Genomic DNA, 72,089 nt, shown 5'->3' with positions numbered 1-72,089 from the left:
ACCAGGATAGATCTTCAGAGATGGTGATACCCAGGAACTTAAAACTGTTCACCCTTGCCACTTCAGTTCTGCCGATGAAGACTAGTGTATGTTCTCTCAACTTCCTCTTCCTGAAGTCCACAATCAATTTCTTGGTCTTACTGACATTGAGTGCAAGGTTGATCTAACCAGCTGATCTAACTCATTGCTGTACACCTCTTCGTTACCACCCGAAATTCTGCCAACAATAGTTGTGTTATCGGCAAATTTATCGATGCCAGTAGAACTGTGGCTAACCACACAATCACAGGTGTAGAGAGAGTAGAGCACCAGACTAAGCACGCATCTATGAGGTATACCAGTGATGATTATCAGTGAAGAGATGTTATGTCCTATCCACTCAGACTGTGGTCTCCTGGTGAGGGAGTAAAGAATCCAGTTACACAGGGAAGCAAAGAGGCCCAGGTTTTGGAGTCTGTTGATTAGAAATGAGGGTATGATTATTTTGAACTCTGAGCTTTAGTCTAACAGCAGCCTGACGTAGGTAGGTATTACTATTGTCCAGGTGATTCAAGATGAGTGGAGATCCAGTGAGATTACATCCACTGTAGACCTATTGTGGTGATAGGCAAATTGCACTGGGTCCATGTCCTTGCTTAGGTAGGAATTGATTCTACCCATCACTAACCTCTCAAAGCACTTCATCACAGTAGATGTGAGTGCCAATGGGCAATAGTCATTGAACCAGCTCACCCTGCTCTTCTTGGGCACTGGTATGATTGTCATATTTTTGAAGCAGGTGGGAATCCCTGACTGCAGCAGTGAGAGTTTGAAGATGATCTCCTTGAACACACTCGCCAATTGGTTGGCACAATTTTTCAGAGCCCTACCAGATACCTCATCAGGGCCTGATGCCTTGTGAAGGTTCACCCTCTCGAAAGATGTTCTGACATTGGCCTCTGAGACACAGGGTCACCAGATGCTGCAAGGAGTTTACACTCCAGCAGAGAACACTTGTATATCTTTACAAAATTTCCTATAGCTTATGTCAGTATAGTATGCCAGCAGACAATGCAACATCAGTAATCCAACCTTCCTAATGCAATTTCTAAATGATGTACTTAACAGCTCAAGTCAGCATTGAAAGCATCCTGCATGATATTAGTAGGAATACTGGGTAATGTTTTCAAAGCTTTGATGTTTTGTCATTGCACAGTTTTCCCTCGGTGGTTAGAGTATTTGTGCCAAGTGGTCTGTATTGTTGCACTGTTGAGCTACAAATGTGAGTTCGCTGTATTTTTCTGTTTTGGGGATGGTGTGTTTCAAGTGAGGGGAAGTGATGGATTGCTGAAAGACGAAACTGAACCAGAGTCTAATAGTGACTCGTACCAATGACCTGATTTCTGCAATTACAAAGAAGGCGGTATTAGTTGGTAATAACTATTCAGACTTGCATCAGCAACTTTCGGTCCAGTAGTTATGGGACTAATCCATTAGGTGGATGGATGTCTGCAGTTAGGATACATGGGAAAAGCTGGTATTCTAAGTATTATTTCTGGTTATATGTACTTTAAGTATATACTTTATTCCATTGCCTGGTATTGTTACCACATTAGAGGATGATACAGCCTAAGCCAACCTGTTGTTCACAATACCACTTCAACAAGCATCAAAAACAGTTTGTTACTCATTGATATGCTATCCAACAGTTTTAAAGACCTAGGATCTTTTGTGTCAATTAAATGTGTTTGCTGATGTTTTATTCTTCAACGACTTGGACTGTAAATTAAAATAAGATTTACTAATCTCTTAGTATATCTGAAGTACCTTACATGTATTCTTTTAAATCTATCCATCTGACTTAAATAGCTTTTAATGGTCTGGTCTAATCAAAAGGTTGGAAAGACATATTTGAATATTTTTATTGGTTTACCTTAAAATGATTTAAATAGTTTTGAAAATATAATTTAAACAAGTAAGACATTAAAAAAGGAAAATATTAATGTTTCCGAGCAAAGAGCTATTTAGAGATTGGAAATGCAGAAAGTTGGAGGGCCAGTCAGAGATGAGGGGTGTAAGGGTTGGTGCAGAAGTGGACAGATATGACAGTGGTAGATGCCTACTCAGATGGTGTGAGAGGCAGAGAGGAATGGATATTACAGGTGGGGAAGAGAGGAAGAGGGAACACAAAACCAACTCACTTAGCCAGATCACTTAAGCCGTGCACCACACACACACTTCCTGCCTGAGCTCAGCAAGCCCTGGACACTGAGTAAAAGTATGAACTGTTTTATTGCATTATGTCTAAACATTATAAGCAATGTTTAAACATGACCCAACAGTCACCGGTGAAGTAATAATATGGACCTTTGTTTTGTACTTGCAGGGTTGATGAGCAATTATGGAAATGAAGGTTTTTGCAAGCTTTTTGCTTACCACTTTGTGCAAGTTAATTTTTCCATTATGACCTCATTGTTTTTCTCCCACCTGGAGTCTCTGTGCACTTTGTATAGAGATTATGATTATTTGGATTAAAATTAAGTCCCAATGATCAGAGTTCAGAAGGTTCACGAGAAATTCCCAATACTTATCTGGCACTTAATGTAAATGCAATAAAGGGAAAAATATTTCATCTTGAATCATTCAACGGTACATGTCTTGCTTAGCTGTTTCTGACACCCTCAGTGGCTTTGAAGTGTTTTTTCCCTCTTGGGAGATGAATGTTGGATGTTTGAAGAGCTGACACCTGCCACAGTTTTCTCTCTTATGTTATGGACCATATGTCCTTGAAAAATAATTAATAAATGAAAAGTACTTTTGATCACCATATCATACAAGAAAACCTTTCATTAACTTCTAATGACTTTGATGCTACTGTCATCGACTAACTTTAGCTAGACGTTTCTTTACATCTTTCCAGATCAATGGCCTGTGTCTCATTTTATTTTAAATTAAATTTGTGCCCTTCTCAATTTGTGTTCAGGAAGCTTAATTTTCTAAGGGAGTACTGAATATTCCCTTGGGGAACAGTTACTACCCCTCAACCATCAGGTTCTTGAACTGAAGTTGATAACTTCACTGTACTTCACTTGCCCCATCATTGAACCGTTGCCACCCCAATGGACTCACTTTGAAGGACTCTTCATTTCATGGTCTCGATATTTATTGTTTATTTATTTATTATTATCATTACTTTTTTTGTGTGTTTGCACAGTTTGTTGTCTTCTACTGTCTGGTTGAATGCCGGAGTTGGGTGGGCTTTCGTTGATTCTGTTATGATTATAGACAAGGCCTCTCCTCATTGCTACCATCAAAGAAGAGGTTATAGGAGCCTGAAGACACACACTCAACGTTTCAGAAACAGCTTCTTCCCCTCTGCCATCAGATTTCTGAATGGACAATTAACCCATGTTCTCATTCTCACTATTTTTCAACTCTTTTTGCACTACTTATTTAATTAATTTATCTTTTGTATACATTGGATTCTAGTTAATTGGAATACATCAGGATCAGTATATTTTGGCCCAATTAAGTGGCTGCTCTAATTAGCCTAAGTTTCATGGAAATAATTAAAAAGGCTATAAAAAAGACAAAGTGAGTAACACATTATGTATTTAAATGAAATAAAGAACAAATTCAAGCACTACAAATACTACTACAGTACTATAAAACTATATATTTTTCCTAATACTTAATAATGGAGGAATTAATCAGTGTTGCTTTCTTTTGATGGAAAATGAACAAAATCAAAGCAGGCACCTAGTGCAGATCGTGGACTACCTTCATACAATGTTGTTGACAATTGCATCTTCCAAATCCTCACTTTCACTGTAACATTCAAGATGATTTTTGATAACTTCATAGTTGAAGTAGTGAAATTGTTTCTGGCATCTGCAAGCTTGAATACTTGAAACCACAGTGAACAAAACAGTTCAAAATTGTCATACTGCTTATTTTATGCCAACTGTCAGTGACAAAAATTGCTGCTTTTTGAACACAAACACATGCCACTGACACTATTTAAAAACTGCTGGAAGCACGTCTAATGGCCATGCAAATGCACATGACTGATGCTAGTTAGAAACTGTTCAACAAGGGTCTCCTACCCCAATTAAGTGGTATAGTGTCCCAAATAAATACAGGGAATCCCAGCTATTTTTTCCAATTAGTTTTTGTTCTTTAAGACTTGTCGCAAGTGAGCAACTGCCTGAATTAACCAATAGCCCAATTAACCATAAACTGCTGTATATATTATTGAGTGTAATATATAGTTTTTATTGTTATGTATTGCAAAGTACTGCTGCCACAAAACAATACACTTCATGACATATGCCAGTGATATTTGACCTGATTCTGATTCTGTATTTTGTCTGATATAGCAAGCCCAGAATGTTGTGATTATTAATAATTGTAAATGTAACTACAATTATGTTATCCTTTAGCCTTCTTATGGCATTGAAATAAAGGATCAAAACCTTGGTTCTCTAATTTGCTTGAACACCATACTTTAATTTTCCTACCCTTTTATGTTACTGCTAATCATCGTTGGTGTCCAATATTATGAATGGCCTTTATTGCTATTACAATAAGAAGCTGAAAATAATTTCAACTGTTGTCGCCCAGTATTAGTTATAAATAACATTTTTTTCCAAGCAGACTGAGAAACTTAGCTTTCAGTGCAAAAAAATGTTAGAGCTTATGCTTCACATCAACGGGCAATAATTGTTTCATGTACTCTTTACAACAGATTGCATCCATGTTCTTTGCACATTGATTTTGTGTAATGGATGGCAATAATGCAAAGATGTAAGATGCCTTTGATCAAATGACAACTTAAGTGATGAATAGAAATAAGTCCTTCTTAGCACGGTTGCCATAATCAACCTGCTCCTGGATTTGCTGCCCTGATTCAAGCATTTGTCAGTTAAAATGACTCCTTTGCATATTCTTTCAGTTGCAATTACTTTTTGTCTTATGCGTTCTGCATTCAAGAAACGTAGGAAGAAATCCAATGAGGGAAGTAGTTGGAGCATTTAAATTGCACCTTACACAGACCAGGCACAGTGTGCCCCATCTGTACTAATTCACATATGATCTTAGAAAAAGATTGAGTAAGAATATATGGTCCATAGAGGTGATTAAGTAAAATGTCACAATATCCTTCAGTGGTTCTAGCACTGTTACTCAGCCAATAACTTGACCAATTTACTCTGTGTGGATTCTAAAATTTTGATGAGATATTTTAGCAGAGTCCTTTCTCAAAAAAAGGTGGTCAAGTCATGTTTTTTTTTGCTTTTGCTATGAGTCTACCCAACATGTAAATATCTCTGAGAAAAAAAAAATCTTTTTTCCTCGGCTACACTTGTAAATGTAAACCTATAGACTCCAGTTCTGTGCTTCTACTTCCCACCTACAGGTTTAGCAATGATGCACCATGGGAAATTGTTGGGTTGGATTCATCCCTTTTAGTTTTATTTCTAAGATGAGAAAGGCATCTTTAGATAATAGATTTGAGTTACTTTGTTGAGGCTGGAGAAGCTCTCTATTGCTAATGACATGTTGTTGAGCTATAGAAATTCATTGGTCTATCCCCAGAATGTTGTTAAATTTACACTGATGAAGTTGAATGTTTATTGTAATTGAAGAAAAGTGAGTGTTCACAGCTAAATAGATTTGTAATATTACCCCACTAAAGGGTTAAATTGCAGAACTTTTAAAGTTTATAACATTATGAATATTTGTACAGGCTATTTTTTAAAAGGTATGCTGAAAATAAAATACCTTTCCTGACCTTTCCATTTCCCAACTTCATGTCAGCATTGATAAGTTTGTGCCTTTCCTTTGTATTTAATTTACAATTTCAAATTAGTTCTTATATGTTCAAACCTTAAAAACTGAAGATGATAGTGGGAAGCCTGTAGAAGGGGTGTGGTATTGGGGAGGGAGCAGGCCCATAGTGGGGGAATGGGTGATGGAATCATTTCTCACAGATTTCTAATGACCAAATTATGAAATCAATATTCCCTGAGTGTTGAAATAATTGATTAAAATAAGGCTAGGTAACTTTAATTTAAACTCCATAGATCAATAGAAATATTTAGATGTAATCCAGTTAAAGCAAAGTGCTATGAGAAGGGAGAAATTGATCTACTCAAGCACATTGTAACAAATGCAAATTCCTATTCCTCAAGGTCGAATTTTATCTTCCTTTTAAACACTTATTGGTTTCACAGTAGTACAAGAAATACAGTCAAAATAAATTCATACCAGATTCTTGAATATAAAATGTACAATTTATCTGATTATGTGTACAAAATCATAAATTCAGATGCACATCATCAAACCATCTTCCTTCTTTCATACAAGTAAAACACATTGATTTCTGTGTTGGATTATGAACTCAGAATGCCAAATGTTCCATGGATTTCACAGACTGCATACCCATAAATATTAAAACTTTAAATTAGTTTAAAGTCAAAAACATGCCTCAAAATAATTCACCTAAGTACATGTGTATATTAAAGTGCTTCCAAAGACAACATGTCAAAGTGTTAGAAAGCTTGCAGATTTATTAAATATTCAGTAAATTTCAGTATATTCTCACATACTTTCACTCAGAGCTCATCTACATTACTGGTAAAGAGCTCATTACTGCAGGCAAGAGCTGGTGTATGACAGGATCTGGTGGTTAAAACCCCTCTCTCCTGTGTTGTTCTCATTCATGCTGGCTAACCACTTTCACTGAATTTACCCTTTCCCACAGAGAATTATTGCTGCTGCCATTTTATAAATAGATAACTGAGGTTAGTACTTTTGGCATCCATTATTACTTTATTTACATTTAAATTTTCATCAAGCCCTTGTGTTTAACAGTGTGTATGGTTTTCCATGTCTCCATAAACTACGTACTTCCCCTGCTACTTTTTAAAACACTGATTTAAAGCACTCTTCTACCTAACTCTGCCATACTTTGTTAACACTCCCCTGTTTGCTTTGCTTGACATGATACTAATTTCTTAACATTATTTCCACTTTGAACTTAAAGGTAATCTATAAGTACACCCAATGCAATGCTGGAAAGATTGTTGGCCTCACTGGTCCTTTACTAAATTTGTTCCATAATTTTCTTGGAGACTGCAAATGGATACAGGTTGTTTTTTGAATAATATTTTTCTGCTTCTGCTAAAGCATGGCAATAGTTTTCCAACTTTTTAAATGTTTTAGTTTTGTTGTGTGTCTTTTTCCTGGTGATCCAGATTATCAGCTTTTACTACTTCAGGTACAAATGACTTGGGTGATTTTCCCAAACATAACATGGTGATAGAGCATTATTGGTTTGGAATACTTGATTCAATTATCTCGCTTTCAAAAAAAGCACGAAGTGCACAAACAGAGAGGTACTATTGAACTTTTATTAAAATACAGATTAGGTCACAATTGCACTTCTCATTCAAAGACATGAAGGACAAGTTTACTAGGATGCTTCCAGTGATGAGAGATTTCAGTTACCAGATTAGGTTGGAAATATTGGGTTTCTTCTTGGAGCAAAGAATGTTTAGAGGGGGTTTGATATTGATGTGCAAAATCATGACTGGCTCATAGTGGGCATGGCTCAGGGGTGTAGGTTCAAAATTTTAGCTAAAAGCCTCAGTAGTGAAGAAGTACATAAAAAAATATGTTGAGCAGAATTGCAATCCAGGAGCTCACATCCTCCAGAGTAATGGAAGTAGAATCCATCAGGGCATTTAAGAAGGAATTGAATATATACTTGAGAGAAATGGTAATGACTAGTTTATTTCACTAGGAGATAGCTTAGACTCGTGGTGCTCCTGTTGTGTAACTGACTCTATGAGAGGTGATGTCTATTACTCCCAATGATAAAATGGCATTTTACTCTGACTCTAGGCTGCTTCTTAATTTTTTAAGCTTGAGGTTATCTCTTCATCCTCAATCTCTGGAGAGATAAACCAAGAAAAGGAACATGGGGAATCTGGCTACAAGGATGCCAGGGCAATGGAAGTATTACCAGAGAATACATTGGATGCTTGAAGTGTCAAACCCACTGACAATTACTTAGTTCATAGTTTGTGCAAGAAGGGATTTCTGTTGTCATGGGACCAGTTACAACAGGTAACTAGTGAATACACAGGGAAAAAAAGGTAGGAACCCCTGGTCTAAGAGGATATGACCAGGAGTCTGTGTTTTTTTATGGTAGACAGCTGACTGGTGCCTTCAGGAAAAAAAGCCAGTAAATGTACAGGAGATTATATTAAAGTTGTATAAGATGTTGGTGAGGGCTCATTTGGAGCACTGTGTGCAGTCTTGATCACCTAGCAACAGGAAAGATGTAAACAAGGCTGAAAAAGTACTGAGAAAATTTACAAGGATGATACTAGGTCTGGAGGACTTGAGTTTAAAGGAAAGATTGAATAGGTTAGGACTTTATTCCTTAGAACATCGAAGATTGAGAGAAGATTTTATAGAGATATACAAAACTATGAGGGGTATAGATAAGGTTTTTCCACTGATGTTGATTGGTACTACAACTAGAGGTCATGGGTTAAGGGTGAAATGTGAAAAGTTTAAGGGGAACATGAGGGGAAACTTCTACAGTCAGAGGATTGTGAGAGTACAGAACGAGCTGCCGGCACAAGTGGTGCATGCAAGCTTGGTTTCAATGTTTAAGTGAAATTTTGATAGGTTTATAGATGGTAGGGGTATGGAGGGCTATGGTCCCAGTGCAGGTCAATGGGAGTAGGCAGTTTAAATGGTTTTGGCGTGGACTAAATGGCCGAAGGACCTGTTTCTGTGTTGTGCTTCTCTGTGACTCTAAATGCTTCCTCTTAGGTTAGTGAAGAAGCTCAAAATTTATTTGGTGCATCCATTGTACCATTGTTGCACTGTGGTACTGCTATGTAAGGTTTTGTGGTTTTGGCATCGAGCAGCATCATTGTCTATAATGAGCTGGGGTATTATTGAATATCAGCAAGCTGCATGCACACTGGTAGATAGGGATTATACATCAGTCTCACTGGAACTCCACCAACAGAGGCAAATGCACTGCACTGTCACTTACCGGGGGAAGCATAGAGCATTCTTCAGTGGCTCCGGAGCTGCACTCATAGAGGCAGATAGGGAGTATTTTTCAGTGTCCTTGGACTTTATTAATAGAGGTGCGTTGCTTTTGGGCGGACTTGAGACCGTACTCCAGAAAGAGGCCAAGAAAGAGGAATAAGTCCTTGCTTGTGTCTGGCAGTTTCTTAGTTGGGGTGTATGTAGAACACTATTAGATTCCTCAAGGCAGGCCAGGAACATAAACCTTTTCTCACAAAATGCTGGAGGAACTCAGCAGGCCAGGCAGCATCTATGGAAAAGAGACCAATCCTGATGAAGGGTCTCAGCCCGAAACGTCGTCTGTACTCTTTTCCATAGAGGCTGCCTGGCCTGCTGAGTTCTTCCAGCATTTTGAGGGTGTTTCTTGGACTTCCAGCATCTGCAGATTTTCTCTTGTTTGAGATAAAGCTTCTCTGAAGTTTGCCTGACAACTATCTGTAAGTGGGAGCCACACCTGCCAGAGCTTGCATTTCATCAGGTACTGACAGCAAGGTCTTCAAGACTTCCTTTTCAGATGAGTGCATAGTTTCTTGGTCTTCTGCTCTGAAACCATAATCTTGCTCTTCAGACTGTGTGGGGGAGGAGAAAGCAGAGAACTTTCACTTCTGTTTCCTCTGTGCTGTGTAAGTCATCCCCAGCCTGACAAAATTAAAGAGATTTCTGGGATGTTTATGACATCCACCCCAAGAATCTGAAACTTGCTCTTGAATTCTTCAAGGAAGAACTGGAGATCTGATTCTGTGCTTTCTTTCTGCTGATGAATGTACTGACACCATAAACACAGGACTGTGAAAACACAGTAAATCTTGAGGTTGTGAAGGAAACTTGTTCTTTGCTTTCACTCATTTCCAACTCACACTGAGGTTGGTTGAGACCAGAACTAAAGGACTCAGTTTGAGGGTAAGAGATGAAATATTTAAGGAGAGCATGAGGTTGAATCTTATTGTAAGCAATAAAAGTTATGGATTTGGCTAGTATGCCTATACAAAAATAATGTTAGGTTATTAGGTTTGAAATTATAAATTTATTTAAATTTTGGAGTTAAACCTTCACATATTTAAGAAAATATTATAGTTTTATACTGTTGTTGTTCAGTCATTAAGTCGAGCCTGACTCTTCGTGACCTCATGGACCACAGGGTTTACATGGCAGGATACGGAGGTAGATTGCCAGACCTTTCTTCTGCGCAGGTACTGCTGCTGCCCAGGTGGGACTGGCTGGGTTTGAACTTAGGACCCTCTGCCTTGAAGTCCAGTACTGATGCCACTACACCACCAGCTGGCCCAATTTTGTACTAATATTTTTTAATTTATTCATGGAATGCAGACTGCAGTGGATTTGGAAGCTGTCTGTAAACTCGTCTTCTACCTTGGTAAGTTCTAACTGAAATGATTTCCAGGAGGCACAGCAGCTTCAGAATGAGAATATGCACCTTTTTATAGATTAGCATCGATAAACTGGTATATTTTCATTACAGTATGGTGACTCATGTGACTTACTTAAATAGATGGTGCTGATAAGGTTGGCATATATTGTTTATCCATTATTGCTTCTAATCTGAGGAGAGAGTTAAGAATTACATTGATGATAGATTTCACTCCCTGAGGGATATTAATGAACCATTTGGGCTCTATGATAATGTCATACTCATCACTACTGACAAGAGTCATTGTGTCATAGAGCACTACAGCACCAAAACAGAACTTCAAGTCCATCTAATCCATGCCAGACTATTATTCTGCCTAGTCCCATCAACCTGAACCTAGACCATAGTCCTACACAGGCCTCCCATCCATATCCTTACCCAAACTTCTCTTAAATGTTGAAATCGAACCTGCATCCAGCACTTCCACTGGCAGTTCATTCCACACTCTCACCACCCTCTGAGTGAAGGAGATCCCCCTAATGCTCCTTTTAAATATTCCACCTTTCACACTTAACCTACAACTTTTAGTTCTTGATTCACCAACCTCAGTGGAAAGTGGAACTGAGTCAAAGCAAAGAAAAGGTCTCCTTCACAATCTCAAGGTTTGTTGCTATATCTCTAACAAACACACCCGTTCTCATGGCACTACGCAACTGCAGGAGAAGTGACACTTACTTTTTTAACTCCTCCACCCAGGGTCTCAAACGGTCCTTTTAGATTCACTTTTACTTATTCCAGTTTATTTTATTATAACTGGGGCTCACAATATAGTCTCCTCTACTTTGGAGAAATCATTTTACCTATTCAGGCTGCAAGAATGAAGCTGAGCTTTCAGCTGCCTGTCATATTAATTTCCATCCCACTCCCACTCAGACCTCTCTGCCTTTAACCCTCTACACTGTTCCAACTATGCCTAATGCAGCTTAGAAAAAAAGACACTTCCTCCTCCAACTAGGTACATTGTGATCCTTAGGGCTCAAAATTTCAAGGTATGAGTTTTTCCTCTGGCCATCCATAATTGAAAGGTCATCCAACATCAACATTATCATCTCTCACTGAAGGTGTTGCCTGATTGGCTGAACACTTTGTGGTGTGTCTTTTGCTTTAGATTTCCAGTAGTCACTCTGTCCAGAATGTTCTTTTGGACAACCCAGTCAGACTTATTCCTTCTACACTCCCCATCCCTATTCTTTGCAACTTAAAATGTGCTTTTTTTCTTAGCTATCAAGCTCTGATGAAGGGGCTTGACCTAAAATATTGATTCCCTTTCTCTTTCCTCCAGTGGTACCTGGCCTACATTGTGTTTCTGCCATATCTGTTCTTATCAATAAAACGACGTTTCTCTTTCCAGATTTTATCTTCTAATTGAATATGAATTCTCAGTTGCTGAGTTGTCTCCAGATTAATGACATAAACCTGGCCTCAAGGTATATGTCAGTAACTTACCCCGGTGGAAATCCATCCATATGAGGTGACTCCCAGGTAGAAGAGCTACAGGACTGGGCCGAGCCATGTTTACTCTTAAACAGCAGCTCCGCATAGCATAGTGCATTGAAAAAAGATCTGTCTCCTGTACAGCCCCACAAAGTCATATGGAAATAATTGAAAGGAACGTTTTCACCCTTTTCCCTTCCCACAGTTACACTGATGAGCTGCTGATAATTAATTCCATTTGACACTGTGGTGGAGTTTAGAATTGGTTTTGATTAATTCTAGCAAATGTCAGTGTAAATGGATCGCTTCAGTGATCCATACGAGTGTTTCTATTAAAATATAGATTTGCTTAGTTGGTTCCGTTAATTTAGTGTGGAAAATGTAATCTTCCAGAGCAAGGTGGAAGCATGTAGAAGTCATTTTCTGGGAAACAAGCATCATTGAATACAAAATATTCTTGTAATGCTTAACTAAGTATAGAGAAACTCCGTTCAATTCTTCTGATCAGCAACATTTAACCAATCTAAGCTTTTTAATAGAGACCTTGAAAACTTTATTTTAAATTTCAAAGCAATGGAAAAAGCCATCCCAATAAATGCATCGGTAGCTTTTATGAATAGTCTGCCAGGAGCAGCTGAAATAATTGGCTCAGATAGTATTGCAGCTGTGGCCACATTAAATCCTTGCACAGGCTAGCCTGGCTAATGTCCTTACTGAGATCTGGAGGACAGTTCGGGTGATTTGAACCGCTCTGTTCCTACTACAGTAATTAGATGCATTTGTTGCCCCCTTCTTCCTCCAGAAATTAAATTGCTTACTGCTAATATATATTGGCAGTGTTATATTAGGTTTCTTACTCATGTAGTGAGGATGCCAACCAGTGAGAAAAGTGTCAAAATGTCCTTACACTAATTCCGGAAGCTTTAGGGAGGCAGATACCCTGGTATCACTGCCTGTTCTAACAACTTGGGTGTATCAGAGTGGCAGTCTCACGTGGGCTGGAGGTTGGTGTGGTGGTCCTGCAAAACAAGAAGTATTCAGTTCAAAGTGAACACGAGGAAATCTGCAGATGCTGGAAATTCAAGGAACACACACAAAATGCTGGTAGAACGCAGCAGGCCAGGCAGCATCTATAGGGAGAAGCACTGTCAGGACGAAGGAGCTTGGCCTTCTTCAGTATAGGAAGTGCTTCTTCCTATAGATGCTGGCTGGCCTGCTGTGTTCCACCGGCATTTTGTGTATTCAGTTCAAAGTTTGAATAAAATTTATTGTCAGAGTACATCCATACCATCTACAACCCTGAGATTCATTTTCCTGCGGGCATATTTAGCAAATCTATAGAACAGTAACTGTAAACGGGATCAATAAACAACAAACTGTGCAAATGCAAATATAAATAAATAGCAATAAATAACAAGAGCATGAAGTAACAAGGTAAAGAGTCCTTAAAGTGAGATCATTGGTTGTGGGAACACCAGAAATAGAATGAGTGTAGTCACTGCATTTTGTTCAAGAGCCTGATGGTTGAGGGGTAGTAACTGTTCTTGAACCTGGTGGTGCGAGTCCTGAGGCTCCTGTACCTTCTACCTGATGACAGCAGTGAGAAAAGAGCATGGCCTGGGTGGTGAGGCTCTTTGATGATGGATGCTGCTTTTTTAAGTCAACGTTTCATGTAGATGTGCTCAGTGGTTGGGAGGGTTTTACCCGTGATGTACTGGACTGAATCCGCTACCTTTTGTAGGGTTTTCCACTCAAAGGCCTTGCTGTTCCCATAGCAGGCCGTAATTCAGCCAGTCAGCACACTTTCCACCACACATCCACAGAAATTTGCCAAGGTTTTTGAAGACATGCTGAATCTCCACAGACTCCTGAGGAAGTGGAAGTGCTGTTGTGCTTTCTTTGCAATTATATTTATGTGATGGCTCCAGTTTAGTTCCTCTGAGATAGTGACACCCAGAAATTTAAGTTACTGACCATCTTCACCTCTGATCCTCCAATGAGTACTGCCCCATGGACCTCTGGTTTCCCTCTCCTGACGTCGACAATTTTCTGTCTTCCTCCTGAATGCTGATTGATCACCACATTTGATGTGGCCCACAACAGTAGTGTCATCAGCAAACTTGTATATGGTGTTGGATCTGTACTTAGCCACACAGTCATAGGTGTGAAGCGAGTAGAGAATGGAGCTAAGGACACATCCCTGTGGTACATCAGTACTGAAGAAGAATGTGAAGGAGATGTTTTTTGCCAATCTGAACTCACTGGGGTCTGCAAGTAAAGAAATCGAGGATCCAGTTGCATAAGGAAGTATTGAGGCCAAGGTCTTGAAGCTTATTAATTAGATTTGAGGGATGATAGCACTAAATGCCAGCTGTAATTGATAAAGAGCATCCTGATGTATCTATCTTTGCTGTCCAGATTTTCCAGGGTTGTGTAAAGAGCCAATGAGGACGCTGTCTTCTGTAGACCTACTGCTTTGGTAGGCAAATTGGAGTGGATCAAGATGCCACTCAGGCAGGAGCTGATATGCTTCAACACCAGCCTCTCAAAGCATGGGCTCCTCTGAAGGCACATATTTGATAAATAAGAAAAACATTTCCTGACACAAATGATCTCATTTGCTCCTTCCTCATTCAAGGAGGAACTTTAAGGCCCTCCGTTGGTTGGAGCTGATCATGGATGTTGCACCCTAGCTGTCTGTACTGAAGTCAATACGCAAGCCAGTATGCAGGCCAGGCAGTACAATATGGAGAGCAAGCCGTTGCCTGTGTACAGGCTCCCCCTCTCCACTCAGCTGATGAATCCACAGGATCCATAGGTGGAAGAGCGGGTAGTGTTGAGGAAACAGAGAGCCTGCAGAGTGACTTAGATAGTTTAGGAGAATGGACAAAGAAGTGGCAAATGAAATACAATGTAGGAAAGTGTATAGTCATGCACTTTGGTGAAAGAAATAAACAGGCAGACTATTATTTAGATGGGGAGAGAATTCAAAATGCAGAGATGCAAAGGGACTTGGGAGTCCTTGTGAAGGATACCCTAAAGGTTAACCTCCAGGTTGAGTCGGTAGTGAAGAAGGCGAATGCAATGTTGGCATTCATTTCTAGAGGTATAGAATATAAGAGTAGGGATGTGATGTTGAGGCTCTATAAGGTACTCATGAGACCACACTTGGAGTATTGTGTGCAGTTTTGGGCTCCTTATTTTAGAAAGGATATACTGACATTGGAGAGGGTTCAGAGAAGAATGATTCCAAGAATGAGAGAGTTACCATATGAGGAATGTCTGGCAGCTCTTGGGCTGTACTCCCTGGAGTTCAGGAGAATGAGGGGGGATCTCATAGAAACATTCCAAATGTTAAAAGGCCTGAACAGATTAGATATGGCAAAGTTATTTCCCATGGTAGAGGATTCTAGGACAAGAGGGCACGACTTCAGGATTGAAGGATGTCCTTTTAGAACTGAGGTGCTGAGAAATTACTTTAGTCAGAGGGTGGTAAATCTGTGGAATTTGTTTCCAAGAGTGGCTATGGAGGCCAAGTCATTGGGTGTATTTAAGGCAGAGGTAGATAGGTTCCTGATTAGCCGGGGCATCAAAGGGTATGGGGTGAAAGCAGGGGAGCGGGGAAGACTGGATGAAGTGGATCAGCCCATGATTGAATGGTGGAGCAGACTTGATGGGCTGAATGGCCTATTTCTGCTCCTAAATCTTATGGTCTAATGGAATGACAGAGACCGATATAGTTTGATGCCAGTGATGTTGCAGGAGTTGCCAGTCAGTGTTGAATTCAATGTATGTCTGCTCAAGATTTTTCCTCAGGATTTACTTCCGAAGCCTTCCCCACGAGTGGGTATAGCCACAAGTCAGTGGAGGCTTGAGGTCAGAAAATTTCTTCTCCTAGGTGAGCTGCCAATCACGGCTGATGAATCCAATCTACCCAAAGTGACTAGTTTTAAGGTGCCAGTAACCTGCCTTTGCCCCTTCTCCTGTCAATAGAAATGGTTCCGCTGGGCTTAATAACTAAGCCACTTGTGAAGGCTAGGAGCTGGAAAGTCAGAATCAGGTTTAACATCACCAGCAAGTGTTGTGGAGTTTGTTGACTTTATGGCAGCAGTACATAATAATAGAGAAAAAATGTTAATTACGTTAAAAACGTTAATTATATATATATTTACTGTAATTAGTAATGCAAAACTAGAATTAAAAATATAGTTAGGAGTGCTCATGGCTTCAATGTCCACTGAGAAATCAGATGGCAGGTGGGAAGAAGCAGAAGAGACTGTTCCTGAATTGTTGAGTGTGTGCCTTCAGGCTCCTGCACCTCCTTCCTGATGGTAGCAATGAGAACAAGGCATAACCTGAGCAATGGGGATCCGTAATGATGGATGCCGCCTTCTTGAAGATGTTGTGGATACTATGGAGGCTAGTGCTCATGGTGGAGCTGGCTATGTTTACAGCTCTCCACACCGTTCTTCGATCCTGTGCAGTAGCCCCCATCCCACCACACCAGACGGTGATGCAGCCGATTACAGTGCTTGTCCGAGGCTATTTGTGAAGCTCACCATTGGGAGCATTTAATAGATAGTGGGAGCTTATCGCCTTGACCACCACCCACCCTTGCCTATGATGCTTAAGAAACATTTAGAACCACCCACACACCAATCCAGTGTGTGGCTAATGTCTTGACAGGAAGGGATCTTGTTATTAGCTCAGTTGGTGATTTGCAAACTAATAAAGCAGCCTGCAGTAGGTTTGAACTCCTGTACTGTATTGTAACCATCAGTGGAGGAAACTGAGGTAACTATGATTTTATATGGTTAGTTTCCTGAACTAACTCCATGACATTATTGAAAGTGCACTTTGTAACATTATATTTTTAATTATTTAAAATATAAATGTAAATTTAAAATTTTAATGTAACTATTTAATATACATATACATACTTACTGTAGTTGATTTACTTTTTTTTCTCTATATTATCATGTATTACATTGTACTGCTGCTGCTAAGTTAACAAATTTTATGACATATGCCGGTGATAATAAACCTGATTCTGGTTCTAATCTTTATGTCACCTGGTATCAATGGGCAACTGCATTCAAAATTTGTTTTTAATAATGGGATATGTTCTTTGACCCTTGCAAATGTTTCTCAGTGTTTTTTCATTGCTGAAAGGAGCCTTCGAGGGGTCAGGATTGGAAGGAATATTCAACTGCATTTTTATAGGGAACTGCTTCATGAAACAGGCTCCTGGGAGAGACCCCAAAGGTCACACAAATTACCTGATTACTTTTGCAGGGCTTTTCTCAAAACCTGGGGGAGAAAGGTCTGGGAGTTGGCACTGGAAATTCCACAGTGCAGAACAGGTACTATTGATATTTTTTAATGAAATCCTAATTATCTCAACAACATTGGCACCAAGAGTAGAGGAAATTTTAAATTAGAACTGCCTACGCAGTGATTTCTTCAGCCAAGGATTTTGAATAATAAGTAACAATATTCTGGGTAATTCACAATCAGCATTAGTCGGCTTACTGTCTGGCAATCCATACATATTTCTACAGCTGGTAGATTCTTTTTGACAACACATTTGGATTTTCCTTTATAATACTTTTAGTCATGCTATATTTTACTTTATAGAAGAAATATAAGTTCTGTTTTGAAGGTTCAGTAATAATGATTTTCTATAAATCTGTAGCATTGTTTTTCAACATCCCGCTTTTCATTAAATCAATGGTGTCCCTATGGCTACCGATCAAGAATAGCTCTGAGTTATTTGATAGTTCAATAACTTAAAAGCAGGTTGCCTAAAATCCTTGTTCTGCTATCAGTCTTGGACCTTTTGTGTGCACATAGTGAACCATTTTCGTATTTAAAGAATACTTCAGTGGCCGAGTGACAGGATTACTTTTGACCGGTCTGCATGTGCTTACAACTCTGTGGTGAAAGTGAATGTCGACTAATTGGCATCTGGAGGATTGGTCTCAAAAGCCCCAGTTATTAATTTTGAATTCGTTAAACAGACTAGATGCATTTATATTCTGTGGAGATGCCAACATACTGTGACAACAACATAAACCTTTCGAACATACTTATTGACAATGCTTTTAATAAAGCTCCTCAGATAAAGGACATCTATATATGCCCCAGTCACTATCATTAAATAAATAGAAATAATAAAAAGCTTTTTTTGGGAAGAAATTGAATCTAAACGAAAACTGGGCCACAACACTTCAATGTGAAACGACTTGCACAGATCTGAGCCACTGGAAATGGTGCTTGAAATCTGTGCACAGTGTGAGGCAACCATTCACAACTAACTATGCTGTTGATGGCCTTTGTGCTGCTAGGTGCTGCCAAACTGGCATTTGGAACAGGACAGTGATAATCAGCTTTGGACTTGAAGTAAGAAGTGAAGGTGGTTGGTAACTGCAATTGATGCTGGAAACACTCAAAAGCTGGTAGAATCCTGCAGGTTGTCAGCCCCTGTGTACAGATGTAGATCCAGAATACAGGTAGACTGACGAGAAAGGTGGAGAGACTTAATGGGCTTACAGGGACTCAAGATTACAATCAGGAGCAAATTGGAGGAGGGGGCTAGAGGAAGAGATGGCCAGAATTTAGCACCAGTGAAGGAAAACCTTAATGGCTTCACATTTGTAGATGAGGTCAGTGACGGTGTATTCACTGCCCTTGGTAACTATGCATACTGCTCAATGCAATGCAGTATAATCTTTCAGATAACAGGATCTCTGTTGAACAGGTCTCAAGTATGACATTCACGTACTTCACCACACCTGTCACACATTTAGCACAACTCCAATGCTCACAACCATGCATCATGTCGTTCAGTTATTTTATTTAAGTACACTGCATAACATTTACCAACACATATTCCTGCAGGACAAGATGACACAGCATTAATCAAGAACATCCAGCCAGCTCTGAGAGCTGGGATAAAGGATTCTTATTATTATTGGAGTTACCATCACAAAAGCTGCAGCCACAAGCTGTTGGGAACATAAACAATGACAGTATGTTTCTGTTTACATTCCACTTCCTTCTCATCTTATAATATATGGTGATTTATCCAACACACGTACTGAGGGCACGAATCGTCCATTTTCCCCTTTTTGACCTCTTTTTCTCTCTCTCACACCCTCTTACCTTCCTTATGTTGGCCTTTCAGAGAGCTGAGAACCCTCACCCTGTCAGGTGGAGGGGTTGTCTGGCCAATATGTAGGAAGTGGTAGCCCATACCTCGATTCAATATTCTCAGTCAGCATCCAAATGTTATTAGAACCCTTCAGGTAAATTCAGCAACGTAACACGTTTCCTCACAGTGTATTGTGCTTCCCTCCTTTCACCAAGGGGTGACATTCAGGTACTGTTTTAACTGATTAATAGCTCATAGACTTAATAACCTGGAAGTTAATTACAATCTTTCACAATCACCCCTCTCTTAGGAACAGAAATAAACTACTCACCCTCGTTTGGACCCTTCACCACTCATTTGGACAATAACTATCGACGTTCAGATCCATTCATATAGTTCGATACTTTCAATTGCCAAAGATTTATTTTGATAAGTAACACTGTAGTGGAGGGTAAATCATTTCATTATACCAGATACATAGGTAGACTTTTCATCTAAACAGTATAGATATAGTCTATTTGAGCCAACTAGACAAGGATAATGTTTGTGCTCCACACAAAACGTACCTCATTCAATCCAGTCAGCATTATCCCTTTCTCTCTCCACCCTATCCAAACATCTGACTGTGTCTTCTTCTTGCATTGTTCTGTTGAGGTCCAGTATAAGTTAAGAAACTGCACCACACATTGTTGAAACTTTCCAGACTAAATTTCAAATTCAACAACTTCACTAACTCTTTCTCTATTTGTATCTGAACTGGTTGGCTCTACTGTCATTTATTCATTTGTAACATTAACCAGCATTTTTTTCTTTCCAATGACGCCGCCTGACATGCTGGCCATCCCCTGTAGGTCTGACCTGAATTTTATTGCTCTTATGCAATACTTCATTGGTTTTCACACTTCTAACTCTCCTCATTAACCCTCACTGGACAACAAAGATTTTGCTTCCTGAAGAACTTCTAATGGGACTGGAGAAAATTGCATGGAAGGCATTCAAGTGTCATGGTCTGGTCCATGAAGTCCGCGTTCTGGTTCACGCTCTGGTCCGTGGACTCCGGACTCCGGGTCTTCTGGCTGTCCGTTGTTTCAGTTGGGCTTAATCACAGGCACCTGATTCTCATATTGGGGCTGGAATATAAGTGGCCCTGGGTTCGAGTGTGGGGGTGGGTTTGTCTGGTCAGTTTCCCCTCCTTGCCTTCGTGGGGTAAGTCAGGCTGGCTTTGTTGGTACCCTACGGTTGGATCTGTCCCTTCCTGTCCTTGCCTCTGTTGGATAAGCCAGGCTGTCTTTGCTGTTACCCTGAGGCTGGACTGTTCCCTTCCCCTCCCCTTCTTTCTGTAGCCCTTGCCTGGAGCCTCGCCTGCTACCTCCCGCCTGGAGCCTCGCCTGCGTCTTTGCCTATTCTTGCTGTCTAGTTCTACTGCCGGAGCAAAACTGGAGCCTTGCTGTGTCCCGATAAGGAACTGTCTTTTGTTGTTTGGAACTGTCTCTTTGTGCCCACGCCTTCACTAGGTAGGTCCGGCCGTTTGCCACTACCTAGTGTTGGGAACTGTCTCGTCATGATCAGCTTTCTGTGTATGAGTCCCGGCCCAACGTCCTGTTCCCAAGGAGGGGTCCCGGCTCTGTGTTGTGTATGAGTCTCAGCCCTATGTCCTGTTCTCAAGGAGGGATCCCAGCTCTGTGTTCTGCGTTCCTGTCACCCAAGACCTAGGCTCTGTGTTCCAGTCTCCCTTGTCCAAGGTTGAGCTTCATGTCCTCATCCAGCCCAGGAGTCCCACGTTCTGCCCCCACGTCCAGTCCTGTTGCCTTGCCATGTCTTGTCCTCGCCTAGATCTGGAGCCCGAGCCTGAGTCAAGACCTAGGTTCCAGATCTCTGTCTCTGGCTCAGAGTCCTTGTCTAGGTTCCTAGTTCCAAGTTCCTTGTCCAGGTCCCGCTTTCCCAGTCTAGTCCTAGCCCAGGCCCTGTATCCTAGTCTCGTCCAGGGCCCGTGTCTTGTCCAGCGTCGTTTCTTCCCCACTTCCCTTGCTTTCTTGACACACCCTGTCCTGTTCCTAGTACTTCAGTGTCTGTGTCTTGCATTTGTGTCCACTCTCAATGCCCACCTTATGACATCAAGGTTGTTGTTGAAAATTTTCTTCGCAACTACAGAGCACCAAACTACGTAAATTTGGTTGACAAAATGTTTCAAACATGCAAAACCATGAAGTGCAATGTGTCATTAAAGATTCATTTTCTGCATTCCCATTTAGACTTCTTACCTGCCAATCTTGTTGCTGTCAGTGACATGGTGAAAGGTTTCACCAGGATATTGTGGCCATGGGGAGACAGTATTAGGGCAAATGGAATCCATTAATGCTGGCTGATTATTGTTGGACAGTTATGCAAGAAACCTCAAACACTGAGTGTAAATGAAAGTCAACAACAAGATATTTTTAGATTAATTGAACTATTGCAAGGCATCAGCATAGTTATACAATTAAATGCATTATATTCAGTAAAAATTGATCTATTATTTCTCAAAGTTCCTACATGATAAAAGAAACCTGAAATTATAGAAGTCTGAATCAACACTTTCGAAAAAAAATTGCTGTCCAGTGCTGTCAGCTGGATGACTTCTTCAACAGCGTCACACCATGGCAACTCTGTCCTCAGACCATCACAGATACTTCCTCCGTCATATCCTTTCTCCACCCTCTCTGCAACTTAAAACTCATTCGCTTTCTCCCTTTGGCAGTCCCGACAAAATGAATAGTTAATCAGAATCAGGTTTGTTATCAACGGCATGTGACGTGAAATTTGTTAACTTAGCAGCAGCAGTTCAATGCAATACATAGTACAGAAGAATAAATAGGGGACTTAATCATGAGGGGAACAGACAGGAGATTCTGTGGACGTGAACGGGACACCCGGATGGTATGTTGCCTCACGGGTGCCAGGGTCAGGGGCGTCTCAGATCACGTCCACAACATTTTGGAGAGGGAGGGAGAGCAGCTAGATGTCTTGCTACACATTGACATAGGAAGGAAAAGCAAAGACGTCCTGAAAAGAGATTTTAGAGAGCTAGGTAGAAAGCTGAGAAACAGGAGCTCCAGGGTAGTTATTTCTGAGTTGCCGCCTGTGCCACGTGCCAGTGAGGGTAGAAACTGGATGACTTGGCAGATAAGTGCGTGGCTGAAAAGCTGGTGCAGGGGCAGGGTTTCAGATTGTTGGATCATCGGGATCTCTTCTGGGGGAGGTATGACCTGTTCAAAAGTGATGGGTTGTACCTGAACCTGAAGGGGACCAATATTCTTGCGGGCAAGTTTGTTAGAGCTGTTGGGAAGGGTTTAAACTAATTTGTTGGGGGGGGGGGGTGGAACTGGTGTGATGGGACTCGGGATAGGACGGATGGTAGAAATGTAAAGATAGTGTGTAGTCAGACTGTCAGGAAGGGTAGGCATGTGATGGGACATAGTCGCAGCCAACAGGGTGAGTATCAGTACATTGGGGATACAAAATCAAAAAGGGTAGCAAATACAGTAGTCAAGGTCTTGTATCTCAATGCGTGGAGTATAAGAATAAGGTGAATAAGGTGGATGATCTTGTTGCACTATTACAGATTGCCAGGTATGATGTTGTAGCCATCACTAGATCATGGCTGAAGGATGGTTGTAGTTGGGAGCTGAATTTCCAGGGTCACACGTTATATTGGAAAGATAGAAAGGTAGGCAGAGGGGGAGGCATGGCTCTACTGGTAAGGAATGGAATCAAATCAGTAGAAAGATGTGGCATAGGATCGGAAAATGTTGAATCCTTGTGGACTGAGTTAAGAAACTGTGAAAGGGCACTGATGGCAGTTAGATACAGGCCTCCCAACAGTGACTGGGAGGTGGTAACAGGAAATAGAAAAGGCGTGTCAAAAGGGCAATGTTATGATAGCCATGGGAGATTTTAACATGCAGGTCCACTGGGTAAATTGGGTTGTTAATGGATCTCAAGAGAGTGAGTTTGTTGAATGCCTAAGAGATAGCTTTTTAGAGCAGTTTGTCATTGAGCCTACTAGGAGATTAGCTATACTGGATTGGGTGTTACGTAATGAACTGGAGACGATTAGGGAGCTTAAAGTAAAAGAATCCTTAGGAACCAATGATCACAATATGATTGAGTTCAACTTGAAATTTGATAGGGATAAAGTAAAGTCTGATGTAGCAGTTTTTCAGTGGAGTAAGGGAAATTGCATTGGTATGAGAGGGGATTTGGCCAAAGTAAATTGGAAGTGAATTGATAGAGATATATAAAATTATGATGGGTATAGATAGAGTGAATGCAAGCAGGCTTTTTCCACTGAGGCTAGGGGAGAAAAAAACCAGAGGACATGGGTTAAGAGTGAAGGGGGAAAAGTTTAAAGGGAACATTGTGGGGGAGGGGGTGCTTCTTCACACAGAGAGTGGTGAGAGTGTGGAATGAGCTGCCAGATGAAGTGGTAAATGTGGGCTTACTTTTAACATTTAAGAAAAACTTGGACAGGTACATGGAGGGATATGGTCCAGGTGCAGGTTAGTGGGACTAGGTAGAAAAATGGTTTGGCACAGCCAAATAGTGTTTCTGTGCTGTAACGTTCTATGGTTCTATGGAAGGAGCTGCTGGCAAGGTTGTCAGCAGAGCAGCAATGGCATAAATTTCTGGGAAAAATAAGGAAAGTGCAGGACATGTGTATTCCAAAAGTGAAGAAATAGTTAAATGGCAAAATAGTACAACCGTGGCTGACAAAGGAAGTCAAAGCTGATTGATATGTTTGTGATCTAAGGTAGAAGGAGTCAATTTTAGAAAACCTAGCACATTTACTTTTCCTACATTTACACACTTAGTCCAGTGGTCGTGGAGCATACGGATCTCTTCTTTGTAGGAGTCGGCATCTTGGACCTCCAGAAGTGGTCCACAGCAGGGGTGATTGATAAGTTTGTGGCCTAAGGTAGGAGGAGATGACTTATTAACTTCAAACTTTCTGCATTTTTACTCAAAGAGTTGAACTGCACGTGCATGTAACGAGAGCTGTATAACTCATCTCCTTCTACCTTAGGCCACAAACTTATCAATCACCACTGCTGTGGACCACCTGGAGGTCCAAGATGTCAAAGTGGATAGCTAAAGCTTCTTTAAGTATGTAAAAAAAAAGGAAGGTGAGAGTGGATATAGGACCACAAGAAAATGAGGCAGAAGAAATAGTAATGGGGGCAAGGAGATAGCAGATGAACTAAATAAGTAATTTGCATCAGTCTTCACTGTGGAAGACACTAATGGTGTGCCAGATGTTGTAGTGTGTAAAGGAAGAGAAGTGGATGCAGTTACTATTACAAGGGAGAAGGTGCTCAAAAGCTGAAAGACCTAAAAGTACACAAGTCACCAGGACTAGATGGGTTCTGAAAGAGGTAGATACACTAGGGTTCTGAAAGAGGTAGAGTTAGAGATTGTGACAGCATTACCAAGTTTGGATATGGTCCAAGTGCGGAGTGAGAAACACTAAAGCAGGTCGATAGTTCACAGAATTTAATACCAACAGTGTTAAAGGGAAAATAAAGCAATAAATGCTAGGCCAAACAGGGCCATTAACTAAAACTCTCAAAAGGAAAACGAAGCCTACACTGCGGCTGAAAAGAACGTCTCTTCTTCTTCTTCGGCTGTCCATCGATTTCGATGTTGACTGTGCTGAGAGTTTAGTCTCTGCAGGCACATGACACCTTCCAGAAACTCTACTCCAACACGCCTTGCACAGTAATAGGACAGACGGTGTCGTGCCCCCACCATAGTGTCTCTCTGGGCTTCCAAATCTGATGCTAAGTGGTACACAGGAGTGTAACAGACTTAGTGGATAAGGAAGCTGCCCCGCAGTGACAACTAACTAGTCTAGTGATGCCATCAGTTGACCAGCACTCTGGTTCCTCCACATGCTACCCAGGTGGCTGTACCATTGACCCTTTTGGATTCATCTGCCACAGACCCCATCAGAGGCCCTGCTGCCAGCATCCTCGTTGGGGGCAGCCTTTGCCTGAAGAGGCATAACCTACAAAATAGCAAAGTAGCTTACCTCCCTGACTTAGCTAGCCACGATCCTACTACTAGATCTAGTCTAGTAGTATACCAATGGAACATCAACTTCACGGCTAGGTTAGACCTGCCAGAGAACGAATCTCCTCCGTACTTAGCTGATTTTCGGCCAGTGTCACTCCTACACCATAGTGAGGCGCCAAGGTAGGATTTTGTAGGGGAAAAAGAATGTCTAAACATTAAACAAATAATGCTAATCTTCAGAGTCAGTTGACTTGAAAGCCCAGTATCTCAGAGAAGGCCGAATGCAAAACAGCAGCGAAGTGTTGCTATGCTCTGTCCAAGTCTCGACAAGCACTACGACGACAAGTATGGAGTTAAATACTATCACGATTCAATAATAATTAGCTGACAAGTGCAAGTTCACAAGCGCAATTGCCATATCTACTGAGCCTCCGAATCCGTGGTTGTGACAGATGGCATTAGAAATGATCTTTCAAAAATCATTGGACTCTGGCATGGTGCCAGAGGACTGGAAAACTGCAAATGTCACTCCACTCTTTAAGAAAGGAGGAAGGCAGCAGAAAGGAAATTATAGACCAGTTAACCTGACCTCAGTGGTTGGGAAAATGTTAGAGTCATTTGTTAAGGACGAGGTGATGGAGTACTTAGTGACACAAGACAAAATAGTAACGAGTCCGCATGGTTTCCTTAAGGGAAAATCCTGCCTGACGAGCCTGTTGGAATTCTTTGAGGAGATTACAAGTAGGATAGATAAAGGGGGTGAAGTGGATGTTGTATATTTGGACTTTCAGAAGGCCTTTGACAAGGTGCCACACATGAGGCTGCTTACCAAGTTAAAAGCCCATGGTATTCCAGGAAAGTCACTAAGATGGTTAGAGCATTGGCTGATTGGTAGAAGGCAGCAAGTGGGAATAAGAAGATCCTTGTCTTGTTGGCTGTCAGTGACTAATGGTGTTCCACAGGGGTCGGTGTTGGGACCACTTCTTTTCATGCTGAATATAAATGATTTAGGTGATGAAATAGATGGTTTTGTTGCCAAGTTTGTAGATGATACGAAGATTGCTGGAGGGACAGGTAGTGTTGAGGAAATAGGTAGGATGCAGAAGGACTTAGATTAGGAGAATGGGCAAGAAAGTGGCAAATGAAATACAATGTTGGAAAATGCATGGTCATGTACTTTGGAAGTAGAAATAAATGTGCAGACTATTTTCTAAATGGAGAGGAAATCCAGTAATCTGAGATGCAGAGGGACTTGGGACTCCTTGTGCAGAACACCCTAAAGGTTAGTTGGTGGTGAGGAAGGCAGATGCAATGTTAGCATTCATTTCAAGAGGGCTAGAATACAAGAGCAGAGATGTGATGCTGAGGCTTTATAAGGCACTGGTGAGGCCTCAGCTTGAGTATTGAGTACAGTTTTGGGCTCCTCATCTTAGAATAGATGTGCTGGAACTGAAGAGGGTCCAGAGGAGATTCACAAGGATGATTTCAGGAATGAAAAGGTTATTATATGAGGAACGTTTGATGGCTCTGGGTCTAAACTTGCTGGAATTTAGAAGGACGAGGGGTATCTCATTGAAACTTTTCGAATGTTGAAAGGACTAGACAGAGTATATGTGGAAAGGATGTTTCCCATGGTGAGATAGTCTAGGACAAGAGGGCACAGCCTCAGAATAGAGGGGCGTCTATTCAAAACAGAGATGCAGAGAAATTTCATTTGCCAGAAGATGGTGAATTTGTGGAAGTTGTTGCTATGCGCAGCTGTGGAGGCCAGGTCATTATGTGTATTTAAGACAGAGGTTGATACGTTCTTGATTGGACATGGCATCAAAGGTTACGGGGAGAAGGCCGGGAAATGGGGTTCAGGAGGAGGAAAGAAAGGATCAACCATGATTGAATGGTGGAGCAGACTCGATGGGCGAAATGGCCCAATTCTGCTCCTGTATCTTATAGTCTTATGGTCCTAAATAAAATAAGTAAATCAATTGCAATATACGTATATTGAATAGATTAAAAATTGTGCAAAAATCCAGAAATAACATATATTAAAAAAGTGAGATAGCGTTCATGGCTCAATGTGCATTTAGGAATCGGATGGCAGAGGGGAAGAAGTTGTTCCTGAATCGCTGAGGGGTACCTCCTACCTGATGGTAACAGTGAGAAAAGGGCATGCCCTGAGTGCTGGAGGTCCTTAATAATGGACACTGCCTTCCTGAGACACCACTGCTTGAAGATGTCCTGGGTAGTTTGTAAGGCTAGTACCCAAGTTGGAGCCAATTAAATTTACAATCCTCTGAAGCTTCTTTTGGTCCTGTGCAGTAGCCCCTTCATACTAAACAGTGATGCAGCCTGTCAGAATGCTCTCCATGGTACAACTATAGATGTTTTTGAGTGTCTTTGTTGACATACCAGATCTCTTCAAGCTCCTAATGAAGTATAGTCACTGTCTTGCCTTCTTTATAACAACATCGATGTGTTGAGACCAGGTCAGATCCTCAGAGATTTTGACACCAAGGAACTTGAAATTGTTCACTCTCTCCACTTCTGAACCCTCTAAGAGGATTGGTATGTGTTCCTTCGTCTTACCATTCTGGAAGTTCACAATCAGCTCTTTCGTTTTACTGATGTTGAGTGCAACGGTTTTGCTGTGACACCATTCCACTAGTTGGTATATCTTGCTCCTGTACGCCCTCTCATCACCACCTGAGATTCTACCAACAATGGTTGTATCATCAACAACTTTATAGATGATATTTGAGCTATGCCTAGCCACATAGTCATAGGTATAGAGGAAGTAGAGTAGTGGGCTAAGCACACACCCCTGAGGTGCACTAGTATCAGCAAGGAGGAGATATTATCACCAACCCGCACAGATTGTGATCTTCCAGTTAGGAAGTCGAGGATCCAATTACAGAGGGAGGTACAGAGGCCCAGATTCTGTAACTTCTCAATCAAGATTGTGGGAATGATGGTGTTAAATGCTGAGCTCTAGTCAATGAACAGCATTCTGACAGGCACTGGTATAATTGTTGCCTTTTTGAAGCAAGTGGGAACTTCTGCTCGTAGCAGTGAGAGGTTGAAAATGTCTTTCTTCAAATGCTGCCTGACCTGCATGCTCTGTTTTTGTTTCATTAACCAAAGACCTTTAGCGTGGGGGTTCCCAACCTTTTATGACATGGACCGCTACCCTTAACCGAGGGATCCGTGGAAGCCCATGTTTGCAACCCCTGATTTAGCGAGTTTCTAGCACTGCAACACCTCGGATCTTTGTAAAAATTCACACTAATACCAGGAGCTGTAGCCAGATGTAACTGTTTATTATCGTGGCCTACCAATAGCTGGTTCTGAGCATCACTTAAAAGCAATATAGCACCACAAAGAATAGTTAACCATATGGGATTGTAATTACAGAGGCAGCAAACCTGACATTAGCACCTTGGAGTAGTAGCATTATAATGCATCACATATCAATTCATCATGCCAGATGCAGAGGCATTTGTTTCATTAAAGCAGCACACTTTCCAATGCCCTTTACAGATGTTTCTCAGTTTTGAGGTTTGCATAACCACATTTTGCATGAGTCCCAATCCTGATGTCAACAGCCAGAAACTCTGCATCAGTAAAAAAACTCATTCACCCCTTCCAACTTGCTTCCAGAGTTCAAGCTTCCAACAAATGGAAGTCAAATGTGACCATTAGTTCACAAATGTTGAGTAGCTCACTCAATGCCAATAAGACCAAGGAGCTGATTGTAGAATGCAGGAGAAGGAAGCCATGGGTCCATGAGCCAGCAATCATCGGAGGATCAGAGGTGGAGAGGGTCAGTAACTTTAAATTCCTGGGTGTCACTATCTCAGAAGACCTGTTCTGGACCCATCATACAAATATAATTGCGAAAGGAGCACAATAACACCTCTACTTCCTTAGGAGTCTGCAGAGATTTGGCATGTCATTAAAAAACTTGGCAAATTTCTATGGATGTGTGGTGAAAAGTGTGCTGACTGGCTGCATTATGGCCTGGTATGGGAACACCAATGCCTTTGAGTGGAAAATCCTACAAAGGATAATGGATTTGGCCCAGTACATCACGGGTAAAACCCTCCCAACCATTGAGAACATCTACACAAAATTTTGCCTTAGGAAAGCAGCATTCACCGTCAAAGATCCTCACCACCCAGGCCATGCTCTTTTCTCACTGCTGCCATCAGGTAGAAGGTACAGGTGTCTCAGGACTTGCACCACCAGGTTCAAGAACAGTTACTACCCCTCAACCATCAGGCTCTTGAACAAATCGCTCATTTAAGGGCTCTGTTACATTGTTATTTCATTCTTGCTATTTATTTATACCTGCATTTGCACATTGATCTTGCTTACAGTTACTGTTCTATAGATTTGCTAAGTATGCCTGTAGAAAAAGAATCTCAGGGTTGTATGGGATGACATGTATGTACTCTGATAATTTTTTTTACTTAGACTTTGAAAAACAAAGAAGATCTGCAGATGCTGGAAATCCAAGCAACACACACAAAATGCTGGAGGAACTCAGCAGGCCAGGCAGCATCTACGAAAAAGAGTACAGTCGACATTTCGGGCTGAAACCCTTCTACAGGAATGGAAAAAAAGATGAGAAGTCAGAGCACTTCTCATCTTTTTTTCCCAGTAGTGATGAAGGGCCTTGGCCTGAAATGTCAACTGTTTATCCATTTCCATAGATACTGCCTGGCCTGCTGAGTTCCTCCAGCATTTTGTGTGTGTGATCATTAGTTCTCTCCTTTCTTGTCAAGGTCACCAACTCAGGTACTTTATTGTCATCAAATCCAACCAGTTGCAACATCATAGCATTCTTTTCTTTGCATTATGTTGATAATGTCCATGACTGTTTAACTTTCACCACAGCTTCTGGATTGCCTATTTTACCTGCTGATTTTGGCACTTTCCATTGCTATAATTATACAGAGCTTTCCACGGCCATACCCCTTTGTGCGGAGGTGTCATTAGTCACTTCTTATCCTCCGGAGGACTTTTCACCTCACTTTGCATTGTCTCTCCCTCGTGTGCCTGTCCCTCTCGTCTGCTTTAAGTTATATCACCACACTCTTCACCCTTCTTTGTCACACATAGTTAGAGGTGGAAGATGTAACTATTGATAAAAAGTCTGTACTTCCCTGTCACACCAGATTCAGTGCTCAAGGAAAATATCTGTGCCCACTCAGATTTGATCCAGTCTTTACCCAACACTGTTGGTCTTCAAGTGCAGCCAGTCACATTTATCATTAGTCTGGCATTTTTGTCATCACCATTTAATCCAAGACAGTATCAGTGTTTATCTCAACATGCCCCCATTTACTCCTATTGTGGGATTCACACCATCTTTTCCCACGTCACCATCGGTGGCAGTAACACCATTCATCACACATCCTTCCAGATCTTCATTTGTATTCAGGGCATTCCTCTGAAGATATTCTGTAAATTTACTCCTTGCCATTGACCTTTACTTATTCTTACTGTACTCTGCATACTATAGCAAGTCCATTCAATATTTTCTGCTCTTTACAATTGTAGCACCAAGCTTTAAGACTGATAACAAGGTTTCACATCATTTACACCCAGTTGTCACCCAACTTCTTGTTTCACTCCCACGTGACTGACATTCACAGAAAAGAATGTCACTGCCGTTATGACTCCTATGTCTTTGTAATGTGCTCAGAAATCTATAAATGGATTCAGCTGAAGGACCTTCATATCTTTCAGTACCATCTTCACAGCACTGCAGATTGAAGTGAAACTCTGGTGTTCCAGTGAGGCTTGCCTGAATATATTCATCAGCCAGGCTGGACACAATTGACGGTTCAGAAGCATATCAAAATTTCAGTGGAGCAGTGGATTCTTTAATTCAACAATAAAATCACTGACATCTGGGCTAATGTTTCTGTAGAATTTCCAGTACTTGGTTAACTAAAATTTGAATTGCTCATTGTAGTATTCCACATGCCATCAGACTAGTAGGTCCCTTGTAGATATCCAGTCCTCTTCTAATGAAATGATAGCTTTCCCACAGTTATACATTGCTGCATTTTGCTCCTCAACATTCTCTTCCACCACTCCCATGAAAGTTTCTTTGATCTTTTGCAATAATCTTAAAAGCATCACATTGAGGCAGGTTTCGCTTGCAACATTAGCCATATCCTCAGGATTAATCAGTCTCAAAAGGAAGTTATGCCCACTCACAATGATCTTTGAAGAGGCTCCAGGAATTAAGCTGGAACATTTGAATGCAAAAGCAACAGAGGTCTGAATGAGCTTTTTAAAATATAGTAACCAAATAATTTCTGCACTTCAATCCCTCTACAAAATGGCTTTTAAGAGTCATTTTCAGTCATTTAAAAATACTAGGCAGTGTTTTACATAATGATGCTATACTAATGTTCTTGAGTCCTAAGTGTCGTGGTTCTAATGTTATTCCAATTGTGGTGGTGTGTTTTTATCTTCATTTTCAGGATTTAGTGCCACTGGCAAAGCCAACATTTATTGCCCATCTCTAACTTCTCTTAGGAAGGAGGAGGTTAGCCATTTCTTCGACTGTAGCAATCCTTCTGTTTCCCACAGTGATAATGGGAAAATAATTCTAGGATTCAGGACAAGGGACAATGAAGGATCAACGATATGTTTCCAAGTCAGGATAATGGTGCTCCCATGTGTCCTTCTGGGTGGGAAGGTTGTGGGCTTTAGAAATGTTAGTGTAGCCTGGACAAGCAACTGCAGTGTATTGTATATGTTGCTCACTGCATTCACAGTGTAGTGAAATAATTCAATATTTAGGGAATTTGCTGAAATACCAACCAGTCCTCTTTGTTTTAGTTGAGAGTTGTTGGAACTGCTTTTACCAGAGAAGTAAAATGTATTCCATCGCAGACCTGTCTTATGCTTTGAAGATGGTGGAAAGGCTTTGGGATGTCAGGAAATGAGTCATTGTCACCTCTGACTCTTTTTTGTGGTCGCAGAATTTACGTGGCCCAGAACTGAGTTTTCCATCAATGGAAAACCAAGGAAGTTGATGGTAGGAAACGTGATGATGGTGATCCCATTAACTATCACTGGTGACCAGATTCTCCATGTTTGGAAATGGACACTGGCTGACACTTTTGCAGTAGTAATGTTACATGTCATTTTCCCTCCCATATCACCACGTAGTCCAGATCTTTCATGTTTGCAGGCATAGATTGCATCCCTCCTGGAGAACTGCTAACAGAGCTAAATACCTCTCATCGAGAAACAGTTTGTTGTCCCCAGTGAAACCTAAAGGCAGAAAAGACTGGGTGGAACTAGGCAACAACGCTACCAATCGGAACCATGAGAAGTTACTGTTCCTCCCCCTCTTGTGAGGTGTTGGCAGCTGGATTCAATTACACACACGGCAGAGCACAAGCAGACTGAGAGTGGGATTTGGTTGACGTATCCTTTTCATTAGTCGTAGAGCTCCTGCATACGTGTGTATGCCTTGAAAAGTAGAGCACAGATCATCTGTGAAGAACCATAATGTACTCCACATGGTTTGGCAATACTAATATGAGATGAGTGCATTGGATACTGGGTCCAGGGTAGGAAGGGAGATTAGACTGCAGAAACAACTAAGATCATCATGTTGGATTAACATTGTGATTGAAAACACTTACTATTTTGTGATGGTAAGCTCTATCACAGTCCTATCTGTGTTAATAATAACCTGCCCGTTAGCTCCTGCAAACACATCATACAATATCTTCCTAAAGAGAATATAAGAAAAATATATCATTGCCCTACAAGATTGGTTCATGGTAGATAAGAAAGTAACTTCCAGTCCAAACTTAGGAGGAAGGGTAAATCTTTACAAAAGGGTGAAATCCAGAAACTGAATGAACCCTGCGGGAATACAGAGGTGTTCAAGGTAGAAATTCGTGAGATAGTTAAAATTCTACGTGCATTTAGATGAGTTTTCCTTTCTGCGTTTTAGTTTAAAGATTCTAATAGGCACTGAAATGTAAGCCCACAGTAAGTGTATAAATATGTAATAGATTTGCTTTAACAGCTGTGTTAACTTATAAATGTGGAGGTGAAATATTAACCATGGTTACTCGGTAGGAAGCAGTATTTTGACTGCATGAAGAGTTAAGTAGAACTCAGACTTTATCCAACACTGATTCCAGGTAATCAGGCCTTTTATGTTCCTTTTTCAAATTTCCTGGCTGTTTTGCTTCCCGTATTCTTCATCAAGGCTCATAAACCATTCAGATCCCTTCAATACTGTTCATTGTTAATCAAAAAGAAAATTGCCCTGAGATGAATGGTTTTCAGTGTGTAAATAGAAGTTAAGAGTGTCTCCATGTAGAAATTACACCCTCCCCTTCCTGAGTGAATTAAATGCTTTGACAGCCAGACAATGTGCAAAGAATGTCTCATAATGTTCATTTGGTTCATAATTAGTCTCATATGTCAGTGTTGGTGAGTACAGAGTACAGAATAAATATTTTATTGATTAGTTCAAATAACAGAGAGCAACCAGCAGTAAAGTACTCTCACAAAAACTGGATAATAGATTCCAAATGCACTTGTGGAAAGAAGAGCTTTTGCCTTTACAGTGGGTGAAATTACCACTGATTAAGAATTTCAGCAAAATAACTCACAACTTAATGTGATCTTTATGAAAAGATGGTAAGATCAAAAATGAAGCAATTACATTCTCAACAATTAAACATCCACGCCCCCCAGCTGCCTAGAGAATTCGCCATCCGGTAAAGAGGATCTTCCTGAGGCTTGTTAATGTTTCCCCAGCACCACATCCTGGGAGGCATCACAGAAACAAGGAGCATCCTCTGATTGTCAGAACTCTGTTCCATTTTATCTATTAGCCAAGTGCCCAATTTTCAAAATTCCTCTTTAAATGCAAGCCTCAAAGCTGACTTGTGCAGGTTATCATCTCGTGCACTTGTAGTAGTTGTTGGGAAAGCAGAGCACAACGTGGTAAAGCAATGGTCTGGTTACAAGCCATAGTCAGCCGCACTTCCAGATCTTCCATGCACTGCTGAGCTCCTCGTTCCTTTGGAAACACATCATTAAAACTCAACCTTGAGAGATGCAAGTTTGGACCTAGATCCGGAGGGTAGGATTAGGAGGTCAATCTTTGCCACTGGAAGATTTGAAGAACGAAGCTTGATGCCAAAGTTAAGCCAAAATAACAGAGTGTGGTGATATCCCGTGCAATGATGTGCCAGTACATGATTGGACAGAGCACTGGGCATGTGCAGGATTGCTAGAATGTTCCAGCACGTGGCTGGGTTAAGATGTGTTTGTTTATTACTGTAAATAAAAGTTCTCTAATTCTTCCAGAATATGATTCTTTACTGTTAACTCACAGTACGTTTAAATGAAAGCTGAGTGAAGTGGGATTTTATTTGTAGCTTGTGAATGTCCTTGAGTCTGTGAATAAACAAATAACATATTGTATTGAGGCTCATTTCACTGAAAATATTGTTGAATCCATTTTCTGACAGATTGGGGAAGGACATACAAGAAATGCTGTGGAAAACATCATCTCCAGATCAGATCACAGGATGGTGGGTGGGTAGATAGGGTGGCATATGGGCGGGAGGTGAGTTCTGTGACTATTGCACACTCAGATTACACTTTTGCATGATTTGCAGGTGTGACCAGTACTGGTGAACCGGGGGGGGGGATATCTAAGATCTGAAGCTCGAAGAGCCAAATATCGGTAATGGTATTGGGGCATTGGAGTGTTCACAATGTACACAAGTTTTGTACCTTGAGCAAGGGATTTGAAGGTTAATACATTGTAAGTTGTTGAATTAGGCTGATACATATTGCTGGTGGATATTTGTCACCCTTTAGTATGGCATCATAGAGTAATTTATCCCATTGTCATTTAACTATCTGCTCTATATCCTGCCCGAACTCCGTTTCGTCTAGTATGACAATTGTGCATGTATATGTTTTTATGCTTGTGTGCTCATACACAGCCATCAATATGACTTCTGCAATGAATTTCTGACTCAGGCAGCAGCTGGGTGATACTATAGATGAGCAAAGGCAGTGGAAACATTGGCAGAAACAAGATGAACATCTGCTGGAAAAAGAACCACCTGCCGTAGGATCTGATTTAACATAACAAAGGAACTTGCACACTGGTATTGTTGTTTTTATATTTTGGGGTTTGACATATGCCAATAGACTATATTTACAATGTTAACACAGGCTGCATTATGTTGATGGCATAGACTAGCATTTTCATACTGCTGTAACGACATAGAAAAGTATTTTAATATTGAAATAGTAAGCAACCAGATATCACTCATTCAAAATTTAAGCTGCTGAAACATAAAAGTGATGTTATTCACTGAATCTGACTTCTTTTTGCAATACAGAGTAGGAACTAAGCGACAGTTCCAGATATTATTCCAGATGGCAATTTTTCTTCCTTACCTTACTTTAACTGTTGGCAATTGAAGATCATTGAAGCTTGAAATTATTATTTTTTTTTAAAACAAATTTTGCTTTACACTTGTATAAGCACTGGAATTGAACAAGAATACATGTACATTGCCCAAATATACACTGTGAAATAATTGATTACAATTACAGCCTGGGTTTCCTTCTGAGTTTATCAACATTGGAGTGAGTTGGGAATAACAAACTAAAATGAGCTGAAGTGAGTGAAGGAAGTGAAAATGAATTGAGGATGAGTTAACGGATGGTGGTGAACAAGCTTCTTTCTTTCTTAATCAATCTTTTTATTAATTAAAAAAGAGTACATATATATAAACAAGAGGAGAATTATCTCAAATATCTATTTCAATAACAATTCATATCGAAGGTAAAATAAACATTATCAAGATCATACATAGTATTAATCTAATAGTATGGAATAAGGAATAAGATAATCAATTCTCCTCTTATCATTCCATGAAAAGAAGAAAAAAGATAAAGAAACTTTTATAGTTTTAATAAACATAAAAAACCCCACTAAACAAAAAAAAAAGAGAAAAACAGAGAATTGTGCAGCTCAAACTGAGAGTGAAAGCAAGAAAAAAGAAAAACTTTCTGATCAAATCCAACATTTCGAGGAGGTAACTGGAAGAGCCGTAACTCAGATCATATGAAAATATTGAATAAAAGGTCGCCAAGTTTCCTCACATTTAAAGGATGTATCAAATGTCTGACTTCTTATTTTCTCTAAACTTAAACAGGACATAATGGAAGTAAGCCAATAAAGACACTGCTCTTTATTAGAATTAGAATCCTTCCATTTAAGTAAAATGGCTCTCCTAGCCATTAAAGTTGTAAAAGCTATCATCCGTTGAGCGGAAACAGGAATATATCCTGCTTCCGATGGAATGATCCCAAAAATTGCTGTAAGTAAATTCGGTTGTAGAGCCAAATTCAACACTTTTGATAAAGTTTTAAAGACTTCTTTCCAAAAATTATCTATCTTAATACAAGACCAAAACTTTAGTGTTAAAGTAGCCACCTCAATATCACATCTGTCGCAAATAGAATTAATATTGGAAAAGATACGGGCTAATTTGTCCTTTGACATCCATGCCCGATGCACTGCCTTGAACTGTATCAAGGAATGACAGGCACAAATAGATGAAGTATTTACCAAATGAAAAATTTTATCCCATTGATTACCTGTGAAATTCCAATTCCCACACAGCTTTAATGTTATCATTAGATAACATATGCAAATGCAATAACCATTTATAAATTATAGCTATCAGTCCTTTTTGAAATGGTTTAACCTGAAAAAGAGTATCTATACTGGGTGAATAAGCCGAGGGAAAATTTGGAAGTAAACTACATACAAAATTCCTAATTTGTAACTATCTAAGAAAGTGTGCATTAGATAGGTCATATTTGTCCACTAATTGAGTAAAAGACATTAAACAATTGCCATAAACAAGTCTAAAAAAGTTACTATTCTTTTGGTTTTCCAAATTAAAAAGGTCTGATCAGAAATTGACGGTTTAAAAAAATAATTGAGATGGATTTTACTAGAAAGAACAAAATTATTAAACTCAAAGAATCTACGAAACTGAAACCAAATTCTTAATGTATGTTTAATGATGGGATTAAGGTCTCGACAACCAATCTTAGAAAGCAAAATGGAAGAGGAGCTCCCAGTAAAGAGGCCAAAGAATACCCCTTCACCGAGTTTTTCTTCAAATCCACCCATAAAGGATAGTCATGTATGTCTGGAAAATGAATCCAAAAAGTCATGTATCAAAAGAGCAAGCTTCAATGCACTTACAGCATTAGATTCATTGGTGAATTTGGCAATTATATATCACAAACTATAGAACATAGGAACAGAGAGTAATTGTAGCAGAAATAGGCCATTGGCTCTTCAAGCCTATTCCACTGTTTAAAAACCTTAGGTTATCCTCAACCTCAATACATATTTCTGCTCTCTCCCTCCATATCTCCTGATGCCTCTTGTATCTGGAAATCTATCATCTCCCTGAATATATTCAGTGATTTGGTCTCCACAAGTTGACTACCATCTGAATGAAGACATTTCTCCTTACCTAAGTCGCAAATGTCCCACCTGGTATTCTGAAACTGTGACCCTGGTTCTAGGTCCTCCAGGCATGGGAGTATATCCTGCCTGGTAAGGCATGTCAGAACTTTGCATGTGTCATTTGTATTTCTCATTAACTCTCGTGAATACAGGCCTACTTGTCCCAAACCCTCCTCAAAATACAATCATCCAGGAATCAGTATTTTTATCGTACGATGTATGCTGCATAAATAAAGCCCAAATGCTGGAAATATACCACGTTTTCTTCTGTGCCTGAGAAGAGGTCAGGCAGTTTAATATTTCAGGTGTGCCCCTTCATTAGAATTGTAAGCTGTACGACATACGATCAACTTTTTGAAGTTGGAGATCTGAGAAAAAGTGGGGACTGGGAAGTAAGGTGAAGCAAGTGAACAGGTGACCTACAAATGGATCACAGAAAAACATCAGATGTGAGATTCACAAGCATGTCAGGTATCATAATGTGTGCCTCTAAACTTTGTGTTGCTGCAGAGGTTTGACACCAGTAAGAGTGAAAGGAATATCTGATTAATTGTGACAGGATCCATCAATTACATGAAACTTTACAACAGGACAGGGTAAAATGCCTTAATACATCAAGGTTGCCAGATGATTAACAAGAGAAAATCTGCAGATGCTGGAAATCCAAATTCATCTTGAAGGGTCTTGGTCCGAAATGTTGACTGTTTACTCTTTTCCATATTTGCTGCCTGGCCTGCTGAGTTCCTCCAGCACTTTGTGCGTGTTGTCAGATTATTAAGTGACCTTCAGTGAAATACAATGCTGAAGACTTCGTTAGAATAGCAGTAATCTTGTAAGGACTAAGATATAAAAATTTCCAAAATGTTGGAGGCATAAGTCATATTAGGAGAGAAGGCATGTAGAGAGCTGTGTACACTTGTTGAATAGCATGCTCATTGCAGCTAAGACCTGCAGTGCAATGGGACAAGTTTAACATAGAACCAGAAGTGGGCCATTTGTCCCTTCAGACATGAACTACCATTCAGCACAATTATGGCTGATCATCAGTAATCTGTTCCTAACTTCTTCCCTATATCCTTTGATCCTTCTTGGCGTTAAGAAATGTATCTACCTCCTTGAAGATATTTAATGAGGACCTCCACTGCTTTCTGTGGGAGAGAATCCCACAGGATCACTCTGCTCTGGCTAAAGAAATTTTGCTTGATCTTGATTTCTAAATGGCATGCTCTATATTCTGAGATTGTTGATTCACCAACCATCAGCAACATCTTCTCTGTAACTAATCTGCTAGTCTGGTTATAATTTTGTCGGCTTCTATGAGATCCCTCCCATGTTGAACTCTGGTGCATGTAGGCTTATGCTATCCAATTTGTCCTCATGCATCCGTCCTGCAATGCCACAAATTTCAGGAAATGCCTGCAGCACTTCAACCAGGGCAATAACTTCGTTAACTAGTTAAAAAGGCCAAAACTTCACACAAAACTCCAAAGTTCAAAAAGTTCAAAGTAAAATTATCAGAGTACATACATACCACCACATACAACCCTGAGATTCTTTTTCCTGTGGGCATACTCAGCAGATCTTTAGAAAAGTAACTGTAAATAGGGGCGATAAACAACAAACTGTGCAAGTGCAAACTAAATACCAATAACTAATGGGAATGAAATAACAAGGTGAAGAGTCCTTAAAGTGAAACCATCGGTTGTGGGAAGACCAGAAATAGAACGAGTATAGTTATCCTCTTTTGTTCAAGATCCTGATGGTTGAGGGGTTGGTTGATCCAGACGGAATCAAACCAAGACTCAATACAGCTGCAGCAAGGCATCCCTGCTCTGTTCTCAAATCATCTTGCAATGAATACTAATATATCCTAACTGCTTGCTGCACCTGGACATATGCTTTCAGTGACTGATGTACAAAAGAACGCAGGTCTCCATTCCTTTTCCCAACTTACCACCATTCATTTAAAGATCTGTCTTTCTGTCTCTAATACCAAAATGATAATACCTCAGATTTGGCCACATTAAGTTGCATCTGTCATGCATTTGCCCACTCACTTCATTTGGGTAGGTCAAGTTGGAGCTTTTCTAAATCCTCCACACGGTGCGCATTTCATCCCAGGTTTGAGTGATTGGCAGATTTGGAGATGTTACATTTAATTCCCTCATCCTATTCATTGATACACAGTATATTGTGAATGGCCAAAGCTCATGTTCAGATCCCTGCTCCAACTTAATTGTCACTGTCTGCCACCTAAGAAAAAAATAGCCAGAATCAACTTGCAGACAACACGGCTGTGATGTTAATTTTGCTGATGTAGGACAGATTTCTGTACATTATTAAAATGGTACAAATAATTGTTTTATTTTTAAATTGTAATTGGATTTAAGTGTTGAATTCTAGATATGGACAGTGAGGAAGCTGAAATTCAGGCAAGCACTCGGTACTGCCAGGCCGAGGCAGAAGTTAAGCAACTACAGAACTGGATTTGTAACATTGCACAGGCTCGGACTGCTGAGAACACTGGGCCTTTGTACAGTTGTCTGGAAAAGGGAAGAAGTACCCAAAATAATTTTATCAATTTCATACTTTCCGAGTTCTGCTGACCATTTCATGCAATAAAGAAACGTCAGTGCAAATTATCATTAATGTTGGAGTACAGGTGAGGAATTGGAATGAACAATGACAAGTCAAACCAGAAGATATGTAAAGCTCAGGACTTGTTAGTCTTTCCCCATACTAACAATGGAGAAAGGATCAAGGTGCTTGGGCAGTGCCAAATTGGAAGAAGATCTGGTGAAAATGTGTGCCCATCCTAACACTCTTAAATGTTGCTATTGTATTGGCTTCTATCACTTCCCCTGGCAGCTCTGTGTAAAAGCACTTGCCTCCCTCATCTCCTTTAGACGTAATTGTTCCTGTAGTTAAGACAGATGGCACCATTAGGATCTCTGGAGGATACAAGTTAAAAATCAAAAGAGAAACAAAGGTCTTGATAGAGTTGAAGGCCCACTTAGGACCTCTTAATTACCACAGATGTGCTCTGCTGTCTTAAAGTGAAATGTTCAGATAAGCTGCTGAATCAGAAGATAAAATTGAAATGAACAAAGGAATACAAAGCTTCAATCCGAGTCTGTTGCTGTCAAATTCACTGATTCTTGCTTGTTATGATTTAGTGAAGCCATTGCTGATGTCGTGTGATGTATTGGCTAAAGATGTCTGATGGAAATGAACAACCAATTAGTTTTGCATGAAGGCTTCTTACCAAAGCAAATCAATATTTTTTTGTAATTAAATAAAGAAGGTTTAGCAGTTGTTGAGCTGATTACCAGTTGTGCACCTGTGTGTAAAGCACAAATGCTAGGTAACACTGTGTCATTGATGAAATGCCAGCCTACCAGTCTGGTTCCCTCTCAGGGATATGCAAATACACAGCATGAATGGGAAGGAAAATTTAATGATGATAGATCATTATTATGATAAATAAAAGGGTTTGTGAATGTTGCATTCCTTTGATGATCCATTGGTGCTGTTCCACTGTGAGGATGGGTAAGTATTCTGATGAAACTGCATGAGGATCTCTAATGTATATACACTTGACATCGATCATATTATCAGGGGTTTTGTCCACTGTGCTGGAATAGGCAAATTGTTGGAGAAGATTGTGAAGGAATGTAAGCAATATCAAGAGCAACATAAGAATCCAGCACTAGTTGTTATCTGGTATAGCTACTGGCTGAATAAATCATGGTCACGTTTATAGATGTATTTTGCAAATACAGTGATCTTTCTGTGTTAGATGCACATTCAAGATGGATAAAAGCAGTGCTACTCCTAAAGGGACCACTTTCCTTTAACATGTTTGTCAAGGTAAATAGAAGTAACTTTTCCAGTGATGAATTTGCCAGATTCCTGAAGAGGGATGGAGTTTATCTCAGCCAGGCTCAAACTGCTATCATAAAAGGAAGATTAGATTGTAAACGATAGTCTAAAAAATTTAAAGGAATGATATTGAAACAAAAGTTGGATTAAAAAAAAATTTTCACTACTAAAATGTGTTTCTTAAAAATACAGGAGAGAAATTTGCATAGCTACTGGGATCATTGGGTTTGTGAAACCAAAGCTGGGCATCCTACACGGGCAAAACAAAAGGAAGATCATTTCACCAGAACTCAGAAATGCTTCTTTGAAGGAGGTGACCCTTGAGTTGTACAAGATGCCATGTGATGTGACTAGCTATTGGTCTCATCACTGATTGAACATTTGTGATTTGTCCAGATGGTTGTCACATGATGAAACTTCATAGGGTGTTGTTGTCAGTTTAGCCAGGTGTGTAATTGCTGGATTCACAGGCTTGCTTACCTTCAAACTAAAACTAATGTGGTTAAGGGAAAGCACACCTCAAAATGAAATGCGACAATGTACGGGCAACATTCCACTGTGAAATGATTAGTGAAAGAGTGAGAAGAACATAAGAGAGATTGAATTTGTAAAGAGGGAAATATCTACAGTTTTGTTCTAATTTTGAAATATACTTTTGCATATGTTTCATTCAGAACCACAGGGGCAGACCTCTGATAGCCAAGGCAGATTTTGGGAACATGGGGAGAGCTTGGATTGTAAATTCATTGTTACCATTGTTTTCCAGTGGATGAAAAGCAAAAATAAAACTTTTTTCACTGAACTTCAGATGTGAATTGACTTAATCATGAGTGCTGCGTTTATTCTATTGGAATAGATTGAAAGATTCCCTTATGATAGGGAGCAAAGCAGATTGGACTGATAGTTCTGTATTTGCTTGTACTATTTAAAATGATGTTTATATTTGGATGGAATATCAGAATCAGGTATATTAAGGACAACAAGTGACACAAAGCAATAAAGCAAATGATTAGATTAGGTGTTATGAGATCTCTCTCCCAGAATATTATTAACAACTGGAATAGGCCACTAACTGGGCAGAGATTGACTCTGAAGATGAAAAAGGGAGCTGTACAGGTTCCTGGAGGGAAGTGATATTGCTGCAGTGAGAAACAGTCAGGTTCAGCATAAGATTTTTATCATCACTGATACTACTTTTATTTAATTCCTGATCACATCCTGGGTTGAAATTAGCGTCTGTGCTACGTTTATCTGGTGTATTGTCTTTTTCTGCATGCCTACTGGTGAATGAAAGGTTTTGGGGTTCATGTTTTTGAGTTCTAATATAGCTGAATGGGTCAGATACCTTAGATCATCTGTTATATAGTTGATTTGGTTATTCTGTATCCTTGCTTGCCACTGAAGACATCACTATCTTCCTCCACCACCAAAAATAGGATGGGGAAGGCAACTGCAGACCTCCAAGAGGACCACAACCTTGTTATTTGGTTTCGAGGCTTGCATGCCTTGATGACCCAGAGAGCTACTGTTTGTTGGCTGGAGTCAGAGCTTTATGTTTTGTCTCTTGGTAGGGTCAGCCATGCCAAACAGGTCAAAGGGTAGAGGCCAGAGTAACAGCAAGCCACTGGTACTCCAGGTTCAGGGGTTCAGCTCAGGGCTAACAACCCTGACTGGCAAAACAGAATTGTTACAGAAACAGCAATGAAGAATACCTCCGATACCTGAGTGACCACCCAGGACTTGTGTGACTGACAGTAGTGAAAACTGAGAGGAAGCCACTCACATGATGAAGGAATCTGTGAACACTACCAGAGATGGAGGACCTCCATTGCTGCCCTAGACCCCAGTGGCATTACAGGCAGTAAGTCAGTAAGTAAGTACTGCAGAGGTCCACATTATACTTCTCCTACATTATGTGAGAGAAGGTTGAGTAAACCTGTTACTAGGCATATTGGAACTACATGGTCTCTCTCTCTCTCTCTCTCTCTCTCTCTCTCTCTCTCTCTCTCTCTCTCTCTCTCTCTCTCTCTCTCTCTCCCTCTCTCCCTCTCTCCCTCTCTCCCTCTCTCTCCCTCTCTCCCTCTCTCTCCCTCTCTCTCTCTCTCTCTCTCTCTCTCTCTCTCTCTCTCTCTCTCTCTCTCTCCCTCCCTCTCTCTCTCCCTCTCCCTCTCCTTCTCCTTCTCCTTCTCCCTCTCTCTCTACCTCCCCAGACACCAGCACAGAAACATTTATCTAACAGGATTTAGAGATGAGCTTTGGTAGAGTCTATACTGACTGAGAAGAACACAGTGTGGATCTGGATGTAGGGAGACAGGTTTCAAAACCAAACTTATTTTTTTCTGAGCACGTCTCACTGGTACATTAGGATCCTTACTCAGTCATATGTCCCTAATAGTATATTGGGAGCTGGACTTCACTAGTTGCACAAATTCCAGCTAATCCGACAACTTCCAACGTTGCTCCCTGTCAAGGTGTGTGCAACAAGTCCAAGCATATTTGAACTTCATCCTCTGTACCAGTGGCCTGAAGTCTTGCCTCACAAATGATCAAGCAAATGTTGCTCAGGTTTGGAATTTCCAAGATGATTTGGTTCTTTCTTCTAGCTTTGCTTCACTGATTTCAGAGGGGTCATTAGTTCAGTAACATCAATGAGTGAATGTGATGAGGTAGTTATGGCTACTCTCAGCAGTGGCGATTATGATCCACTCATTGTCCCCATCTGATGTCCAAAGAAGAAACATAGGATTAAAATGAAATGTCATTGACCTGAAAAATTTGCAATGTTTCTCTTTCTCCAGATACAGCCAGAGCAACTTCCAATATTAATGGTTTAATTTCAGATTTCCAGCATCTGCTGCATTTTGCTGTCGAATAAAAATGCACCATTTGGCTCTCTATTCGTTCTTCCTACATTTAAAATAAGGAATACTGAGTTGAAAATTGTGCCCTTTGGAAGCCCTGGGAAACAAGCGTCAAGAACACTGCCTGAGACCCCACAGTGGGGCTAGCCTACAGAGTCTGTAGCAAATTCTAAGTTCAATTCAGCAGCATTCAAAATTATTCAGCATCTCCCCCAACCAAAGGCCCTGGATAAACCATAAGATCTGCAATTTGCTGAGGGCCAAATCAGAGACATCTAAGTCAGAACCACAGAAGAGTACAACACAGAAACAGGTCCTTTCACCCATCCAGTCCATGCCTTCATACCCCTACCATCCGTGTACCTATCCAAACTTCACATTGAAATCGAGCTCGCACACACAACTGCTGGAAACTCACTCCACACTCTCACAGCCCTCTGAGTGAAGAGGTTTTCCCACACGTTCTTCTTAAACTTTTCACCTTTCACCCTTAACCCATGACCTCTCGTAGTTGTCCCATCCAACCTCAATGGAAAAAGCCTGCTTGCACTTCCCTTATCTATACAGATGCAAAAATCCGTATAAGATCTTCCCCATCTCTTTTGGCTCCACAAATGGATTACCATTCTGATCTTCCAGAGCTATTCCTTTGCTGTCAACATATCTGTGGAATCCCTTAGGATTCTCCTTCACTTTGTCTGCTAGGGCAACGTCATGCCTTCTTTTAGCCGATTCTGATTTCTTTAATTGTTCTGTTGCATTTCTTATACTCCATAAGCACCCCACTTGTTCCCATCTGCCTATAACTGCCTGCATCTCCTATTTTTTTCTTAACCAGGGCCTCATCATCTCTTGAAAACCAAGGTTCCCTAAACCCCTCTTTTCCTTCGCTACATCGACGACTGCATTGGCGCTGCCTCCTGCACGCATGCTGAGCTCGTCGACTTCATTAACTTTGCCTCCAACTTTCACCCTTCCCTCAAATTTACCTGGTCCATTTCTGACACCTCCCTCCCCTTTCTTGATCTTTCTGTCTCCATCTCTGGAGATGGCTTATCTACTGATATCTACTTTAAGCCTACAGACTCTCACAGCTACCTGGACTATTCCTCTTCCCACCCTGTCTCTTGCAAAAATGCTATCCCCTTCTCGCAATTCCTCCATCTCTGCCGCATCTGCTCTCAGGATGAGGCTTTTCATTCCAGGACGAAGGAGATGTCTTCCTTTTTTAAACAAAGGAGCTTCCCTTCTTCCACCATCAACTCTGCTCTCAAACGCATCTCTCCCATTTCCCACACATCTGCCCTCACCCCATCCGCCCGCCACCCCACTCAGGTTAGGGTTCCCCTTGTCCTCACCTACCACCCCACCTGCCTCCAGGTCCAACGTATAATTCTCCGTAACTTCTGCCACCTCCAACGGGATCCCATTACTAAGCACATTTTTCCCTCCCCCCCTTCTTTCCACAGGGATCGCTCCCTACACGACTCCCTTGTCCACTCGTCCCCCCCATCCCTTCCCACCGATCTCCCTCCTGGCACTTATCCTTGTAAGCGGAACAAGTGCTACACCTGCCCTTACACTTCCTCCCTCACCACCATTCAGGGCCCCAGACAGTCCTTCCAAGTGAGGTGACACTTCACCTGTGAGTCGGCTGATGTGGTATACTGCATCTGGTGCTCCCGGTGTGGCCTTTTATATATTGGTGATACCCGACGCAGACTGGGAGACCGTTTCGCTGAACACCTACGCTCTGTCCACCAGAGAAAGCAGGATCTCCCAGTGGCCACACATTTTAATTCCACATCCCATTCCCATTCTGATATCTCTATCCTTGGCCTCCTCTACTGTCAAGATGAAGCCACACTCAGACTGGAGGAACAACACCTTATATACCGGCTGGGTAGCCTCCAACCTGATGGCATGAACATTGACTTCTCTAACTTCCATTAATACCCTTCCTCCCCTTCTTAACCCATCCCTGATATATTTAGTTTTTTCCCCCCTCCTTTTTTCCCCTCTTTCTGCCCAACACTCTGCCTGTTCTCCATCTCCCTCTGGTGCTCCCTTCCCCCTTTCTTTCTCCCGTCCCATGATCCTTTCCCTTCTCCAGCTCTGTATCCCTTTTGCCAATCACCTTTCCAGCTTTTAGCCTCACCCCTCCCCCTCCGGTCTTCTCCTATCATTTCGCATTTTCCCCTCCCCCTCCTACTTTCAAATCTCTTACTATCTTTCCCTTCAGTTAGTCCTGACGAAGGGTCTCGGCCCGAAACGTCGACAGTGCTTCTCCTTATAGATGCTGCCTGGCCTGCTGTGTTCCACCAGCATTTTGTGTGTGTTCCTTAAATTTCCAGCATCTGCAGATTTCCTCGTGTTCCCTAAACCTGATATCTTTATCTTTTATTCTGATAGACACATACAAACTTTGTTCTCTCAAAATTTCACTTTTGAAGGCCTCCCACTTACCAAGTACACCTTTGCCAGAAAACAGCCTGTCCCAATCCACACTTGCCAGATCCTTCCTGATACCAACAAAATTAGCCTTTTCCCAATTTAGAATCTCAACCCGAGGACCAGACCTATCTTTTTGCATGTTTATTTTGATACTAACGGCATTATGATCACTAGATGCAAAGTGTTCCCTACACAATCTTCTGTCACCTGCCTCGTCTGATTCTCTAATAGCAGATCCAGTATCGCACACTTTCTCATTGGAACTTCTACGTATTGAGTAAGGAAGCTTTCCTGAACACATTTGACAAACTCTATTCCATCTAGTCCTTTTACAGTATGGAAGTCCCAGTCAATATGCGGAAAGTTAAAATCATCTACTATAACAACCTAATGTTTCTTGCAACAGCCTGTGACCTTTCTGCACATTTGTTCCTCCAAATCCTGCAGGCTGTTAGGTGATCTGAAATATAGCCCCATTTCCATGGTCATACCTTTCTTATTTCTCAGTTCCACCTGTAACGACTTCTTCAGTCTGTCCTGCCTGACCACTGACTTGACATTTTCCCTGACTAGTAATGCCACCCCTCCTCCTTTAATCCCTCCCACTCTGCCATGTTTGTAGCAATGGAGCCCCAGAATATTGAGCTGACAGTCCAGCTCCTCCTGCAAACAGGTCACACTAATGGCTACAATATCATAATTCCAGGTGTTGATCCATGCCCTGAGCTTATCTGCTTTTCCTACGATATTTGTAGTGAAATATATGTAGGTCTGGACATCATGCTCAATCTTATCCTGACTCTGTCTAAGGTCTTAACAACATCTGCCCCCTCAACCTCTCCACTAACAGTTCTGGCACTTTGGTTCCCATTCCCTGGAAACTCTAGCTTAACACCACGTGCAAAACTAACAAACCTTCCTGCTAGGATATTAGTCTCTTTCCAGTTTAGGCGCAAACCATATTTTCTCTGCAGGTCCCACTTTACCTGGAAGATCCAAAAGTCTTACACCAATTCCTTAGCCACATGTTAAACTGCGTAATTTTCCTATTTCTGGCCTCAGTAGCGTGTTGAATGAGTAGTGATCCTGGGAGCACAACCCTGGAGTCCAGCCCTTTAACTTAGCACATAACTCCCTGATTTCCCTATGTAGAACCTCGTCCTGCCTATGTCACTGGTACCTATATGGACCACGACCTCTGGCTGTTCACCCTCCCATTTAAGAAGCCTGAGGACTCGAGCCAAGATATCCCAGATTCTGGCAATTGTGAGGCAACATATCATTTGGGAATCTGATTCTCATCCACAGAACCTCTTTTCTGTTCCCCTAACTAATGAATCCCCTCTCACCACTGTTCACCTCTTCTGCCCCCTTCCCTTCTGAATCACAAAGTCAGACTCAGTGCTGGAGATCTGACTGCTATGACTTTCCTCTGCTAGGTCTTTCCCCCCAACAATATCCAAAGAGGTATACCTGTCGATGAAGGGGATGGCCACAGCGGTACTATGCACTGGCTCCTTAACTCCTTTCCCCTTCCTGACTGTCACACAGTTTCCTGCACTTTGGGTGTAACTACCTCTCTCTGCAGTCCTATCTATCACCCCCTCAGCCTCCCGAATGATCCAGAGTTCATCGAGTTCCAGCTCCAATTCTTTAACGTGGACTCCTAGAAACTGCAGATAGATCAACTTCTCGCAGGTGTAGTCATCAGGGACACTAGAGATCTCCCTGCTCTCCCACATCCTGCAAGAGGAGTGTTCCACTATCCTGCCTGGAATCCCTACCATTCTAACTGAGCAAATATGATGAAAGAAGAACGATACACTGTGGAAAGAGGGGGGAAACTCTACCTATAGCTTTTTTGCCTTCTCTGACTGAAGCCTTGAAGAACTAAAGCCTCAAAATTCCCACTCTAACTCTATCTATGCCAATGATGGCCACTCCGCTTGTTCCTGCCTTATTTTCATTTGTTCTTGCCAATCAAACTCGAATGCTGATTGGCCACTGCTCAAACTGCTGTGAGTAGCTATCTTTTCGATTCAATCTGCAAACCTGAGTGAACTATGTCTACTCAGGCTTCCGATCTCTCTAATTTGGCATTGCTGGAGTCTGGTGATTAAGAAAGTCACAAGAGATCTAGGTACGATCTCCAGAAAGCCAACTCATATGTGAAGTAGTAATTCTGGACTAAATTTGAATCAATGAAGGATGCTTTTTGTGACAGGGCTTGAATGCTATCACCTCTTATAAAGTGAAATCAAACAACATAGGGCTTTGCCCTATGAGCTCAATAATTTCTATATTTGCTTTGATCGTCAAAACATGGAGGAACCACTACAAGCTCCCACTGCCCCCGATGATCCTGTGATCTCAGTCTCTGGGGATGATGTACAAGCATCTGTCAGGAGAGCAAACCCGTGGAAAGCATCCAGACCAGACAGGGTACCTGGGTGCATACTAAAGACCTGTGCTGACCAACTGGCTGGACTGTTCACTGAGATCTTTACCCTCTTGCTTTAGCAGACTGAGGTACGCACCCACTTCAAGCAGGCTTCAATTATGCCAGTGCCTAAGAAGAATGTGGTAACCTGCCTCAAAGACTATCGTCCAGTAGCACTTACATCTACAGGGATGAAGTGTTTTGAGAGGTTGGTGATGAAACATATGAATGCCTACCTGAAAATTGACTTGGATCTGCTCCATTTTGCCTACTAGCACAACGGGTCCACAGCAGAAGCCATCTCATTGGCTCTTCCCTCAACCCTGGAACATCTGGATAGCAAAGATGCATACATTAGGATACTCTTTATTGACTATTCAATACCATCATCCCTTCAAAACTAATCAACAAGCTTCAAGACCTTGGCCTGTACACCTCCTTGTGCAATTAAATCCTCGATTTCCTCACTTGCATAACAAAGTCAGTTCAGATTGGCAACAACATCTCCTTCATATTCTTCATTAGCACAGGTGCACCGCCAGGTTGAGTACTTAGCCCGCTGCTCCACTCACTTTACACTCATGCCAGTATGGCTAAGCACAGGTCCGATGCCATATTCAAGTTTGCTGATGACATAAGCCCAAATCAAAGGTGGCGATAAATCAGCATATAAGAGGGAAAAAGAAAATCTGGTTAAGTTGTGCCATATCTTACTCAACATCAACAAGACCAAACAGCTGATTATTGAGGTCCATGCCAGTCCTCATCGGGGATCGAGGAGAGAGTCAGCAACTTTAAATTCCTTTAAATGTTGTCATTTCAGAGGACCTGTCCTGGGCCCAGCATGTAAATGCAATTACGAAGAAATCATAGCAGTGACTATTTCCTTTGGAGTTTGTGAAAATATGGCGTGACATCTAAAACTTTGACCAACTTCCATAGATATGTTGTGGAGAGTATACTGACTGGCTGCACTGTATGGAAAATCCTACAAAAAGTAGTGGATAGAGCCCAGAAAAAAGCTGTCCCCACCATTAAACACATCTCCATGGACTGTTGTTGCAAGAAAGTAGCTTCCATCATCAGGGACCCCCACCACCCTGGATGTGCTCTCTTCTCGCTACTGCCATCACAAAGAAAGTATAAGAGCCTCACAACCCACACTACCAGAATCAGGTAGCGTTATTAACCCTCAACCATCAGGCTCTTGAACCAAAGGGGATAACTTCACTTGCCCCATCACTGAAATGTTCTCACAACCTATGGGCTCACTTTCAAGAACTCCTCATCTCATGTTCTTGATAATTATTGCAAATTTATTTATTATTATTATTTTTCTCTTTTTGTATTTGCAGTTTGTTGTCTTTTGGACATTGGTTTTACGTCAAGTTCGTGCAGTCTTTCATGGATTCTATTAAGTTTCTTGTATCCATCGTGTATGCCCACAAGAAAATGAAACTCAATGTTGATCATGGTGACATAAGCGTGCTTTGATAATAAATTTACTTTAAACTTTGAACTTTGAGTATCAATGTGCAGTGGGAGATCTGTAAGCTGAGTAGACTGAATCACACAGTTACATAGTTTAATAAAGCTTCTAAAGTTTCCAAAGACATCACAAAATCTGTGGAAGAGGATTGTGACTGTTCCCACCTTAAACAAATACTATGCAAAATTTATTTTAATTCTTCTGATTACATTTTTAAAAAATAATTCCTTTCTCATTATTTCATTGATGATGGTTTTTGTTTCTCTAACAGCAAGCACACTTTTCAACATCCATCAGGGATCTGGGTCTGGAAGAGGGGGGGATAAAGAACCATTGGAATATACACCCTACCCATCTCCTTCCCAGTGCCTATGTGTAATCTTATGGGAGGAATTTTCAGCTGCAAGCAAGCTTCTGCAGCAGACTTGTCTGAGAACAGTCTGTGTAGTCAAAAATATGTCCTATTTTCTTTTCTAAACAAATGAAAATCTATCAAAATTGATTTATTTTTCCACGACAGTGTGGATGGTTTCCCCTAATACCTCTTGAATGATTGCTTTGAGAACAAACCTAGGTATTTGTGAAGTATCTAGGAAAAACATCCGAGGACTGTACAACAGCAATTCTTTTCGAGAGCAAGACTTCTGCGAATGAATTAATTCAAGTCAAGCATCAGGAAAAGAGCTGGAACGGGAGCAGTTCTCTTTATCAGAGGATTATAGAGCTAGCTCTTCCTATAGAGGTACAAAAATGCTGGGACTCTCTCAGGACCAGTGACAAGGAATTTTAAATGAGCTGGAACAGAGTCAGCTATCTGAAAGCGTGCCAGCTTGTCAGCGAGCTGTTACAGTGCCAATTTCTTACCCCAAAACAAATGCAGTTCACTTTAAGTGGGCTAGAGAGAAAGCAGCCCTTTCTAAGTGAGAGCAAGCAGAGACAACCCTCTGCCAGAGAACACTGGGAGAGGGCCAGACTTCCTCAAGTGAACAGATTCCAGAATGATTGCATTCCTGAGCAGGTGTTTGAAGCTGGCTTGAATAATGCATTAGGTTATTGAAACTCGTACATTTGCCAATTATTAGTTGGTCACATTGCCCATGTGTTATTCATATGACAGGCTCCTGCTTCAGACAGATTCTGACAGCAAACCGTTGGCTGGACCATCAGCGACTGTGGCAGAGTCTGTCAGTCTAAAGTCAAAATTATAGCAAATTAGAGAGGAATAACGCAATAAGGGAAGAAATAAAACTTTTATTATTATTATTCAATGATCAGCTTGTTCATCGCAATCCATAAATTTCATTTGCTAGCCTTGACCTTTGAAATTCAAACAGTGGATTGCATTGACTCATAAAAATTCCAGTCATGTTTTTGCCTGGTTTAAATTCAAAGTAATTTTAATCTTTACATTCCTTTTTTCAATGGCAGCTACAGCTTTATATCAGGTAAAGTGCAGATGAATAGGAAATTAAAAGTAGCTTCTTTAAAACAATAAGCAGGGATTAGATGGAGTTCAGAAATCATAGTATCTAATCTTAGCAGTGAAGAAACACTGACATAATTCTGATTACCTGTGTTCATCTGTATCAAAACTCTCTTATGCCACACAAAGGGCAGTGTTGTTTTTGTAAGTAGCTATATAAATTTCATTGCAGAAGATTGAAAGAACAAGCAGCCATGAAATGTGTTGCCATAAAAGTAAGTCAGGGTTAAAAGGGAATGATCTTGTAATTATTGACTCACGTGCTGGGGAGAGTCATTGACAGATTCCCACTGTCACGAGGAAATAATCTCCCAACCAGTCGTCTAATGCAATGTGCGTGGATGAACTTTCAACATACATTATTGAAAGAAGCACAGACAGTAATGATACATTTCCTAGAATTTGATGAACAAAATAAATTTAGAAGTGTGAAATATGGATCAATAGTGCTAGTTGTAGGGACAATGTGGGTGAACCTTTTATACTGGGAGGGGGCTGAAAGATGCCTGCACATTCATTGGGTGAGTTGGGACAGACATCACAGGGTGCTGAGTCTTCAGTAATTGCCCTCTGCTAGTATACAGAGAAGGCAGTCATATGCAGCAAGTGTTTGGCAGCACTATCACACATCGGGCCTTTGTAAAAGACCATTCGCAGCTTGCATTCTCTGACTGGTTGTTTCTTCCCACTGTTGCTATGCCTGGCGCATCAGCGCTGAGAGCGCAGAAGGAAGATGGCTGGTGTAAGGCGATGAGATGGATGGCTGAGATACTAGGCTGAAATACATCAGGTTAAAAAAATGGACAGAAAGAGCCTGGTGGAGGGAGGGGAGGGAGAAGGTAGAGACAGAGACTGGAAGATGGTAAGTAGAACCAGATAAGGAGGGGCGAGAAGCAGATGGAGCCCGATGCGGAGGAGATAGGAAGGGGAAGCAAAGAGGGGAGAATCCCAGGCAGATAGGTGTTTGGGTGATGGGCAGGTGGAAATGGGAGAAGTGCACAAAGGGAGAGAGAACTATATCGACTGGGAGGAGTGGGAAATGCTCACAGGGGATGTGGGTATCAGAATCATATTTAATATCGCAGGCATATGTCATGAAATTTGCTGTTTTTGACAGCAGTACATTTCCAAATATAATAATTTTAAAAACTATAAATTATAATAAGAAGTATATATATAAAGAAAATTAAATTAAGTAGTGCAAAGAGAGAATGGATTAATTGTCCATTCAGAAATCTGGTTATGGAGGGTAAGAAGATGTCCCTGAAACATTGAGCATGTTTCTTCAGTCTCCTCTACCTCCTCCTTGATGGTAGCAATGAGAAGAGGGCATGTCCTGGGAGATGGGTGTTCTTAATGATGGATGCCGCCTTTTTGAGGCATGGACTTTTGGAGGTGTCCTCTGCTGGCAAGGTGATTGCCCACAATGGAGCTGATGGTGTACAGCATTTCCTGCAGCTTTTCCCAATCCTATTCAATGGTCCCTCCACACCAGGAAATGATGTCACCAGCAAGAGTGATCTCCAATGTGCATCTGTAGAACTTACTGGGAGTCTTTATTGACATAACAAGTCTCCTCAAGCTCCTAATGAAATATAGCTGCCATCCTGCCTTCTTTTTAATTGCATCAATATGTTGAGCGCAGGGTAGGTTATCAGTGATGTTGACACCAAGGAACTTAAAACTGCTTATCCGTTCCCCTCTGATCACTTGAAGAGAACTGGTATGTGCTCCATCGATATCCCCTTCCTGAAGTGCACAATTAATTCCTTTGTCTTACTGCGTTCAGTATAGGATTGTTGTTGTGACACCACTCAACCAACTGATCTGCTGCATCTCTCTCCTGTACACCTCCTCATCACCATCTGAAATTCTGCCAACAATAGTCACGTCTTTGGCAAATTTCTAGATGGTGTTTGAGCTATGGCCAGCCACACAATTGTGGGTTTGTGGAGACTAGTGTATATGGCTAAGCACAAATTCTTGATGTGCACCAGTGTCGATTGTCAGTGAGGAGCAGATGTTATTTGCGATCTACACAAACTGTGATCTCCTGGGAGAAAAAGTCAAGGATCCAGTTGCAGAGGGAGATACAGAGGCTCATGTTTTGGAGCTTGTTGATTAGAACTGATGGTAGAGTTGTGTTGAACACTGAGCAGTAATCAATAAATGCAGTCTGATGTAAGTATTACTATTGCCTAGGCGATCTAAGGCTGAGTGGAAAGCCAGTGAAATTGCATCTACTGTAGCGCATTGTGGTGATAGGAAAATCGCCTTGGGTCCAGGTCCTTGCTTGGGCAGAACTTGATTCTAGCCATGACCAACCTCTCAAAACACTTCACCACAGTAGATGCAAGTGCATCTGGGTGACAGTCATTGAGACAGCTCACCCTGCTCTTCCTGAGCACTGGTATAACAGTCGCCTTTTTGAAGCAGATGTCAACCTCTGATTGCTGCAGTGAGAGATTTAAGATGTCTTTGAACACTCTCACCAGGTTAGCTAGCAGGGAATGACACCTTGTGAGGGTCCTCCCCCTTGAAAGATGCTCTGATGTCAGCCTCTGAGGCAGAGATCATAGAGTCACCAGATGCTGCAGGGATTCACACAGGTGTAGTTTTATTCTCCTTTTCAAAGCTTTGAGCTCATCGAGTTTGAAATTGGAAAATTCAATCTTTGTACCAATCTATGATACCCAAGCAAAACATGGAGTTTTCTTCATCTAGCTTGTATTTGGCCTCACGGTCAGAATGGGAGAGGCTGAAGACAGGTGGGTCAGTATAGGAATGGAAAGGGCAGCTAGACTGACATGCAACTGGAAGCTCAAGATTGTTGTTGCAGTCAAGACCACAGCAGTTCTTCAAACCAGTTGCCTAGTGCATGCTTGGTCTTGTCAGTACAGAGGAGGCCATATTGAGAGCACTGAATGCAATAGCTCCGGATGGAGAAGAATGCAAGTGGGCTGTTTGGTGGTGAGGGACGTGCTGGAGGGAGACTAACTGCATCTCCTGCAGCTGCAGGGGCAAATGTTGGGCTCCAGGAAAGGGTGACTGGGGAGGGATGAGCAGGTGAGAGTCATGGAAGGTTCCTGCGGAAGGCAGAAAGGAGTGGGGAGGAGGTTTGGCTGCGGGTGGGGAGATCACACGGCGGCTGGCAGAAACGGCAGAGGATGATATGCTGGATGTGGAATGAATGATGAGGAGCAAGGGGGCTCTACCTCTGTGCTGTCTGGAGGATTTGGTGTTGGGTACTCTTGAGGTTTCTGCATCTGCAGTCTCTTGTGCCCTTTGATGGCACTTTCAATAACACCTTTATTCCCTGTCATTCATCTTGAATTTGCTTCAGTAACAAAACTAGGCAGAGGGCAAGTGATGCACCATCAATAACTCACTCTGAGACGTAAGAAGCGAGATATTGGCTTTTATTGACTGGAAGAATGAACAACACTACATCCTGGAGAATGAGGCCGGGCTCAGGCCTCAGTCGCCTTTATACAGGGGTCTGTGGGAGGAGCCACAGGAGCAGTCAGCAGGGTCTGTGGGAGGAGCCACGGTCAGTGGGAGGAGCCACAGGAGCAGTCAGCAGGGGGTCTGTGGAAGGAGCCACAGGATCAGTCAGCAGGGGGTCAGTGGGAGGAGCCACAGGAGCAGTCAGCGGGGGGGGTCTGTGGGAGGAGCCACAGGAGCAGTCAGCGGGGGTCAGTGGGAGGAGCCACAGGAGCAGTCAGCAGGGTCTGTGGGAGGAGCCACAGGAGCAGTCAGCAGGGGTCAGTGGGAGGAGCCACAGGAGCAGTCAGCAGGGGTCAGTGGGAGGAGCCACAGGAGCAGTCAGCAGGGGTCAGTGGGAGGAGCCACAGGAGCAGTCAGCAGGGGTCTGTGGGAGGAGCCACAGGAGCAGTCAGCAGGGGTCAGTGGGAGGAGCCACAGGAGCAGTCAGCGGGGGGTCTGTGGGAGGAGCCACAGGAGCAGTCAGCGGGGGGTCTGTGGGAGGAGCCACAGGAGCAGTCAGCAGGGGTCTGTGGGAGGAGCCACAGGAGCAGTCAGCAGGGGGTCTGTGGGAGGAGTCAGCAGGGGTCTGTGGGAGGAGCCACAGGAGCAGTCAGCAGGGGTCTGTGGGAGGAGCCACAGGAGCAGTCAGCGGGGGGTCTGTGGGAGGAGCCACAGGAGCAGTCAGCAGGGGTCTGTGGGAGGAGCCACAGGAGCAGTCAGCAGGGGGTCTGTGGGAGGAGTCAGCAGGGGTCTGTGGGAGGAGCAGTCAGCAGGGGTCTGTGGGAGGAGCCACAGGAGCAGTCAGCAGGGTCTGTGGGAGGAGCCACAGGAGCAGTCAGCAGGGGGTCTGTGGGAGGAGTCAGCAGGGGGTCAGTGGGAGGAGCCACAGAAGCAGTCAGCAGGGGGTCTGTGGGAGGAGCCACAGGAGCAGTCAGCAGGGGGTCTGTGGGAGGAGTCAGCAGGGGGTCAGTGGGAGGAGCCACAGAAGCAGTCAGCAGGGGGTCTGTGGGAGGAGCCACAGGAGCAGTCAGCAGGGGTCTGTGGGAGGAGCCACAGGAGCAGTCAGCAGGGGGTCTGTGGGAGGAGTCAGCGGGGGTCTGTGGGAGGAGCCACAGGAGCAGTCAGCAGGGGGTCAGTGGGAGGAGCCACAGGAGCAGTCAGCAGGGGGTCAGTGGGAGGAGCCACAGGAGCAGTCAGCGGGGGTCTGTGGGAGGAGCCACAGGAGCAGTCAGCGGGGGTCTGTGGGAGGAGCCACAGGAGCAGTCAGCAGGGGTCAGTGGGAGGAGCCACAGGAGCAGTCAGCGGGGGTCTGTGGGAGGAGCCACAGGAGCAGTCAGCGGGGGTCAGTGGGAGGAGCCACAGGAGCAGTCAGCAGGGGTCAGTGGGAGGAGCCACAGGAGCAGTCAGCGGGGGTCTGTGGGAGGAGCCACAGGAGCAGTCAGCGGGGGTCTGTGGGAGGAGCCACAGGAGCAGTCAGCAGGGGTCAGTGGAAGGAGCCACAGGAGCAGTCAGCAGGGGTCAGTGGGAGGAGCCACAGGAGCAGTCAGCGGGGGTCTGTGGGAGGGGCCACAGGAGCAGTCAGCAGGGGGTCTGTGGGAGGAGCCACAGGAGCAGTCCAGACAGGTATATGTAGTTCACCACAGCAAGCAAGCTCACTTTAAAGAGGAGACACACGAGATTGCAGATGCTGGAACCTAGGGCAAAAATAATCTGCTGGAGGACTCAGTGGATCAAGCAGTGGCTGTGGAGGAGGGGAACTTTCAATATTAGGTGTCAAAGCAGCAGTTTGCCACTTTAAATAGACTCCTGCAGGAAGTTCTGTCTCGGAAGTGGGCAGATAGACCGACAATTCAGTCTATAAGACTTGGAGATTAAAATAGCCCAGACTAATTTCTTCTGCCACGGTGCGTGAGTTTGAAGCGACATCACCATTAAAGTTAACATGAAGATAAAACTGAGACCTTTTAAGTTCACTCATAGGACTTTCATAGTTCCTAACTCTTGTCTGCATGTGTGCAGTGATAAATGGACAATTAAACTCAAAAGAAAGTCAAGAGATTTGGATCAAACTGCAGCAGGCAAGCCCTAAGTAACTACAGTCACTCCTGGACTTGCTGGCATAGGTTCTTCCACCTATTCACATCATTCTACATTTTTCTATATTGAATTGTCTCTGTTACTGGAATAATAATTCAAGCAAGCCAATTCACCCTAAACCTAATTAAATGGCTTCTCATGTCCTTTTTGTCTCTTACTTTGAAAATATCAAGGTTTCTGGATGATCTTTTTGTCTGAAGCCTACACCAGACAAGGACTGTTAGCTCAGCAATGTCCTTGGCAAATTGTTGCTTCGAATGTTTTGCCTGCAGTGAGAAAGACACCTTCAGTGTAGATTGGGCCCTTCTCTGGGCCCCATCAGTCTCACCCTCTCAGACTGGAGCTGAAATCTTTTCTAACTCACGAATGCAAGTTGCTGCTGTTGTAATGAGGAAGCTCCTGAGTCAGAGTTCCTTTGTGGCTGACAGAGCTCCCCCTGGTGATGAGAGATTCTATCTTGGCAGCAGAATGGCTCCCTGTCAGGCTGAGAAATGAATCCATTGGAAGAAGAGGATGCCCTCAGGGTGACGGACAAATCTCTCAGGGTAATAGAATGTCGTGATTCAAATTGCTTGCTGAGTGGATCCGTCCTGATGCCTTATGTAAATGTGATCCCTTTACAAAGTGTAATACGGTCCAGGCTCTGCAACACAATACCCTGTAACAATGGAATAAGAATGGGATATACCCTGAATTCTTGTCAAAGAGTGAGAAACTGGTACAAAGAAAGGGTATTAAGATATGTTCTATATGTGTGGTATGAGCTGGGTTGGCAAGAATTTGGAACAATCACACTGGTTCATAAAACCTTTAAAAAAGCTTACTCATTTCACATTGCAAAAGCTCAAAAGTAAATTTACTATTTTTCATATTTAAAGTAAGACAATGTCTCTGAATCCTGTTGTCACTTTCATGAAAAATCTCTCTTCATACCATGACCAAGATAAAATTATTATGGTGCTTCACATAAAATAATCAGTCACATTAATCGTTTTATGCACAATTGCAATGAGAAATATCACAGGCACATGGCATTTTATAAGCAGCATTCACAGTAAAAACATAAACAATTTTCCAAGAAAGAACACAATTAGAACGAAAGGAAAAAGCAAAGCCAATTTTAGTGTAAAGTGATGAGTCACAGTGCTACTAAACTGTGAGGTAATCAGTTCATGAATCAGATGGTTGAAGGGAAGTAGCTGTTCACGAACCCAATGTGTGAGGCTTGAGGCTTCTGTACACCTTGCCTCAATAATAACCGCAAGGGCTCGGTGGGGAAGGACCACAGGATAGGATTTGTTCTGCTACTGGACAGGGAGGGGCCAGGTTCGGTGAGGACAGGATAGGATTTGTTCTGCTACTGGACAGGGAGGGGCCAGGTTCGGTGAGGACAGGATAGGATTTGTTCTGCTACTGGACAGGGAGGGGCCAGGTTAGGTGAGGACAGGATAGGGTTTGTTCTGCTACTGGACAGGGAGGGGCCAGGTTAGGTGAGGACAGGATAGGGTTTGATCTGCTACTGGACAGGGAGGGGCCAGGTTCGGTGAGGACAGGATAGGATTTGTTCTGCTACTGGACAGGGAGGGGCCAGGTTCGGTGAGGACAGGATAGGGTTTGTTCTGCTACTGGACAGGGAGGGGCCAGGTTAGGTGAGGACAGGATAGGGTTTGTTCTGCTACTGGACAGGGAGGGGCCAGGTTAGGTGAGGACAAGATAGGGTTTGTTCTGCTACTGGACAGGGAGGGGCCAGGTTTGGTGAGGACAGGATAGGGTTTGTTCTGCTACTGGACAGGGAGGGGCCAGGTTAGGTGAGGACAGGATAGGGTTTGTTCTGCTACTGGACAGGGAGGGGCCAGGTTAGGCGAGGACAAGATAGGATTTGTTCTGCTACTGGACAGGGAGGGGCCAGGTTAGGCGAGGACAGGATAGGATTTGTTCTGCTACTGGACAGGGAGGGGCCAGGTTAGGCGAGGACAGGATAGGATTTGTTCTGCTACTGGACAGGGAGGGGCCAGGTTGGTTGAGGAGGCCCCTCAATTATTGCAGTAGCATGAGTGGCAACAATGCTATTGATTTTAAGAAATGTGATCGAGCAGCAACAAACTATGAATGTAAGAATGAAGAGGCAACATGGTCTATTCTTGTAGTTTTTAAAAATTACGAATAAAGTTTATTTTGCTTTTTTTTAAAAAAAATGGCCGGGATGTTGAGGATTTTTGATGATTGAAATTGCCTGTTGGAGGCAGGAGCTCTTGTAGAAACTACCACGTGTGGTGAGGAAAGTGCCTGTGAAGTATTGGGCAGAGTGCACTGCACTCAGCAGCTCCTTACGTTCCTGCGCATTTGAATTGCCATACCAGACCATTATGCAACCATTCAGGATACTTCCAATAGTACTTCTGTAGAAGTTTGTTAGCGTTTAATGAGAAGTCAAGCCTCCTTAATCTCCTAAGAAAGTAAAGACATTGGTTGTGATTGCATCTATGTCTAGGGCTCAAGGCAAGTCACCTGATAGATTAGCAGCCAGGAATTTAAAGCTGCTGACTCCACCAGTGTATACTGGCACACCTTTGCCCTTCTTCCCCTTCCAAAAGTCAACAAGTGGCTCTTTAATTTTACTGGCATTGAGTGAGAAGCTATTGCTGCACTGCTCAACCAGGTGTCCTATCTCACTCTGGTAATCTGACTCATCACCACCCGTGATCTGTCATCAGCAAATCTGAAGATGGCATTGGAGCGGTGCTTAATCACACAACCTTGTGCCATAGAGAGCAGAGCAGGGGGCTGAGCATGAAGCCTTGACGTACATCTGTGTTGACAGTCGGCGAGGAGGAGATGTTGTTACCAATCCTTACTGGCTGAGGGCTGGCAACGAGAAGCTGTGCATCCACTTGCAGTGGGAAATACGGAGCTTGATGGTGAATTTGGATTGAATGATTATGTTGTAGATGAACAGCTCCCTGACTTATGAGCTCTTGCTGTCCAGATGGTCCAAAGCAGAGAGCCAGAGAAGGTGCATCTGCCATGCACCTGTTGTGGCAGTAAGTAAGATGGAGCAGATCCTGGTCATCTCTGAGACAAGTGTTGATTCAGTCATAAGCAGCCTTTCGAAGCATTTCATTATGGGTGATGTAAGTGCTACCAGGTGGTGGTCTTGGAGGCAGGTCACCATGCTTTTTCTCGTGCACCAGCACAACAGATGTCTTTTCGAAGCAGGTGGGAATCTCAGACTGTGGAAATGAAAGGCTGAAGATTTCCATAAGTACTCCAGCCAGTTAGGCCACACAAATCAGCCAGGTACACCATCAGCCTTTCATGGATTCAGTCTTTTGAAGGATGTCCGGGTATCAGCTTCAGAGACTGAAATTACAGGGACATCCAGAGATCTGGGGCCTCATGTAGGTATGTCATAGTCTTCCCAATCAAAGCTTGCATAAGAGATGTTGAGCTCATAAACTGACAGTGCTCTACCTGATCTCGCCTTGCAGGACATTATACTGTGCAAACCTGGCCACAGTGACTGAGCATCTGTTCATGGTCCCAGTTCTGTCCAAAATTGCCTTTCTATGCTACTCCTGCCTCCAAAGAAGAAGGCTTCACTGCTTCCACTGCACTTCAGAGATGACAACGTGCAAAGGTTTAATTGGGTACACAATCTGGGGAGAGACGAGAAATGCAAAGCAGAGTAATCATGCAGTCAATTCATCTTAGCATTTCACTCGATGGCAGCTGTTTCCATCCCGCTGCATGTAAATAATTATACATGAATGCACCGTTTCACACCTCCGTCCTGAATATAATAGCAAGTTTCTAAGGTCATACCGCATCAACACGTCCTTGCTTGTCGTCATGTTTGTAAAACAGTAGCCACTATTCCAGTGGTTTCCCAGTGTGCAACACCTGCATGTGTGGCCCTGCTCTTAGCAAGCCCCAGAACGATTTAATCTTTACATTCCATTAAAAGCACAAGAACTTGGCTGGTATTGGTTCAGTCTTGCCAGTTTATTTTAAATGGGTTTTGACTGGCATTAAAATGCTAATCAGAAAGGCTGGGCAGGAAGGCACTATGGTGACAAACCCAAAAGTCTACACAATATGCATCCTCGTCTAATATGCCGACAGTAATGCTGTGCGCAGCTTTTTGTAAACGCCAAGGGTGTCGGTAGATACTCCTGGTGATGAGTTTCTGGAAATATGCAAGTTATAATTGTTATTACAAACACCCTGACACAAGACGAACACCCCAGTCCGTCAGCCCAAAGGAGGACGTCAGTCAATGGCTGCTGCTGTTGGCAGGGCTAATTCTTCTTCAGCTGGACAGATGGCATTAGCTCACTTCATTCTTCTCTTGAATTGGTGCCCACTGATCGCTGATGAACTGCATGTTGATGCCTCTATCAAAAGCCAAGTGGTGTAGTAATCACCCTCGGAGCACACAGGACCGATCTGAAGAGTGGCTTAAGCAACTGATGTGTAGTTTTGCACATGCCTGCTGGGTCCTCTGTAAGCTCCCTGGTCCAGATACTTCAACCTAAATATAGTGCTTGGATGATGATAAGGTTTCTGGAGTCACAAATATAATGTGTAATTTGTATCACACATTAGCCTATAGTGAATGACCCATGGACATTTCCGGTGTGGTGCACATTAACATGCTCCCTTTCAAATAACTGCGATATATCTTCAACCACAAGTTGCTCCAAAGATCCACCTTGTAGGCATTCAACAAATTCCCTCTCTTGAGATCCAGCACCAACCTGGTTTTTCCCAGTTTACGGGCATATTGAAATCCCCCATGTCCATCACATTACCCTTCCTACACTCTTTCTCTTTTGTCCCATTGAAAGATATATCCCACATCTTGGCTACTTTCTTGGGGCCTGTAAACAACTCCCATCAGGGTCTTTTTACCCTCACAAGGATTCTATATTTTCTGATCCTATGTCACCTCTTTTACAGAATTTGGTTTTTTTTTTGCCAACAGATCCAACCGACTCCCTTTGCCCATCTGCCTGTCCTTTCGATCCAGGTTGTATCCTTGGATGTTGAGCTCCCAACCATCAGACCCTTTCAGCCACATCTCACTAATGCCCACAATGTTGTACCTGCCAATCTCTAACTGCACTACAGATCATCTACCTTACTCTGTATACCTCGTGCATTCAACTATAACACCTTCAGTCCTGTATTCACTCTTTTTGATTTTGCCCCCATGTTACAGTTCATCTCATCCCACCGACTGCAGTTTTGCTCTGTCATCTGCCTGTCCATCTTCACAGTCTCACTACACACTGAGCTGACTTGTACACCAATTGCTGCATAATCTAACACGAGAAAATCTGCAGACGCTGGAAATTCAAACAACAACACACACAAAATGCTGGTGGAATGCAGCAGGCCAGGCAGCATCTATAGGGAGAAGCACTGTCGACTGTCGTCAGGACTTCATAATCTGCATAATCTGTCCTTTTTTGTACAAGTCATCCTTCCCCAGAACAGATCCCAATGATCTAGAAATCTGAAAACTTAACCCCTGCACCACTTCTTCAGCCATTCATTCATCTCTGTTACCATTCTATTCCTGACCTGACTAGCACATGGCATGGAGAGTAATCCAGAGATTACTACCTTGGAGGCCCTTCCTGCTTTTCAGCTTTTTTCCCTAACTCCTGAAACTCACCGCACGGGGCCTCTTCCCGTCTCCGCCCACCTCCGCTCTTTCTAACTTTGGCATTGTTGCCAATGTGCACCGGGACTTGAGAATCTTCTGCAGCTGTCCCGAGACACCCTGGACCCTGACATCTGGAAGCAACACACCATCCTGGCTTCTCTTTCAAGGTCACCCCCTTATCGAGTCTCTTATCACTACTGCTCTGCCTGAGTTTATCCTTCCCTGCTGAGCCTCGGAGCTGCCACAGTGCCACTAGCCTGACTGCTGCTACTGTGCCCTGGTAGCCCACCCACTCAGCAGTTCCCATTGGGGTGTACTTGTTGCTGAGTGGAACGGCTGCAGGAGACCCTGCACTGACTTCTTAATCTTACTTATTTCTCCTGGTGGTCACCCTTCTACTATCTTGAAGCCTGCGCTCTGGAAGTGCCACTTCAGTAAAAGACACACCTTTGAAGTTTTCAGCCTCCCAGATGGTCCTGACTACATCCAGTTCCTGCTCCAGTTCTTTGAGCTTCTCAGTCAGTTGGGTGCACTTCCTGCAGATGTAGTCATCAGAGAGACAGCTAGGTATCCTTAAATCCCACATCTCTCAGAAGAATCATTCCACTGCCCAAACTATCATTCTGCCTTCATTTGTTATGCCTCTAACTTCTCAAAGTTTAATACTAGCCTGTGCCTTTTCTTGCCCAAGCCTGTTAAGCCAAAGCCTGCCCACTCTAACACAGTCCACTCACACAATAGCTGCTCTGACAATGGCCTTTCCACTCAAACCTCACTACTTTTTTTATTTGGCCCTTGATATTTTAACCCTAGTTTCTACTAACCCAAGCAATCTCTGCAGGTAGGTCCTGCCTTCCCCACTTGCTTCTTAAAACTGGCGCATAAAATCCACAAGGATCTATCTCCTACCCACACCATGAGCTTCAGCAGACCATGTTGGTATTATCTGAGGAATGTCCTTACAATTTCACTTTTCAAAGATTTGTTCAATTTCTTTCTCTTAATTCTTTTGCTGATAAAGATCAGTGCATATAGGTAATAGCTGCAGTGTGGTATACGAAAAGTAGCAGCTGTCTGCGTGAATGTGTCAATACATCCTTGCCAGCTGTGTTGTCTAGCTGCTCTGCTTCCTTCTTACTGATGTTATTGCAACCAGAATAGCACACTATTCTCCAAGCGTAGCCTAACCAATGTTTGTAAAGTGTCAGGGATTTGCTGCTACATAGTTCGCTGGGATGCATACTCCACACTCAATAAATGTCTCAAAGGCATTTTGCTGGTTTGCCAGCTTCCACCTGAAGAAGGTATTAGACTATTAATAGTCTACTATCAGTCTGTGCAAGAAAGGAGCTCCTGTGGTACTACTGGCTGACCCTGGTTTGTGAGAAGTGCTTCTCTTGTAGCTCCCTCTTCTCTTAAGAGTTCAGATTTCGGTTGCTGTTTGTGATGAGTGGAGTGTGCATCGTGCTGCAAGTGCCCGGGTTGTGGCTGTGATACCTTCATCTTGGGGCAAATCTGACTGGGGTGTGGCTGTGGTTCACCTGTTACCTTATCGGGTGAGTAATCCAGAGACCAACTGTACAAGCAGCTGAGCTCAGATTTGACCTCCAGTAAACAAAAACTATCAGGATGTTGTTCAGGGGTGGAGATCTGCTGTCCTTTCCAGGTCAAACTAAGCAAACTAAGGCCATTTTGGGATAGGAAATAAATGTCTGCCTTGCCCATGGCATTCAAATCCCTATAAAAACAGGAAAGTAAAAGTAATTCTAGGAGATATGACATGAATACATTTTTGGCCACCTTTTTGTTTTCTCTGTGAAAGGTGAATAATGGTCACAAAGTGACCAATGGAAAATCTTCTTGTTTAATTTGTTTGGCACAACAGTGTTGGCTGAAGGGGCTGTTCCTATTCAATATTCCCTGCTCTGTCTGTACGTTGCTGATATTTACCCAGTTTCTTGATGAACATACACTTGATACCCCCTGTACCTAATAAGTTGGCCACTGAGTGTATGTTCCTGGTCTTCTGCAGTTGTAACCCATTCACTTCAAGACTTAAGGTGTTGTCCATTCAGCGATGCTCTTCCGCACACCATTGTTGTAAAGCATGGTTTATTTGATTTACTGTCATCTTCCTGTCAGCCTGAACCAGTCTGGCCATTTTCCTCTGATCTCTCTCATTAAAAAGGTGTTTTTGCACCGAACTGACGCTCACTGGATTTTTAAAAAAAAATCTCACTATTCTCTATAAACTCTAGAGATTGTTGTGCATGAAAATCCCAAGAGCTCAGCAGTTTCTGTGATACTCAGACCACACTGTCTGGATTCAGCAATCATTCTATGCTCAAAGTCACTTAGATCACATTTCTTCCCCATTCTACTGTTTGGTCTGAACAATATTGGAACATCTTCTTCTCATTGTTATTCTTCTTTTGACTTTTAATGGCAGTTGGCTGTCCAACTTAAAGGAGCATTACCGCCAAAGGATTGGAGTGTGGTGTAGAGAATTGAGGGAAAAAACCCTTACTACTTCTCTTTTCAAACAAAAGCTAAATTACCCCAAGAAACCCTATAGATTGTAAGTAATGAAAGATGATATGGTGAATTAAAGTCACTCTCATAACTTAATGAAGTTTTAAAATGAAAACTTTCAATCCCCCAAAATTGTAATGAAGCCTGCATTTCATTTCTTTCAACCTTATATGCTTCACACTGCAATAGTATATGTTCAACTGTTTCATAATGAAGACAAAACCTACACAACCCAGAATGATGTTTTCCAACAAGGTACAAGGAATAGTTAATCATAGGATGCCCAATTCTACATCATGTCAAAGTAATTCCCTCCCTTCTTGTTTTAACCCCTTTTCCCATAAACCATACAGTTTTATGCATTCTCTCTCCCGTTATGCCCATTATCGCATAAGTATGCCCTAGCTCGCTAATTCTTAACCTTACCAACTGCTTAGCTTCTGATTTTCTAGGTGGAAGGTTTATATCACCTGTTGAACTTTTAACAGCGTGTTCAGCTAAACAATCAACCCGCTCCTTCCCCTCAACACCTCCATGTGCAGGGACTCATGAGAAATAAACATATAAACCAATACATTATACATGAAATAATGTTTGACGAGCTCCCAACAGTAAATCAGATCTACTGCTAGAATGACCTGTTTTAAGGCTCATCCACCCACTGATAGCCTAAAATGATAGCAAGCAATTCTGCTGTATATACTAACTGAACCTCTGGACCACATGTGCATGCCTTTATACATTGAGATGCTGCCACCTGATTGGCTGATTAGATATTTGCAGTAATGAAAAGCTGTACATGTGTACCTAATGCAGCAACCACTGATCGTACATTGATTAACTTGTTCTGAAATAAATTAGACCTGCTTCAAATATAACAAGATCTTGTTTAATCTGCTAAAGTCAGCAAGCATTTATAAATGTAAGTACCAATTATCCCCAGGTTACACACACCCAACTTGTGACAGCCCATATGTATGATTGAGCATTTGGGAGACCAATGAAATGGATTTCTGTGAGACTGCAGGCGTCTCCTGCCATATGGAATATTGTTAGCAGGAATATCTGGTTAATCCAAACAAATTTGGATAGTGGTAACACAGGTCATCCACACTTCATATGATACATAATGAGAGATCCACAATCTGCTGTTAACTCAGAGTCTGCTGATTATTGATCTAGCTAAAACTACGATAATGAATTAATACAGTAATGCCATTTCAATAATTCACAAAAGAAAATCAGTAAAGTGTAAAAGATGCCATTGATATCTCTAATCACCGTGCCTAAGTGTAGCTTTTTATAAATGCTTGCCTAACAAAGGTACACCCTTCGAGCATCGTCTATGTGGATAGAACTGTCACGTTAGGAGGTCGTTCATCAGCACATGTTCACTATGGAGATCATCTCTAGAAGCTTGCAATGTGATTGATATTCCTATCTATAATGTGGGTCCAACAATAGTTCTGCATTTGAATTGGAAATAAAGCACAATAAGCTCAAATGCTAATAATTTGATGTATACAAAAACATTCATTATTCATATAAATTACACAACTTCTCAGTGTCATATTTATAATGTTGCCGGGATGAATTCATTAATTCACAGGGCTTTAGATGGCTTAGGTGACTAAGCTTTGGCGAACTTCTAAAGTATTTAAAACCAACAACCTTCATTATTTTTTTCTCCACTGAAGTATCATTTGTTACCACAGAATTACAACAGCCCCTACCAGTTTAGTTTCAATTCACCCCTGAATTCATCTTTAATCAGAAATGTTGTACATGCCTCATCAAGGCCTTATCTTGACAAAATTACTCAACAACCTCCTCAAAGGAGCCACTATCCCAGTTCAGGGCGTGATTGTGCCATTAACGTGTCACACCGCTGCATGACTTGTGTGGAATTATACAACTGCCTCAACTTACAAAGGAGGTCAGTTTTCATCTTTTCTTAAATCTGATCAGTTGAAGTCCATCCCTGCTTGTCTTGTTATTGTGCAGTAATTTATCAGCTGAAGCTATCTGATTGGAATTTGTTTTCTAATTTAAACGGCCTTTCTAAAATAAATCTACAAACTGACTAAAGATAATTGTTAAAATTAACTATGATTAACTGTTTTACAGAAATACATACAATACACCGTGGGGGGGGGGGGGGCGGTGGCAGTTCATATCTTTCCTGGAGCCAGGATTTTCCAAAACATTATGTAGACTAATTCTATGACATTACATAATTATTCTTAAATATTTGAAAGTCATTCACCAAACTAATGCTGGTGTAAGCTACTATAACAGCATGCAAAAGAAAGAGAAAGCTGGCTGCAGAGCAGATCAAACTGGACTTTATTGACATTTTTCTTTGATATTCCCCCAGACATGATGAAAACTTCCATGCTTCACATACAATATTAAACACTCTACATAGTGTCCATCCAAATGGTTCTAACCCCTGCTTTGACAGAAAGAAGATTCACTAACCCAATGGGGTCACAGTATACACCACTGAATCTTCAACAGTAAGATATCTAATGCATTCCCATTAGACCTGGATTTCTATAGAAACAAAGAAAGTTATAAAAGGTTCTGACGAAGGGTCTCGGGCCAAAACGTCGACAGCGCTTCTCCCTATAGATGCTGCCTGGCCTGCTGTGTTCCACCAGCATTTTGTGTGTGTTGTTGTTATAAAAGGTTCTAATGCTTTCCTGGCGTATATGACGAATAAACTCTTCTCGAGATTCCAGCCAGGTACAGGTATCCCTTTTAACCGATGTTTCGATGACAAACTCTGCCATCTTCATCAGGGATGGTGCCTGGGATTGTGTAGTCCGGGGGCAGTTATACCCCCATTGTCCCCCCTGATTGGTTAGTCCTCATCCAATCAGGTCTCTGATGTCCCACCTTGTTTACAATTGAATTCCAGTTCTTACTTAGAGTGAGAGCTTTGTCTTTGTTAAACCGCATCAAGGAGCACAGGAGGTTTATCTGTTTGGGTTACCCGGAGAAATCTGCAGTAGTAGAACATTGCTTTCACAATGGCCATAGGATTGACTTCGAAAGGTCAAAAATACTGTGCTGTACCAATGACTTTTGGGACTGCCTGGTAAAGGAAGCCTTTAAAATAAAACTAGGGGAAGAGAATTTTTAACAAAGATGAAGGTCTTGTTCTAAGTAAGAACTGGAATTTGATTGTAAACAAGGTGGGACAGTGGAAACCTGATTGGACGAGTACTAACCAATCAGGAGGGATGGACAACGGGGATATAAATACCACCAGACCACACAGACCCAGGCATCATCCCTGATGAAGATGGCAGAGCTTGTCAACAGAACGTTGGTTAAAATTGATACCTGTACCTGGCTGGAAGCCTAAGAAGAGTTTATTCATATGAAGTTTTATTTCAGAAGGAAGTCTTTCCATTCTGTTTTATACTTCCCCAATTTACCTGTTTCTGGATATTTTTACTCGCATGTATATCTTGCAGTCTTGCTTTTTAAATTATAAGAATTATTGTCCAAGAAGTATTGTAAAATATTAAAAATCACTCTTTTGAGCACCACTATTAAACTGTGGGGAAGTGATGAGTCTACACAATGGGCATGGGGCATGGACGTACCTGATGCACAACATCATACTTATACAGTGGAGCATTGGTTAATGCCACTGCCATATAGAAGGTATTCCAAAGACCTGGTTCAGACAGTTTCATTCACAAACACTGTGCTGGGAGTTTAGTACCTGTTGTGGCCTGGCTAGCATAACAGTTTACAATGACCGAGATCAGAATTCAATGCCCACCGCTGTCTGTAAGGTGTTTGTATGTTCTTCTGCTAACGAGATGGACTTCTCCTGGGTTCTCCAGTTTCATCCCACAGTTAAGAGTTGTGTGCAGTTGTTAACATGCTGTGTGCATGTATGTTGGCGCTGGAAGAGTTGCAACACTTGCAGGTGCCCCCAACACAAATTCAGATTGTGTTGGTTTTTGACGCAAAGAATACATTTCATTGTATTGTATGTTTTAGTGTTTCGATGTATATGTCAATCTTTAATAAATCCTTTTTTCTTTATTGGAACTAACAGGCTTCCTAGTTACAATAGCCATCAATCTTTTCCTTTCCAAATTCTGAGATGCCAGTCACATTTTGTAGCTAATGACAGCAACTTCTGCTTTTGGGGTGAGGGACGTAGCAAATAGTGTCAACGTGGCCATGTGAGTATAAAAGCACACAGGCAGGCCGATTAAGTGAATAAACCTCATGCTAGAGTGAAAATGGCACAAAGAAATTTGGAAGAAGGAGATGTCAAAAAGCACTTGTTGTGAAAAACCAAAGCATGTAAACATTCATGTACACAAACTATTGATTGTTAGTACATTTATACAAAATGAATCTAGGAGGTTATTGGTGTGTATTAGTAGAATTATCGAGCCTGGTGGGGGAAAGCAGAACAAGGAGTCATAACCTTAAAATTAAAGCAAGGCCCAACAGAAGTGAAAACAGCAGGCACGGCTTTAGAGAAAAGGTGATGGAAATTTGAAACTTCTCACAAAAGACACGGGTATACTGGCATGTTTCTAAGCTGTAATTAATAATCTTTGCGTCTAAGAAATGTGAAGAAAGCATAGGTATATGAAATTGAGTGCAGTGGCAAAAATGAGTCCAAAATCAAAAACAATTGATGATAGCCTGCAACCAGCACAGGGTTGTTATACTTGCATGATGTACCCTTGGCTCCAATGAAATGCTTGTTCCAATCCTTTATTTCAATACTTTATTATTTCTTATTTCAATCCTTTATAAGCAATTAGCAAACATACAATCTGTGGTGAACTACATATACCTGTCTGGACATGTCCCCCCTGCTGACTGCTCCTGTGACTCCTCCCACAGACCATGGCTCCTCCCACAGACCCCGGTATAAAGGCGATTGGAGGCACAGACCCTTCCTCAGTCTCCAAGATGTTGTGTGATGGTCACTTGCTGCTTGTGCTTTCTTCCAGCCAATAAAAGCCTACCTTAACCCACGTCTCAGAGTTATTGATGGTGCATCACAATCCTAAAGCGATATTAAGTGGTGAACAAAAATATGACCTCTGCCAGCCCCAGGTTACAAACTGCCACAAAATAAGAAAGATTACGTAATCTATTCCCTTCTTTTTTTTACCATGCCTCCCCCACTAATGTAACTAGTTACCATAATAAACTTAATGAATGTGCAACACAGAATGCACAGCAAATAGAGAATAGCTACATGGGTCCTACAATGAGGTACAGATCAACTAGAACTAATGACAATGACTAGGGTCAGAATTTCCTGTAACTCTTCCCATAACCTCAGCTGAAAGGACTAACCGCAGTAAGAGATGTCCATTGTAGAAGAGCATTGGTCCACATTAGTAATACACTAACATCCTAAAGCAGAACTCATTAACTTAGGGCTCAGGTTAAAATAAATCAGCTTGCCTTTCAATACTATCTACTTTGATTTCATAGAACATAGAATAGTACAGCACAGTACAGGCCCTTCGGCCCACAATGTTGTGCCAACCCTTAAACCCTGCCTTCCATATATCCCCCCCCCCCACCTTAAGTTCCTCCATATACCTCATTTCAGTTCATTCAAAGTATTAAACAAGCAATGGAATTATTTTTGGAAATGGTTTAGGAAATGCTGCATCAGTTGGCTCCAACAGGGTCACACAAATAGTTATGATAATGACTAGATAATCTTTTAGGGAATATTGATTGAGGGATGAATATTGGCCAATCTTTAGCTTGGTCTTAAGACCATAAGGAGCAGAATTATGCCATTTGGCCCATCAAGTCTACTCTGCCATTTCATCATGGCTGATCCATTTTCCTTCTCAGCCTCAATCTCCTGCCTTCTCCCTTTTATCCTTTCATGCCCTGACTAATCAAGAATCTATTGACCTCCAACTTTCCACTAATTTTTACTCTTTCATATTCCC

The sequence above is a fragment of the Hemitrygon akajei genome, chromosome 10, assembly GCF_048418815.1.
Source record: "Hemitrygon akajei chromosome 10, sHemAka1.3, whole genome shotgun sequence".
Classification (NCBI taxonomy): domain Eukaryota; kingdom Metazoa; phylum Chordata; class Chondrichthyes; order Myliobatiformes; family Dasyatidae; genus Hemitrygon; species Hemitrygon akajei.
This window is presented reverse-complemented; position numbering follows the sequence as displayed.